Source organism: Oryctolagus cuniculus, chromosome 4, assembly GCF_051225735.1.
Source record: "Oryctolagus cuniculus isolate XC-2025 breed Fujian yellow rabbit chromosome 4, ASM5122573v1, whole genome shotgun sequence".
Classification (NCBI taxonomy): Eukaryota; Metazoa; Chordata; class Mammalia; order Lagomorpha; family Leporidae; genus Oryctolagus; species Oryctolagus cuniculus.
In genome coordinates this window covers 135,167,640-135,239,728 of record NC_142870.1, presented here as the reverse complement: position 1 = coordinate 135,239,728, position 72,089 = coordinate 135,167,640, and the positions used below count along the sequence as shown (strand labels likewise).

Here is a 72,089-nt window from a genome sequence, read left to right as displayed (position 1 = left end):
TTTTGTATGATCAAAACATTAAAGGAACAAAGATAGTAAATTTTTATCTAAAGGCAGAATGATAGGTTGTTCCAGCACAAAGAAACAAGAGAAATTGTAAAAAAATTTTAGAAGGTCTGAACAAACTGTAGAAAGTTTATGGAGGATGAATTTTTTAATTTATTAAGATTTATTTGTTTTGAAAGAGTTACATAGCGAGAGGGAGTGTCAGAGAGAGATCTTCCATCTGCTGGTTCACTCCCCAAATGGCTACAACTGCCAGCACTGAACCAGGCGGAAGCCAAGAGCTTTGTCCTAGTCTCTCTCCCAAGAGGGTGGCAGGGGCCACCTTCACTGCTTTTCCCAGGCCGTTATCAGGGAGCCGCATTGGAAGCTGAGCAGCCAGGAAACAATCCAAGGCACATTTGGGATGCTGGTGTCACAGGTGGTAATGTTACTCTCTATGCCACAACTCCAGCCCCCAGAATGAATTTTATAAAAGGAATTTTGTGTGTGTTTTAGATGGCTAAAATTTAAAACAGAATTGTTCATTTAATGTTTTTTTAAATTAAGGTTTTATATCAAAAGCACACTCATGCTCTCCAGTATATGTCCCTGAAATAACTCTTACCAAACATCATATTGACATGAACGATCACATGTATGATAGCATATTCACAGTTTGGGGAAATATAATATGCACAACTTTGAGTGTGTTTATTATGACAGCCATAAAATGAATACATTTTTAACTTTTAAAATATTAATTTTTATTTATTTGAAAGGCAGACAGAGGCACAGGCGGAGACAGAAAAGAGAGAGATCTTCCATCCCCTATTTCACTTTCCAAATGGCTGCAACAACCAGGGCTGGGTCAGACCAAAATCAGGAGCCCAAAACTCATTCCGATTCTACAGAAGTGTGGTAGGAATCCAACTACTTGAGCTATAAGTGGCTGCCTCTGAGGGTGCTTATTAGCAGGAAGAAATAGTTGGAGACAGAGCTGGAACCAAACCCAGGTACTTCAATATGTAGTCAGGGCACCCCAAGCAGTGTCTTAACTGCTGAACCAATTGCCTATCCCGAGGCTTCTGGTTTTTAATGCTACTGTGGAACTGGTGACAGAGAAATAGGAATGGGTAAAGTTGAACCACCACAGGTCACTTTTTCATGAGATTTTCCTATTTGCTTGTTTGTTTGTTTTTTTTTTTTTTTTAAATAAAGGCTCTTTAGATTGTTGAAAATCATTGATTATTTTCAGTTTTGAAAAATTTGATTTTGACAATTTTTACTTGTGCTCTGACTTTTTTGTTTGAGGCATAGATTTTCAGGAGTCTTATCTTGAGTTGTTTTTTTTTATGTGTGAATTACTATAGACAGAAAAATCTGGAATTAAAACAAATCAACATAGACAATATACATGTGCATTGGTAAATACACAAATGCTTCAGACTATGAATGATAATTTTTTTAAAATTCCAAGTATGTATTTATTAGTTTTTCTGTTTCTGAGAAGTACAGCAATTCCTGGTATTCATGGAGGATTGCTTCTAAGATACCTTGCAGGTACCAAAGTCAGTGAATACTCGAGTTTCTTGTACAAAACAATGTAGGATTTTCATGTAAACTGTGTGCATTCTTCCACATATATTAAGTCATCTGAAGATCACCTATAATATCTAACAGATTGTGAATGCTGCATAAATGGTTGTTATACTGTATTTTCAGTGAATAATGATAAGAAGAAAAATTAGTATGTATTCAGTACACATGGAAAGTTTTCCCAAACATTTTCTATTTTTAGTTGGTGGAATCCACAGGTATGGAAACTGCAGATATGGAAGGCTGATTTTATATTGTTTACACATATTGCATATGTGTGTATCTGTGTATATATTTTTATGATTTTGAAATACAAAGATCACCAGACAAATCACAGTGAATAAATTTGGTGTTTTCTGCTTGTATTCTGAAAGTAGTTCAATGCTAAATTGTTTTCCTATTCATGATTAACTCTAGTCTGAAAAGACAATACATTGCTGCTAGTGGACCTAAAATACAAACATTGCTTTTAAACACAGTGACAATTCAAGTGCTACTTGTATTATAGGTCTTAAAGAGCAAGAGTAACTACATAATCTACATAGTTACATTGATTGGAAAAGTCTCCTGCATTCACAGAAACAACATGTGCTGCTCCTACGCATGCGGAGGAGCCGCAGAGGACCGGACGCTTGTTGTTCCCCTTTTTTACAAGTCCTTTCTATAGTAAAGTAAGAATAAGCAAACAGCGAACTCCCAAAGCAAGAATGAGTAGAGAGAAATGAGAAAGAACGAAGCAACGAACTTCCCCGCGAACTCTCCAACGCACTCTCCAACCAACCCACACCACCATGCCGTCTCTCTCCTCCTATATAGTCCTCTCCACCAATCCGTGCTCTGCTACCCACACGCTGAGCACGCTGCTCTCCTCCAATCAGGAACAGGATCAGCTCCCGCAGTTTGTCAAGTTGGTGAGAGGCAGCTGCGTAGAAGTTTACTCCTCCCCAGCGCTATATCGTGGGAGAGCAGATGCATAGACTAGATCTTAATTCCAGTAACTTAGCCTAGTCTCAGTTGCTCCCCACAAACATGCATCTTACTTTATGATTCTGTTGAATACGTATGTTTCTTTATTTTGAGGAAAATTCTGACTTTACTTCAGGAAATCTCATACTTATAAAATATCTTAACACTTGAAAGATTTGCAAGATAAATTTTATTTATTGAAAAGCAGAATTAGGTGTGTGGGGGGAGAGAATATCTTCCATCTGTTGGTTCAGTCCACAAATAAGTAGGATGATCAGGACTGGGCCAGAACAAAGCCAGGAGCCTGGAACTCAATCAGAATCTTCCACGTGAGTGGCAAGAACCAAATACTTAGACCATCTTCTGCCATATGTTCAGGCACATTGGTAGGGAGCCGGTCAGTCAGAAGTGGAACAGCTGTGACTTCAACCAGAGCTCTTATGGGATACCAGGATTTCAGGTGGTTACTTAACCCACCATGCCACAATGCCAACCCCATCCTGAAGAGATCTGTACATGGTTCAGTGTGACATCTTACAGCTAGCTCAATCCTAGGCATCCTATATCCCATTATAACAGATCAAAATATGAACCCCAGAGATGTAATGTCACTTAGATGTATACATAGAATTGCTGAAAAGAGAGGCACTTATCCTAAAAAAGAAAAATGGCTGTGACCTAAAGTGGGAGTGAAGAATATGGGTCAGGAAAGGAAAAGAAGAGGTCCATTTAGATAGACTAGTGTTTCATATATATGGCTGTTTATAGACAAAAGTAAGATGAGATCAGAGCCCTTGTTATAACCTAAATATGACATTTCTTCTTTCTTCTCTAGATATAAATGCAAATATCTGCTTCCTACTTTGAATACTGAACATCAGACTGAAAGCTTGGAGCCATTTCTGAATCCCTAAATCCTAAGCAGTGTCTCCATAAGCACAGAAAGGTTTTCTCTTTCATCATATGGGCAGCAATGAAGCATCAGCAAAAGCTATGAATCTTCTTGCCCGGAGACTAAGGTTTCCTAATGTGATGGAAACCTTGTGCTTCCTCCTCAAATTCATTTGCTGAGAGGAGGATGCAAGATAGTGGGATAGTGAAAAAATATGCTGATTTTGACCACAGGAAGATACCAGAAGAACAGAGGGGAGGGATTTCCTTTCAGGGGACAACTGGAGAGATTTTTTCAGTGGAAATTATATGCAAGAGAAGAGAGACTCTGTGGTGACTCAAACACAGTGTACAAACACACAGCAGCTAGCAGGACACTACCCAACAACCCTTGTGAATGGCAGCCGCAGAGATGTCATCTTACCAGAGCAAGGTGAGACCAGGCTGCATCAGCCCACATAGCACTGGTAATCTTGTCTGAGGGAGAACCCATGGTTCCCTCTCCCTTTGAGACTGGCTTGGAGAGCTGCTAGGAGGTAAGGCAACCACCGAATTCTGGGAAGGGAGGCCACATTGTTTTCCTCCCTTCCCCTACCAAAGCACTGAAAAGTCAGCAAGGGAAATGTTGACTTCCTAGAGTAAGGAGACTGGAGACGGTGGTGGCTTGCACACCACTAGTGGATTTGTCTGAGGGAGAGCTCCATGGTTCCAACTGACTTTGAGTCTATCCTGGAGAGTTGGCAGGGCAGGGTGTCCATTTAGCACTGTGAAGTGGGGGGATGTCGCTTCCCTCCCTTCCTGCCACTAAAACACCAGACTCAGCTTGCTGAGGCAGAGCATCAGTTGACATTTGTCATGCAGGCAGCTGGCTCTGGGGGTGGGTGGCTCATCCCATGGACAGGGAGGCTCACAGGATACACTGTGAGAGCCCTGCATCCTCTGACTGTGGGAATCCTGTAGATGTGTGACTTCTATGTAGGCTGGGAAACAGAAAAGGGCATGGGTTGTGGCTGGGTCTTTAGACAATCACTTGAGCCTACTCCAGAAGCTCAGAATTCCCTGGGTGCTGGGGAGGGAACTCATAGAATGCTCAGTGCTTACACTATGGAGTGCATAGATCTTTTGTGTGATTCATCCACCTGAGTGGGTTGAGTGTGCAAGCACCATGGGCTTACCTTAGGCTGTTGTTCCCCTTGGCTCAGAGAAGGCCTGAGGATGTAAACAAACCAGCCAGTGTGAACATTCCCACCCTTTACTGAGGATAAAGGAGATCCGCCATGCACAACTTGGGTGTTCACTGGGCTTGACCCACCCACAAATGCTGGCCAGAGCTCCCTGGCCCCACCAAGAGCACATCTCTAGATATCTGCTGTAAACTGTGAGCATTCTACTAAGCTTTAGAGGCACAATTCCAAGAACGCAGCCTTAAGAGGAAGTACCAATAACTATTTCCCTATATACATAAAAATAAATGTATAATTATATGGAACAGAACAAAAAGGAATGCAATACTACAATATTAGACTGTGAGGATGAGGAGATTGAGGAAATACCTGAAAAAGAATTTGAAAGAATGATAGTAGGATAACTCAAAAGCACAGGGAAACAATTAAAAGAAGAAAACCAGTAAAAGACATGGATGGAAAATTCTGCTAGGAGACAGAGATATTAAAGAAAAATCAAGTTGAAATAATAGAAATGAAGAATTCAACACAACAAATAAAAAGTACAATGGAAAGCCTCAACAACAGACTCATTGAGGCAGAAGAAGGAATATCTGAGCTATGAGACCAATCCTTTAAATATCTCCATCAGACACACACACACAAGAATAAAAAGCTTAGAAAATCTGAACTGTTTCAGATCTATGGGATGCCATTACATAACCAAATACACATATCTTAGGAGTTCCTGAAGGAAAAGAAAAACAGAATGACTTGGGAAACCCATTCGGTGAAATAATAACAGAAAATTTCCCCAATTTAGAGAAAGAGATGAACATTCAAGTACAGAAGTACATAGAACCTCAAATAGATATGATCAGAGAAGAGTTTCACCATAACACATTATATTCAAATTTTCAAAAATGAAACATAAAGATCCTAAAATGTGTAAGAGAGAAACATTAGATTATCCTTAAAAGACCTCCAATTAGATTGACAGCAGATTTCTCATTAGAAACCCTCCAGGCAAGAAGAAAATGGAGAAATATAGTCCAAGTCCTTAAAGGAAAGAAACTGTCAAACCAAAATACTGTATCCAATGAAATTGTTATTTATGAATGAAGGTGAAATAAAGACCTGCCAAGACAAACAAAAATTGAAAGAATTTGTCAGAACCCAGCTGGCCTTACATATGTTATTTCAGGATGTACTACACACAGAAACAGATAAAAATAATTAGAATTATGAAAGAAGGTGAAAACATAAAATCTCCTAGTCATAGCAGTATAACGGAGATCCAATACAAGCAAAAAGAATATTTATGGGAAAATGACAGAAGTGATTATTTATCAATAATAATCTTGAATGGACAAAATTCTCCAGTTAAAAGAAACATACTGACTAAATGGATTAAAAAACAAGGTAATTATGTAATGATTAAAGGACTAATTCGACAGGAAGATGTGATTATAGTAAATGTATATGCACTCAATGCTAAAGTAACCAGTTATTTAAAACAAATATTAATGGATCTAAAGAGAGACTTATGCTCCAATACAATTGTAATGGGAGACTTCAACATCCCACTTTTATCAATGCACAGATCCACTTGACAAAAAGTCAACAAAGAAACAATACAGCTACTCTGCACTATGGATCAAATGGACCTAATTGATATCCATAGAATATCTTATCCCACAGCCCCAGAATACACATTTTTTCATTGATGTATGGAGCATTCTCTAGGATAAACCATATTCTAAGCCATAAAAGAAACAAATTCAAAACTATTGAATTGATACCATCTATCTTTTCTGACCACAATGAAATGAAAGCCAGAAATTAACAATGAAATGAAAGCCAGAAACTCTAGAAAATATGTAAACATATGGAAATTGAACAATATGCTCCTGAATGAACAGTGGATCATAGAAAATATCAAAAGGGTTGTAAAAGAATTTCTTGAAACAAATGAAAATGACAACAAAACATATCAAAACTTAGGGGAAACAGTAAAAGCAGTGATAAGAGGAAAGTTCATAGCAATTAGTGCCCACATCAAGAAATTGGAAAGACATTAAATAAATGATCAAAGAATGCACTTCAAGGACCTAAAAACACAAGAACGAACCCAACCCAAAATTAATCAGAAGAAAAAAATAATAAAATTGGAGAAAAAATAAACAAAATTTAAATTAAAAAACATAAAAAGGTTCCGTGAAAGGAAAAATTGTTTTTTTTTAAACCCATGCCCAGCATAATATTAAATTTTAAAAAAGCTGGAAACATTTCCACTAAGATCTGGTAACAGACAAAAATCTTCACTCTCACCATTACTGTTCAATATAACTCTGAAAGTATTGGCCAGAGTCCTTAGCCAAGAAAAAGAAATCAAAGGGATACAAATTGGAAAAGAGGAAGTCAAATTATCCCTGTTTGCAGATAACATAACCCATTATATAGGGGAACCAAAAGACTACACTAAAAGACTGTTGGAACTTATATGAGACTTTAGCAAAGCTGATATAAAATCAACATCAAAAACCAAAGGCATTTGTATACACAAATAATGCCATGACTGAGAAAGAACTTATAAAACCAGTCCCATTTACAGAAGCTACTAAAAAATCTAAATGCCTAAGGATAAATTTAACCAATGATGTGAAAGATCTCTGTAATGAAAATTACAAAACATTAAGGAAAGACCAGCACTGTGGCATAGTAGGCTAAACCTCTGCCTACAGAGTCAGCATTCCATATAGGTGCCGGTTCATGTCCTCGTTGCTGCTCTTCCCATCCAGCTCTCTGCTTATGGACTGGGAAAGCAGTAGAAGATGGTCCAAGTGCTTGGGTCTGTGCACCCACATGGGAGATCTGGAAGAAGCTCCTGGCTCCTGGTTTTGGATTGACACAGCTCTGGCCTTTGTGGTCAACTGAGGAGTGAACCAGTGGATGAATGGCCTTTCTCTATGTCTCTCCTTTTCTCTGTCTTAACTCAACCTCTCATATAAATAAATAAAATCTTCAAAAGAATTAAGGAAATAAATAAAAGAAGATATAAAAAATGGAAAAATCTTCAATGCTCATAGATTGGAAGAATTAATACCATCAAAATGTCCATACCACCCAAAGGAATTTATAGATTCATTGCAATCCAAATCAAAATACCAAGGATATTCTTCTCAGATGTAGAAAAAAAGATCCAAAAGTTCATAAGCAAACACAAGAGACCCCAAATAGCCAAAAAAAATTTTAAAAAACAAAACTGGAGGCATCATAATACCAGATTTCAAGACATACTACAGGGAAGTTATAATCAAAACAGCCTGGTTTTGTCACAGAAATAGACATTAGTCTGTTTAAGTAGTCCAATGGAACAGAATAGAAACCCCCAAAATTAATCCACGCATCTACGCATCTATAGCCAACTAGTCTTTGACAAATGAGTTACAATCACTCCCTGGAGAAAGGACTGTCTACTTTTATTTTTTTAAGATTTATTCATTTTACTTGAAAGTCACAGTTCCATAGAGAGAGGAGAGGCAGAGAGAGAGAGAGAGAGAGAGGAGGTCTTCCATCTGCTGGTTCACTCCCCAGATGGCCTCAATGGCTAGAGCTGAGCCTATCTGAAGCCAGGAGCCAGGAGTTTCCTCCAGGTCTCCCATGAGGGTGCAGGGGCCCATCTTCTACTGCTTTCCTAGGCTATAGCAGAGAGCTGGATCGGAAGTGGAGCAGCCAGGACTAGAACCTATGCCCACATGGGATGCCGGCACCTCAGGTGGCGGCTTTACCCACTAACCAGAGCGATGGCCCCAGGACTGTCTACTTATTAAATGATGTTGAGAAAATTGGGTCTCCATATGCAGAAATATGAAACAAGACCCTTACCTTATACCCTATAAAAATCAATTCACAAAGGATCAAGAATCTAAATCTAAGACCTGAAACCATCAAATTACTAGAGGAAAACATGTGGAAAACACTGTAAGATGTAGAGGCAAAGGCTTCTTGGATAACATCCCAGAATGACAGACAGAAAGCAATAATAGACAAACGAGATCATGTCATGCTAAGAAACTTCTGTACAGCAAAGGAAAAAGTCAATAAAACGAAGAGGCAAACTATAGAATGGGAGAACATATTTGCAAATGTAAAATCTCTCCAAAGGAGAGCATGACAATGTGGCACAGCAAATTAAGCCATTGCCTCAGTTGCTGGCATTCCATAAGGGTACTAGTTGGAATCCCAGCTGCTTCACTTCTTATCCAGCTCCCTGTTAATGGCCTAGGAAAAGCAGTAGAATATATCCTAAGTGTTTAGGCCACTGACATCCACATAGGAGGCCCAGAGGAAGCTCCTGCCTCCTAGTAGTAGCCTGGTCCAAGACTGGCCATTGTGGTCATCTGAGGAATGAACCAGTGGATAGAAGATCCCTCTCCCTCTTTGTATCTCCCTCCTCTCTCTGTAACTCTGACAATCAAAATAAATATTTTAAATAAATAAATAATGAGAAATCTTAATGTAGTCAGGTAATATTGATGTCTTATGATTTGATTATTTTTTATAACTCTTGTCTATACTCTTGAGGAACAGTGATCTATTTTTACTTGTAGGACTACTTTTCTTAAGATTTTATTTATTTATTTACTTGAGAGGTAGTATTACAGACAGAAGGAAGGACAGAAAGGTCTTCCATCCACTGATTCACTCCTCAAATAGGCACAATGGCTGGAGCCAGGCTAATCCAAAGCCAGGAGCCAGGAGCTTCTGGGTCTCTCATGCGTGTGCAGGGGCCCAAGCATTTGGTAATCTTCTACTGCTTTCCTAGGCCACAGCAGAGAGCTGGATCAGAAGTGGAGCAGCAGGGACATGAAGTGAGGCACATATGGGATGCTATTGCCCCAGGCAGAGCCTTAGTCTACTATGCCACAGTGCCAGCCCCTAATACTCTCTATTTAGAGAAGCATTAAGCCTGTGATTACAAAGTAAATTGAAAGCATGATATTGCAAAAAATTTAAAGAAAAAAAAAAAGGAAGGATGATGGAGAGAGGGAGAAAAGCTGTTATATTCTTGGAATTGTTTCTATGAAATCTGTTCTCTATATTAATAAATTAAAACTACATAAAATATTCATATGCTGGAATTCTAACTTCTAAGGCAATAAGTTTAGGAGATACAGCTTTTAAGATATGGGTACTCATGAGGGAGGATCACTTAAAACTAAGATTGATACTCACATAAAATAGACCCCAGAGAGATACCTAGCCCTTCTGTTAAGTGAGAATTTGACCACCTTGAAGGAAGCAGTCCCTCACCACAAACTCACTCTGTTAGCACCTTGATTTTAGCCATCCCAGCCTCCTGACTATGAGAAATAAATTTCTGTTGTTAAAAGCTTTTCAGTCTAAGGCATTTGTTACAGAATCCCTGATAGTCTAAGACACATAGTATGAGTTATAACATCTTGACAAGACCAGTCTAACACCTACCTTAGAGCTCATGTTGAAGAGGCTTGGTCTTTTCTCTGGCCCATAATCCAGTCTCTCAAAGTTGCTGTTAGGAAGAATCTAAGATGGGCATATCAAAAAAAGCCACAACAATAAACATTCCATTCAGAACTTTGAAGTTAAGCAGTTCTATGAATACTTGCAAGTATCCCAAGATATAAATGTGATTATTCTTATATGGTTTTGGTATGGCTAAAGAAGCACCTGACAGAAGGCTAAGCAATAAATATCCAACAATCAAATAATTGACCCAGTTGAGGACACTTTCTGATGGAGGTACCCATCAGTAAATGCCTCATTATTCCGTGATGAGTAATGGACGTGGCAACAATGAAATAATTATATTATGGCCCCAGGAGGGCTGAAGACCATTACATGTTGCTCTCTGTTCTTGGTTTCTGCTTTTGCACTTTTTGTGAGGGGATGTTTTTAAGAAATCTCCCTCTCTGTCATCTATGAAAGAAAAGACTGAGTGGAATGTGAACTAGAACACCGTCTTTGGTAACAGGCTTTGGGAAAATGAGAAGGTAAAGACTTTGGTATCTAAACATGGTAGCAAAAGTTACTCAAATGGAAAAGAAATGGATCAGCTTCAAATCTGAGAACTGGGAAGCAGCATGGGAGGGACCTAAGCCCTTTTGTTAATCTCAGCTATGGACAATACTTAGTCTTGCATAGCTGCAATCCCCCAGAACTAGAGGGGGATGTGTACTACTGTGAAGGGATGTGGGCATGGAAGGTAATTTTTTCCTGCCTATGATGTCAATGAAGCACTTGCAGGGACATTTCTTGGGATAGGGTCAGAGGCTGAGCACCTCACAGCATCAGCTGCTCTGGAAAGAAAAGAGCCCAGTGGCGTCATAGGTGGAAAGAACACAAGATAAAAGCTGTAACACAGTGAAAGTTGAGCTCAGCCTGTCCCAGAGGGACCACGTCCCTGAGGTAGCTAACTTCTTCCTGGGAAGAGAAACAGCAATTTCATAAACCCCTCAGCCAGCTTAGCCTGTTCAAACTTCTCCTTTATCTGGGACAGAAAGGAGCAAGTGAGCCTCCTAGAACTGTGCTCAGTTGGTCTCCAGTTATCTAGCCTAGAGTTTGCAGCAAACTGACATTAATAAAAGAAATATGGAACACTATTTAAATCTAAAATCTAAAAGATCCAGAAGTTTGAAAGTATCACATTGTGTCGCACATCTCTTTATCTAGAATTACCTTCTTAACTGACTTTTCTTTTAGTCACTAAGAGAATATGCTGTTTCTTACTTTTACCAAAATCATGAGACTACATAGAAATCTCAAGGAACAGAATTGTTAAGAACTATTATTCATAACATGAGTTTCATCACTAACTTACTAACAATAAAGACTCAGGTTTCTCATGTACAAATAGAACTTTGATTCCTTTAACTATAAAATTTATGGCTGCACAAATACAATCCAATACTATTTCTGGACTGTGCCTTCATGTTTTCATAAGTAGATGTTAATCTGAATTAAAATTTGAATTCACAAGTTAGAGGTAAACTTTTAAAAAATTACATTTAGAAAGCCAAATTTGGAGGAAAAACTGCAGATTGTGTATATTTTTGAGGAACTAAATATACACACAAATGTATATTGACAAAAAAATCAAAACCTAAAAATAAGTCACAAATAAACACCATTGTAAAGGACAGCATGTGTTTTCTCGGCAGGGAAAATATTAGATTAGATATATTCAATATCAAGAAAGAATAAACTATAATTCTTCTAAAAAAAGTATTCTAGTTAGAACACTACCTGTGCCATCGGAAAGTCATAAAATACTTTTTACAGTAATGTCATCCAAGTGGAGTAGAGAATCAGTAGTGCATTAATAATAAAAAAGAATAAGAATTGTAAAATGTCCTTATTTTATTCTAAAAAACTAACCTCATTCTATAAGTAAGAAAACAAAAAAAATCATTAAGGCTTCATTGAACCTTTTGTTCAAATTTGTAAAAATGTAAATTTTAGGTTCCTGAAATTAAATCCTGGACATATTTGGATTTTGGAATAAAAAATTACATGCTTTCATTTATTTTTTACTTTTGATGATATGAATGAATTGAACTGTCCACCACTTACTCTTAATGTCCTATGATACATGAAATCAACAGTTACTAGAAAAATGGTTTGGCTAATAGTTTTCAACATAACTTTTAGAGGCACAAAGGTGAACATGGCATTTATTTCTTCAGTTGACAAAACTTTCAAAATTGACGTGTGAAGTTTTGTAACCAGTGTAATAGATCATGACAGTGACATACACCAGTGAGGAAACAGAAATTGGCCATATTATAGATAAACAAAACTTCACAGCTCCATGGTCCTTTACCTCAGAGATCTGGTGGTCTTGAATGGTGCCCTCTGACTTAGGAACACTGATCACTTGGCAGAATTACAGAAGATTGTGTCTAAACGTTGATGCAGAACACCCGGATTACTTAATGTTTTGTGACACTATAGACATGAACCATGAAGATTCAATTCTTTCACTTAAGGATATGATTGTTTCATTAACACACACCTTACATTTTCAGTAAGATCAGAAAGATCACAACAATAAAACCAACAATGGGCTTAAATGTGTTTTTATTGCTTGGAGCATCAAGTTTTTCAGACTTCAAATCCTAATTCTCTCCCACGTTCATAAAAGGCATGCTATATATTGGACACACACACACACACACACACACACACAATGTCTGATAAAACTACAACAGTAGTCCCCTGAATGATTGCCTCACTGTCAGTTTTACAACAGAGGGAAAGTCAAAGGAAATCTTCCACTTATTACCTTCCATTTTAACTTAGATGCAACTTTAGGTATGAACAACTCCATTAAGAAATCCAAGCTCATTACTACTTTGATTGCCCTTGCTCTTCCTTATTTACTCCTACCATGCAAAGAATACTTTTTAAAAAATCAGTATCTTATAGGTTAACACACTTTTAATTATACTTTGTCAAAAAGGAGTATCACTTTTTAAAAGAAAATCTTGAAAACCATTAACTTAAGTGGAGTAAGAAGGAATAGAAAATGAGTAACATCCTCCACTAAACATCTCCCCACACAGACACCAGTTTGAGCAATTACTTGTGCACCGTTCTACCTTTACAAGAGCTAGGAAAGCCAGGTGGGAGACCATAGTGCCTAGTTTTAGTACCGTAATGAGAAAGGGCATGGTGTAGGTGTTACCAGAACAAATTAGGCCTGGGCTGCTTGAAGCTGGACAGTCAATACACCAGAGAGGAGAGCTGATGCAATGAGACTCTAAGTTTATTAGAGTGACCACATGCGTTCCTGTCCTGGCAGCTCTCCTTCTGATCCAGCTCTCTTCTTACGGTCTGGGAAAGCAGAAGATGGCCCAAGGGCTTGGGCCTCTGCACTCGCATAGGAGACCTGGGAGAAGCTCCTGGTCCCTGGCTTCGGATCGGCCCAGTTCTGGCCATTGTGACTATTTAGGGAGCGAACCGGTGGATGGAAGACTTCTCTCTTTCTCCCTCTCTCTGTCTGTAACTCTGCCTCTCAAGTAAATAAATAAAATATTTAAAATAATACGAAATAAAATAAAATAAAAAATAAAACCGGTAACCAAACACAGGTTTGCCAAACAGCCAACTCATGCAACTGACTAGTTCTTTCCAGGCTTAAATCCTCAATGTGGTCAGCTGAATAAAGTTTAACTTGGATTTTGCAATCAGACTGATTCTTTCAGTTTGCAGAACTAAGTACACAGCATCTGCTGCTCATTTCTCAAGGTAACCCTGAACCCAGAAGTATTTTATATGGTTGGAAAATGGTAAGCAGGTGTCCCCTAGTTGTCCCCTCATTCCACAAATGCCCGGGGGAGCTGCCAGCTTACTACACTGCTGCATTGCCCTAGAGAAAGAGCCCAGCCCACATTATATCATCTCTACCAGGCTCTTGCTGCTTGGGACCATTCTGAGATCCACCCACCACAGGTCCAATGAAACAACTCTCATAGTAGCTACACAGACTCAGTTCTGTGAGCCACCTGGGAGACCTTTGTTACCTTTCCACAACCTTGGTAGTACAGCCTGAGTGGTTTGGCCAGCAGAGGTCTCCAAAGTCTTATGTGAAAGCTACTATAGGGTTGGACATTTAATACAGTTATGATGTTTGGAGAAAGGGCCTTCAGGAGGTGATTGGATTGAAGTGAGTTGTTAGATTGGAACCTCCAAGATTAAATCCTAGTGGTTTTATATGAGACCACAAAGACAGACACCTATGCTTTTTTCCTTATGTCAGTAATGTTCTGTATCACTTCAGAAATCTGGTAGCAAGAGCACAAGCAACTGAGACCAAATCAATGGGGTCCACCTGATCTTGGACTCTGAACCTTTAAAATGATGAAGATAAGAACCTTCACTCTATAAGTCAATCACTTCAGGTAATTTGTGTAGTAACAATATGCTAACATATTAACGGCTGGGCAGTCCCACTCATACTCTTGCATCTGGGTGGTCTCATTCAGGCACCCCCACAATGGGAAGCAACCAGACAGCCACCCCTAAGCAGCTGGTCTCACAGAGACTCACGGAAGAAAATGAGCAGCTCCACTCATTGACTTACAACTCTGGGAAGCAACCAACTAGCCTATCCTCAGTTGCTCAGCCTCACCCACCCACCACCATCCCCAGGAAGCCATTGTGGGCAGATCAGCCCAAGAGGTTCCGTGAAGTTACCTGTGCAGCTCTTAGACAATGATAGGTGCCCTCCATCAGTAGTAGGCATTCTGAGCTGTACCCGCCTCAGTCCAAATGGGCGACCCCACCCTTACACAACTGGAGCAACCATAGCAGGTCCACACCTGAAACCGGATGTGTTGTACCCACTCTACCCATGATTACCAGTGAACCTGCCTTGCCCAGGGCTTTTGCATCCCAATTGGTGGTGCAATCTCATAACCTCTGAAGCACCTTGAACAAAAGCAGCCTATTCATCCCACACCTGGGGACACATCACCAGCAGTGCTTCTTACCTTGAAAGCCACCCTATAAAACTGATAGAAGCAGCTAGCCAGTCAGATGCAAAAAAAAAAAAAAAAAAAAAAGAGAGATATACAAAACTCATGAGAAAATAAGGTAAAACGAGGAACTCAATCGGTGAAATTTAAAATACAGTATACAGTAGACAGCCTTCTGTAGTTTGAATATTTGTTCCTATCTATCTCAGGGGTGTGGTACTCAATTTTTTTTAACTTTTATTTAATGAATATAGATTTCCAAAGTACAGCTTATGGATTACAATGGCTCCCCCCCATAACTTCCCTCCCACCCGCAACCCTTCCCTTTCCCTCTCCCTCCCCCCTTCCATTCACATCAAGATTCATTTTCAATTCTCTTTATATACAGAAGATCAGTTTAGCATATATTAAGTAAAGATTTCAACAGTTTGCACCCACATAGAAACACAAAGTGAAAAATACTGTTTGAGTACTAGTTATAGCATTAAATCACAATGTACAGCACATTAAGGACAGAGATCCTACATGAGAAGTATGTGCACAGTGACTCCTGTAGTTGACATAACAAATTGACACTCTTGTTTATGGCATCAGTAATCACCTTAGGCTCTTGTCATGAGTTGCCAAAGCTATGAAAGTCTTTTGGGTTCACCAACTCTGATCATATTCAAACAAGGTCGTAGTCAAAGTGGAAGTTCTCTCCTCCCTTCAGAGAAAGGTACCTCCTTCTTTGATGACCTGTTCTTTTCACTGGGATCTCACTTGCAGAGATCTTTCATTTAGGGGTTGTGTGGTTTTTTTTGTTTGTTTGTTTGTTTTTTGTTTTTTTTTTTTTTTTTTTGCCAGAGTGTCTTGGCTTTCCATGCCTGTAATACTCTCATGGGCTTTTCAGCCAGATCCGTGTGCCTTAAGGGCTGATTCTGAGGCCAGAGTGCTGTTTAGGACATCTGCCATTCTATGGGTCTGCTGTGTATCTCACTTCCCATGTTGGATCATTCTCTCCCTTTGTTATTCTATCAGCTAATATTTGCAGACACTATTCTTGTTTATGTGATCCCTTTGGTTTTTAGTCCTATCATTATGATCAATTGTGAACAGAAATTGATCACTGGGACTAGTGAGATGGCATTGGTACATGCCACCTTGATGGGATTGAATTGGAATCCCCTGGTATGTTTCTAACTCTACCGTTTGAGGTAAGTCAGCTTGAGAATGTCCCAAACTGCACATCTCTTCCCTCTCTTATTCCCACTCTTATATTTAACAGCGATCACTTTTCAGTTAAGTTTCAACACTTGAGAATAACTGTGTATTGATTACAGTATTCAACCAAAAGTATTAAGTAGAACAAACAAAAAAATACTAAGAGGGGTAATGTATTAAGTTGTTCATCAACAGTCAGGGCAAGAGCTGATCGAGTCACCGTTTCTCATATGTGTTCATTTCACTTTAACAGGTTTCCTTTTTGGTGCTCAGTTAGTTGTCACTGATCAGGGAGAACATATGGTATTTGTCCCTTTGGGACTGGCTTATTTCACTCAGCATAATGCTTTCCAAATTCCTAACAGGGATCACTTTTCAGTTAAAATTTAAACACCTAAGAATAATTGTGTGTTAATTACAGAGTTCAACCAATAGTACTAGAACAAAAAAAAAATACTAAAATGGATAAAGTATTACATTGTACATCAACCGTCAGGACAAGAGCTGATCAAAGTCACTGTTTCTCATAGTGTCAATTTCAATTCAACAAGTTTCCCCTTTGGTGCTCAGTTAGTTGTCGCCAATCAGGGAGAACATATGATATTGTCCCTTTGGGACTAGCTTAATTCACTCAGCATGATGTTTTCCAAATTCCTCCATCTTGTTGCAAATTACCAGGTTTCATTGTTTCTTTTTCTTGCCTAATAGCTCTGGCTAGAACCTCCAGAACTATATTGAATAGCAGTGGTGAGAGTGGGCATCCCTGTCTGGTACCAGATCTCAGTGGAAATGCTTCCAACTTTTCCCCATTCAATAGGATGTTGGCTGTGGGTTTTTCATAAATTGCTTTGATTGTATTGAGGAATGTTCCTTCCATACCCAGTTTGCTTAGAGTTTTCGTCATGAAAGGGTGTTGTATTTTATCAAATGCTTTCTCGGCGTCTATTGAGATAATCATATGGTTTTTCTTCTGCAGTCTGTTAATGTGGTGAATCACAATGATTGATTTGCGAATGTTGAACCATCCCTACATACCAGGGATAAATCCCACTTGGTCTGGATGTATGATCTTTCTGATGTGTTGTTGCATTCTATTGGTGAGAATTTTATTGAGGATTTTTGCATCTATGTTCATCAGGGATATTGGTCTATAATTCTCTTTCAATGCTGCATCTTTCTTCGGCTTAGGAATTAAGGTGATGCTGGCTTCATAGAAAGAATTTGGGAGGATTCCCTCTTTTTCGATTGTTCTGAATAGTTTGAGAAGAATTGGAGTTAGTTCTTCTTTAAATGTCTGGTAGAATTCAGCAGTGAATCCATCTGGTCCTGGGCTTTTCTTTGTTGGGAGGGCCTTTATTACTGTTTCAATTTCTGTCTCAGTTATGGGTCTGTTTAGATTTTCGATGTCTTCCTGGTTCAATTTAGGTAGGTTGCATGTGTCCAGGAATCTATCCATTTCTGATAGGTTTCCCTGTTTGCTGGCATACAGGTCCTTGTAGTAATTTCTGATGATTCTTTTTATTTCTGTGGTGTCTGTTGTTACATTCCCTTTTTCATCTCTGATTTTATTGGTTTGGGTCTTTTTTTAGTTAGTTGAGCCAATGGGGTGTCAATTTTGTTTATTTTTTCAAAAAACCAGCTCCTCGTTTGGCTGATTTTTTGTAATTTTTTTTTTTTTTAGATTCAATCCTGTTGATTTCTTCTTTGATTTTAATTATTCCTCTTCTCCTACTAGATTTGGGTCTGGTTTGCTGCAGATTTTCTAGATCATTGAGATGCAGTGAAAGCTCTTCTATTTGGTGCCTTTGCAATTTCTTGATGTAGGCACCTATTGATATAAACTTTCCTCTTAACACTGCTTTTGCTGCGTCCCATAAGTTTTGGTATGTTGTGCTGTTATCCTCATTTACTTCCAGAAAGTTTTTGATTTCTCTTTTAATTTCTTCTATGACCCATTGTTCATTCAGGAGCATGTTGTTCAATCTCCATGTGTTTGCATATGCTTTAGGGATTCCTGAGTTGCTAATTTCCAACTTCATTCCTTTATGGTCTGAGAAGCTGCATGGTATGATTCTAATTCTTTTGAATTTGCTGAGACTTGCTTTATGGCCTAGTATGTGGTCAATCCTAGAGAAGGTTCCATGTACTGCTGAGAAGAATGTAAAATCTTTAGCTGTAGGATTGAAAGTTCTGTATATATCTGTTAGATCCATTTGGGCTATAGTGTTGTTTAAATCTACTGTCTCCTTGTTGATCTTCTGTCCTGTTGATCTGTCTATTTCTGAGAGTGGAGTATTGAAGTCCCCCAGTACTATTGTATTGGGGTCTAAGTCTCCCTTTAAGTCCCTTAACAAATCTTTTAAATAAACCGGTGCCCTGTAATTAGGTGCATATACATTGATAATCGTTATATCTTCCTGTTGAATTGATCCCTTAATCATTATATAGTGCCCCTTTTTGTCTCTCCTAACAGTTTTTGTGGTAAAGTTTATGTTGTCTGATATTAAGATGGCTACGCCTGCTCTTTTTTCATTTCTGTTGGCATGGTATATCTTTTTCCAGCCTTTCACTTTCAGTCTGTATGGATCTTTATTGGAAAGATGTGTTTCTTGTAGGCAGCAAATAGATGGGTTTTGTTCCTTAACCCAATCAGCCAATCGGTGTCTTTTAACTGGACAGTTCAGGCCATTAACGTTCAATGTGACTATTGATAAGTAGTAGCTTTGCCCTGCCAATTGCCAAAGATATTTTCTGATATATGTTTTGAACTTCCTGTGATCTTTTGGTGTGAGATTTCCTTCCTTTACCTTCTTTCATATTGATGACCGTGTTTCTGTGTTTCTGTGTGTAACACATCTTTAAGCATCTTTTGCAGGGCTGGACGAGTGGTGACAAATTCTTTCAATTTCTGTTTGTTGTGAAAGGTCTTTATTTCACCTTCATTCACAAATGAGAGCTTAGCAGGATATAATATTCTGGGCTGGCAGGTACTCGATGTTTTATGTTAATGTTACTATAATGTCAGAAATTTAGTCCAATTTCAGTGTTTGGAAGTAGGGCCTTTGTGAGGTGATTGGATTGAACTGAGTGGTTTGATTGGTGTCCCCAGGATTAAGAACTGGTGACTTTATAAGAAATTATAGTTAAGACACATGTACTTTCTGACTCTTGTCACTTGATTTTCTTTGCCACTTCAGGGCTTACCAGCAAGAGCACAAGAAACAGAGGCCAAACCAATGGAGTCTGCTGATCTTGCACTCTGAACCTCCAAAATGGTGAGCTTCATTGTCTTTTACTTTTTTATAAGTTAGTTACTTCAGGTAATCCATTATAGTAATAAAAAGCTAATAGAGACTCAAGAGCAGAATTAGGCAAACTGAAGAAAGAATTTCTGTGCCTCAAGACAGACCTCTTGACATAAACAAATTTAAAAATAAAAATAAATTAAACAGGACGATGCCTTCAAAACCTAGTAGACCTCAATAAATGAGAACATTCACATAGGTGTTCCAGAAGGAGATAAGAATGGAAAAAGCAAAGAAAACAGTCAATGAAATAATTACTGAAAATGTGCCATATCTTGGGACCTCTGATAAATTTGACAAAAAAAGATCTTCCCTAGGATAGGTGTTTGACCTAGTTGTTAAGTCTCTACTTGGAATACTTGCTTCTCATACAGGTGTGCCTAGGTTTGAGTCCCAACCCCACCCCAATTCCAGCTTCTTACTAATATGTGCCTGGGGAGGTAGCACATTATGGCTCAAGAAATTGGGTCCCACGTGGAGAGATCTGAATCGGGTGTGTGGCTCCTGTCTTCAGATTGGCCAGACTCAGATGTTCTGGCCATTTGGAGAGTGAAGCTGCAAGTGGAAGTTTTTCCCTCTTTCTCTTTCCCTAATAAATAAAATAAATAAAAAAAAACATGTCTTTTTCAAGCATGTTATTGTTGTACCTGAGCGAGTGTAAATAGAGGAGCACCACACATTGATAAATTTTGACAGTCCTTTATTGCTGGCGGTGAACAATGGGCTCATGCCCTAAAGAACTCTCAATCACAAAGCTCAAAGCAACAGCTTTATAAAGGCAAAAACCACAAGGAGGGGAGGGGAACACATGGTTGCTAGGATTGGGGGAAACTATGGTTCTAGGGTCAAGGTGACCTAAGGCCTATGTAACACTAATATCAATTATAATCTTGACAATACCAATTACAGTCTTAATCTAAAGCATATGTGAAACTAATATCAATTATAATCTTGACAACACAAATTGCAAACTTAACAATTCCAATTATAATCTTGACATTAACCTATGTATCAGCCTAAATCATATATGGGACATAGACAAATTACAATCTCATCATTAATCCAGTTTTTAAGCTTGAATGATTATGCTAGGGAGTTTTTATGCTCTGACAAGCGGGATGCAGTGGACTGTTATTGTCTGAGTTTTAGATCATAGTTTCAGACCAGAGCCTCATGATGGGGGGGGTGCTTTCTGAAGATGGAGTCTCAGGTGCTCTAAAATGGAGTCCCTACTGTCAAAGTGTTATTTCATCATAGTGAAACTGTCAAAAATGCATGATAAAGAGAGAATTCTAAAAAGATAGAGTGTGGAGCCCACACTGTAGTGTAGTTGATAAAGTTGCTGCCGGTGACACTAGCATTCCATATGGGCACCTTTTGAGGCCCTGACTGCTCCACTTCTGATCCAACTTCCTGCTAATGCACCCAGGAAAGCAGCAGCAGAAGGGCTCCTGCACCCACACGGAAGATCCAGAAGAAGCTCCTGGCTCCTGGTTTCAGATCAACACAGCTTCGGCCATTGTGATCATCTGCGAAGTGACCTTTCTCTCTCTTTCTCTCTCTCTCTCCTGCTCTCTTTCTTTCTCTTTGTAACTCTACCTTTCAAATAAATAATAAAATATTTTTGACGCCGAAAGAACCTCGGTTGGCCTTGGAAAAAAATATTTTTCTTGAAAAAAGAGTGGGAGCTATGAAAATGTCCAATTAGAGTTAATAACGCAGCTCTGCCTTGTTATATAGCTCTGTGCTTGTTTCTTCTAACCAACTCCTTCTTTTGGGCAAGTTCTTTAAAGTTTCTCTGCCTCAATGTCCTCATCTTTAAATTAGGTAGTTAACAGGGGGTCAATTCATCTACCTGTGGCCATACATCTAGATTCCATGTAGTTCACTGGCATGCTGGAAGAATTAAATGAGTTATTACATGAGAAGTTCTTACAACTCTGCTGGCATGTGGAATGTAAGCTCCATAAGGATGTTACCTATTACTATGTTATTGTCTTTTCCTTTAGGGAGAGAAAGTCTGCTATTTACATGATATCTGACTCTATCATGCTTTGTAGTTCATCTTTTCCAAAATTATTTAGTCACTTTGCTCATTTTAAATACTTAAAATTATAATTTCTAGTACAATTTTAGATCATGTATATTCTGTACACCTAACTCATAAGCTGAGGATGCTTTGGCACAATAGCCATTGTCATAATTTAACATATATCAGAATTCCCCAAGGAGATTGATTAAGTAGGCATTTTCGGGCCTATCCAAAAAATTTCTGAATCAGGAGATCTCTGCATTCTAACATGTTATAATGTAATATTATTTTTTTTTTTGACAGGCAGAGTGGACAGTCAGAGAGAGAGAGACAGAGAGAAAGGTCTTCCTTTACCGTTGGTTCACCCTCCAATGGCCACTGCGGCCGGTGCACCACACTGATCTGAAGCCAGGAGCCAGGTGCTTCTCCTGGTCTCCCATGGGGTGCAGGGCCCAAGGACTTGGGCCATCCTCCACTGCACTCCCTGGCCACAGCAGAGAGCTGGCCTGGAAGAGGGGCAACCGGGACAGAATCCAGCACCCCGACCGGGACTAGAACCCTGTGTGCAGGCGCCGTAGGCGGAGGATTAGCCTAGTGAGCTGCAGCGCTGGACTTATAATGTAATATTTTTATTTTTTTAATTTTTTTTTGACAGGCAGAGTGGACAGTGAGAGAGAGAGACAGAGAGAAAGGTCTTCCTTTTGCCGTTGGTTCACCCTCCAATGGCTGTCACGGCTGGCGCGCTGTGGCTGGTGCACCGCGCTGATCCGATGGCAGGAGCCAGGTACTTCTCCTGGTCTCCCATGGGGTGCAGGGCCCAAGTACTTGAGCCATCCTCCACTGCACTCCCTGGCCACAGCAGAGAGCTGGCCTGGAAGAGGGGCAACAGGGACAGAATCCAGCGCCCCGACCCGGACTAGAACCCTGTGTGCCGGCGCTGCAAGGCAGAGGATTAGCCTAGTGAGCTGCGGCGCCGGCCATAATGTAGTATTAATACTGTGGATCTGGAGACCAAATTTGAAAGCCATCCTTTTATCTAGGATAAAAGTGCTTTATGTTTCTGGTACAGGGGATAAGGTTTGAAAATGAGAATAAAAATTTTATATAATTATGTCTACAAGTACATGTATATCATTATTATATATTATCAAATTAAAGTCACTCAATAAACAATCATGTACACAAAGGTGTAAGACATTTAACATCGCCGTCACATTCCCAACCTAAGTTGCCATTTTGATAATTAAAAAAAATTACTTCATAAATGTGACATTTTTCTCAAAACAACTAGTTAACTCACTTGTCCTTGTCTGGCACACCTATATGTAATCACTGCTTATCCATGGCAGGAAGTCTTCCTGGGTTTCGTCCTTTAAGTCCATTCCTTACTCCTGTATTTCACTGTAAAGCTCTGGCAAAATAAAAATAAAAATTAAACATCAACAAACTAACATCTCACCTGCTATTGAGATTTTTATTTTCACATGTTTTTATGAGACAAGTTATCCTTCCACTGTTTAATAAGATTTGATTACTTATTCATTTGCAAGGCAGAGAGAGAGAGAGAGAGGATGGAGGGAGAGAGGGAGAGGAGAGAGGAGACAAGGATCTTCCATCTATTGGTTCACTCCCAAAATAGCCACAATAGCCAGTCCTGGGCCAGGCTAAAAGCCAGGAGCCAGGAACTCCATCCCAGTCTCCCACATGGGTGTCAGAGGTCCAAGTATTGGGCCATCTCCTGATTCCTTCTCAGGGACTTTGGTAGGAAGCTGGGTCTAGAGTGGAGCAGTCAGGACTCACAAATGACTCCAAAATAGGATGCTGGCACCACAAATGGAGGCTTAACCCCTTCACCACAATGCCTGCCCCATCTTTCTGTAATATAAAAGTCCCTTAAGCATTTCTTGTGAAGCTAGCCTGATGTTTTCTTGACATGGAGACTCTTATGTCTTCATTTATAGGGTATAGCTTTGTTGGTTAGAATATTTTTGTCTGGCAGTTTTTTTCTTTCAGCACTTTGAATATTTCATCTCATTTCCTCCTGGCCTGTAACGGTTTAGCCAAGAAATCTACAGTTAATTTAAAATAAATTCTCTTTAAGTAATTTAAAGCTTTTATTTTAGTGTTTTTCTTTATTTATGTTTTAAAGAGTTACCACATTTATTTGAAAGGCAGAGTTACAGAATGGGAGACACACACACACACACACACACACACACACAGAGAGAGAGAGAGACAGACAGACAGACAGACAGGCAGAGACAGAGAGAGAAAGAAAGGGAGAATCTATCCACTGGTTCACTTCCCAAATGGCCAGAACAGCCAGGTCTGGGCCAGATAGAAGCTAGGAGCCAGGAGGAGCCTCTTTTGGTTCTCCTATATGGGTGCAGGGGCCCAAGCACTTGGGCCATCCTCTACTGCTTTCTCAGGCCACAGCAGAGAGCTGGATCAGAAAAGAAGCAGATGGGACACAAACTGGTGCCTATGTAGCCTGCCTGCTATGCCACAGCACTCACCCCCCGCCATGGTTCCCACTCTTAATCATGGGGAAACACTGATGCATATACGAAATTGCCTTAAAAACTTAAATTTTAGTCATGGACCATTTGCCCAAGAACTGTGCTTCCTGGCTATGAAAACACTGTGGGTACAAGGGTGCAAATACAGATCTGAAAGTCAATCAGGCCAGCTTGTAAGGGGGGATGGCCAGCAAAGTAGTTTGGTTATTTGCTGTAATTTGAGAAACACTAGGATGGGCAGGGCTGTCAGCCGACCTGCCTCATTCCAGATGTCTAAAACACCTGCAGCACTATACATTTATATTATTTACCTGGATCTAGCAGAAAATCGGGTCACGAGCCCTGGTGAACAGGTTCAGTTTGAAGGTAAATCTGAATCTTAAACCAAAGCTCTCAAAGGCTTACAAGAGTACAGATGGGGCATTTTTGCTTTATTCTCCCATAGGTACAGGGGTTACTTTGACCATGTCTGGCTCCTTCTCCCATGAGAAATTTCTCTGTGGGTGTCGCTCCCCCTCTTCGTGGAGGAACGACACAGGACCCTGTGCTGTTCTTTTGTCTGCTCGGCCCTCCCCAGGTTTGCTGCTGGTTCTTCCCGGGTTGGCTGCCGTCCCTTCCACCTCCGTGGAAGGGCGGTTCCCCCTGGCCACTTTCCCCACTTCCGCGGGGGAGCGGCACACCGCCGGCCGGCTCTCTCGGGGGCTGCACAGGTGTTCCTTCAGATAGATGTTCCTTTTAGATGTTCCTCGTGAATGTTGTCTCTCTCCTCCTTTATAGTCCTCTTCCGCCAATCCCAACTCTGCTACCCACACACCGAGTACGCTGCCCTCCTCCAACCAGGAGCAGGTCCTACAGTTTATTGGTTGAACTGGAGGCAGCTGTGTAGAAGCTGTTTCCCTTCTCAGCGCCATATTGTGGGAGAGCAGATGCATAGAATAAGTCTTAATTCCAGTAACTTAGTCTAGTCCGAGTTGCTCCCCACATGTGGGAACTTGGTACACTCTTCCTAGAAGCTAGAGTGTGATCTGGCATGAGAGAACAATAAAAGAAACAGGAATCAGCAAGAGTTGCTTGAGAATTCAAGTTCTTAGGGTATATATTTTCTGCTTTCATTACTAGGTTGCAAACTGGGCCATTGAATGTATCTGATGCAAATTTTATGCAAGGTTTTTTTTTTTTCTCTTCTGCACTGTTCTAATAATATACCTTAATTGAGACTCCCTGTCTCTATCCACCCAATCCATAGGTGGCCTGAAATGACTGATAAACAGAGAGGATAGGGAGAGTTGTTTAATTTGAGGCAGCTGTGACTGCTCCTGCCCCAAGCTGTTGCACACCTGTCACCAGGAAATAATCCTCTCTGGCCTAGGTTCCATATACAGTGGAAGAGGAAAGAATTATTAGCTACATTGCTTCTAACTTGAGTCAACAGGTGACATAAGAGGCCTGAGGTGTTTAGAATCCATGTGCATGCAGGTCAAGGTGCTTTACACATCTCAGATTCCTTCTTAATTCTCTCAGCTTGGCCAGATTTCCACAGCATTCTTACCTTCCTACATTATCATGGGCTCAAGAATGCAAGCATTCTTGGTCTGACTTTTCTCTCTGGCTACATTTGCTTTGATAATGTACTTACTATTAGTGTGGCTTAATTAAATTTTAATTTACTTGTATATAAAACTGATAACTTCTACTTTAACACTACAGTGGCTCTCCCATTTGCATCAAAAGTATCTATCAGGGGCTGGCGCTGTGGCACACTGGGTTAATCCTCTGCCTGCGGCGCCAGAATCCTACATGGGCACTGGTTCTAGTCTTGGTTGCTCCTCTTCCAGTTCAGCTCTCTCCTATGGCCTGGGATAACAGTAGAGGATGGCCCAAGTGTTTGGGCCCCTGCACCCTCGTGGGAGACCAGGAAGAAGCACTGGGCTCCTGGCTTCGGATCAGCGCTGCTCTGGCCGTTCTGGCCATTTGGGGAGTGAATCAACGGAAGGAAGATCTTTCTCTCTGACTCTCTCTCTCACTGTCTGTAACTCTGCCTGTCAAATAAATAAATAAAATCTTTTTTAAAAAAGTATCTATCAAACAATAGTTATTTAAGTTCCATTTACATATATATGTCTATGAACTTAAAATTATTTTATAAATCAGATAAAGTAATCATTTGTTAGGCTTACAAAATATTCAACAGCACACTCAACATTTTCACTTTACATTATTCTTATCCTCTTAAAAATCTTTAATAGGGGTTGATGTTTATAGCAGTTAGGTTGCTGATTGGGATACATACATTCCAAATTGGAGCACCTAGATTTGACTCCCTCTACTGTTCCTGATTCCAGCTTCCTGTTAATGCACACCCTGAGAAGCAATAGATAAAGGTGCAAGTGTTTGAGCCCCTGCCACATGGAGACTCAGATGTAGTTTGGGGCTCCTGGCTTCAGCCTGGCCTAGGCCTGGTTGTTGTAGACATTTGGGGAATGAACCGACTGATGAATGAGTTTTTCTCTCTCTCTGTTTCTCTCTCTCTCTCCTGTCATAATGCATTTCAAATTGATAAAAGTAAATAAATAAAAATTATATAAACATAAACAAAAAATTTTTTTAAGACTTTATTTATTTACACAAGAGGTAGTTACAGAGAAAGGGAGAAACAGAGAGAGAGAGAGGTCTTGCATCCGCTGGTTCACTCCCCAAATGGCCACAACTGCCAGAGCTGAGCCTATCTGAAGCCAGAAGCCAGTAGCTTCTTCTGGGTCTCCTATGCGGGTGCAGGGGCCTAAGCACTTGGGCATATTCTACTGATTTCCCAGTCCATAGCAGAGAGCTGGATCAGAAGAGGAACAGCAGGGACTCGAACTGGAGCCCATATGGGATGCTGAGTTTGGAGGCTTGAACCACCAAGCCACAGTGCCAACCACCCAAAATACAAATTTAAATAAAAGAAAAAATGCCAGGCATATGACCTAACTGTTGAGAGACCAGTTGGGACACCAGTATCCTGTATCACATATCAAGTATTGGCTCTACCCTCAATTCCAAATTCTTGCTAACGTGTAACCTGGGGGGCAGCAGGTGATGGCTCAAGTAGTTGGATCCCTGCCACCCACGTGGGAGAGTGGATCAGGTTCTTAGGTGTCAGTGTGGCCCAGCCTCCGTCATTGTGGGCATTTGGAGAGTGAACTAGCAGATGGGAGCTCTTTCTGTCTAAAATAAATAAATCTTTAATAGGCATTGATTTAAAATTCAAATTATATATTCTAAGTTATTTTACATAAAGTTAAAAATGTTAGATTATTTTATCAATTTTACTTACAAAACAGGATGTATTTCTAGCTTTATTTTCATTCCCATGTTTCTTTCTTACCATAGAGTAAGTTTCTTATTTACAAAGCCAGACTGAAACTAACCAGATACATGATAAAGTCCAGCTAATCCACTTCAGCAGGATGCTAAGTGACCTCTATATCTTGGTGTTTCCCTTTAACTGTTCTATGGTCCATATAGATAAAAGATATAGATAAAAGACACTCAAATAAAGGGAAAAATCAATTAGTAAATAAATTAATATTCAAGGGAAATATTTGTCAAGAATACTTGAGTGAAATTGCTTCTATAAAAATACTGAGCACTTATCTACAGACCTATGAATCAACAGGACAGGAGGCCTAGAAACACACCCACTAATCTATTTAGAATGGAGACTGGAAAGAGACATAATTGCAAATCAGTGGGCAAAAAATGAACTCCATTTTTGCTGATGCAATTAGCTTTATATAATGAAATTATATGTATGTATACTCCCATAATATAAAAAGTCATTTCAAATGACATTTCAAATGGTCTGCCTATGAGAAACAAACCTGTAAAACAAAAGCATGCAGGTAAAAAATACAAATTATGGTGAAAAAAAGAATTGGTAAATATGACATTTAAAATTTTTGCACAAAAGAAAATCACACATCAGCTAAAATAAAAGTTATATCATGGCAGAAAACATTAGCAATGCATACATGCCATTTTGTAAAAAAGAGTGTTAATAGGAGTCATGGTGTAAATTCTGATCCTGAGAGAACAGAAATATCTTTATTTTATGTAGCAGAGCTTCTGTCCTGACATGGGAGATGCTTGGCCACTCCAAGAGGTTGCATTCCATTCCCCTCCTTAAAATTCCTAGTTTTACACCTCTTTTTTTTTTAACTTTTATTTAATAAATATAAATTTCCAAAGTACAGCTTATGGATTACTGTGGCTTTTCCCCCCGATAACTTCTCTCCCACTCGAAACCCTGCCATATCTTGCTCCCTCTCCTATTCCATTCGTATCAAGATTCATTTTCAATTATCTTTATATACAGAAGATCAATTTAGTATATATTAAGTAAAGATTGCAACAGTTTGCACCCACACAGAAACACAAAGTGTAAAGCACTGTTTGAGTATTAGTTATAGCATTAATTCACATTGTACAACACATTAAGGACAGAGATCCTACATGAGGAGTAAGTGACTCCTGTTGTTGACTTAATAATTGACACTCTTGTTTATGGCATCAGTAATCACCTTAGGCTCTTGTCATGAGTTGCCAAGGCTATGGAAAGCCTTTTGGGTTCGCCAACTCTGATCATATTTAGACAAGATCACAGTCAAAGTGGAAGTTCTCTCCTCCCTTCAGATAAAGACACCTCCTTCTTTGAGGGTCTGTTCTTTTCACTGGGATCTCACTCACAGAGATCTTTCATTTAGGTGGCTTTGTTTTGTTTTTTTGTTTGTTTGTTTTTGCCAGTGTGTCTTGGCTTTCCATGCCTAAAATACTCTCATGGGTTCTTCAGCCAGATCCTAATGCTTTAAGGGCTGATTCTGAGGCCAGAGTGCTATTTAGGACATCTGCCTTTTATGAGTCTGCTGTGTATCCCGCTTCCCATGTTGGATCGTTCTCTCCTTTTTAATTCTATCAGTTAGTTATTAGCAGACACTAGTCTTGTTTATGTGATCCCTTTGACACTAAGTCCTATCATTATGATAAATTGTGAACTGAAATTGATCACTTGGACTAGTGAGATGGCATTGGTACATGCAATCTTGATGGGATTGAATTGGAATCCCCTTGCACGTTTCCTACTCTACCATTTGGGGCAAGTCAGATTGAGCATGTCCAAAATTGACACCTCTTCTTAAAACCCTCTGTTACTGCCCACAGCATACATACTGAGTAATTCTTAATGGGGCTGACAAAGCCCTGCAAGTTCTGGGCCTCCTTCACTTTTTCCTCTAGCTCATTGTCCTTTCCCTACAGTAAAAACAGCTATAGAAGGCCAATGGTTCAGCCACATTACTGAGTTCTGCTGTGACTTCTGCCTATGTTCTTTCCACTGCCTAAAACAACTTTTTCTACTTCCCTTTTGCTCACAACATTTCCTGTCTTGGTTCAAAAGTCATTTACCTTGGGGCAGGTATTATGGCAGAACAGTTGCATCACTGCTTAGGATGCTTGCATCACATATAAGAATTCCTGGGGTTTAACCCTGCCTCTGTCTCCTGACCACTTCTTGCTAATGCTCACTCAGGGAGGCAGACAATGATGGTTCAGCATTTTAGGTCTGTGCCCACCATATGGGAGACCCAAATGGAATTCTGCACTCTGGGTTGTTGTGGGTATTTTAGGAAGTGAATCAGCAGATAGAAGATCTCTCTATCTGTATCTGTATCTGTATCTGTATCTGTATCTGTATCTGTATCAGTATCTATCTCCAACTCTATCTCTATCTTTATTTTTAGCTCTTATCATTCTTAACTGTATTTATCATTCTGCCTTTCAAATAAATAAACTTTTAAAAAAAGGTCACATACCTTAAGAAACATTGCCTGATCCTTAAAACAGAGTTAAGTAGGGGGCCAGTGCTCTGGCATGGTAGGTTAAGCCTCTGATGGTGGCTCTGGCATTTTATATGAGCGTCAGTTCAAGTCCTGGTTTCCCCACTTCTGATCGAGCTCCCTCCTAAAGGCCTGTGAAAGCAGCGGCGGATGGCCCAAGTTCTTAGGCTCTGGCACCCACGTGGGAAACCTGGAAGAAAACCCTGGCTCCTGGCTTCGGATTGGCCCAGCTCCAGCTGGTGCCGCCATTTGGGGAGTGAACCAGAGGATGGAAGACCTCCATCTCTGTCTCTCCCTCTCTCTGTCTTAACTCTGCTTCTCATATAAATAAATAAGTCTTAAAAAAAAAAGTTAAGTGTCCCTACTCCTTTCCTGCTGTACTATCTTGAACTCTATTATAAAACTCTGCATGTGTATAATTGGCCTTAAGTATTTTGTGGAAAATTCTGTTCATTATTTATTGTGATTAATGTACCTAGTTTAGTCATTGGCCTGATGTAATAGCTCTGTAAATATTAGCTAAATTACTGCCAATCAGCTGCAGAGCTCTTAAATCAATCAACTTTCCATTTTTGCATTTATTCTCTCTTCAATTCCAGTGTCACATTATAGATATTTGAATGTCATCTTCACAAATAACATATAGATTTAAAAGGCAGAACAATGAAAAACTGTTGCATGCAAATCCTCTTTTGTTTGTGAATAACAATAACAGAGAGAATTCTGACAGTATGATTGAACAGAAATGTGCTTACCAGTGTTATGGTCTAAACACATGTGTCTTCCTAAATTCTTATGCTGAAATTGAAGACCTAGGGGTGATATTACTAAGAGATCAGTAAGTTTTCATAAATGGAATTAGTACCATGGGATTAGCAGAATGCATTTTTTACCCTTATGAAAGTGCTCAAGGGAAATTGAGGGAGGTGTTGACACCCCCCCCCCCCATGTATACTACAATATGAGCACACAGCACTTGTCCTGTTACCCTTCCACTTCTGACATCAGGATGTACCACAAAGCCCCAGCTTGGAAGCATAAACCAGGCCCTCACCAAACTCCAAACCTGCTGGCCCCTTCAGCCTAGATTTCCAGCCTCCACAACTGTGAGCAAAAAAATATTATGCTGTTAAAGATGACTCATTATGTGATATTTGGATGCAGCTGAACAAATGAAGCCAAGATGGACATTGTTATTAAGAACTATGTGTGTCTGTAACAAATGCCCAGAAATACTGGAGCAGCTTTGGAAATGGAATATAGAAGCTGGATTATAAGCAATATCGCTTGGTTAGGGTGAGGGCTCAGAAAGGAAGAGAGCAGTCAGAAAAGTCTGTATCTTAGAGATCATTTAAGTGGTCATGATCAGAATGTTGACATAAATACAAAAGCTGGAGGCAATTCTGTGAATTCTCATATGGAAATGAGAAGCTAGGTATTGGAAACTAGAGGAAAGGCCATCTGCTATTATTTGAATGTGGTTTGAGTGTGTTCCCCAAGCATTCATGTGTTGGGAGCTTCATTCCCAGTGTGGCAATGTTGAGGGGTGGTGAAACTTTTAAGAGATAGGCCTAGTAGAGATAGGCCTAGTAGAAATCCTTAGGTCACCAGGAGAGATGCCATCAGAAGGAATACAAAGATTTCTCTTAGGTCCCTTGTTCGTTCTTGTGAGAGCATTGCTATGAATGCACAAAGCTGACCACTACCAGCCTCCTTTGTACCCTGTCTGCCCATGTGTGTTTTTCCCTTTATCTCTTGTTCCTGCCATGTGATGCAATCATCGTGAAGTAACATGGCCAGGAGGGCCCTAGCCACAACCAGCACCATGCTGTCTGGACTTCCAACTTCAAAATTAATAGTTAAATAAATCTCTTTTCTTATAAATCATCCAACCTCAGGTATATCATTACAGTAATAAAAACACATTAATACACCCTTCTTGTTACAAAGTGGTAAGGAATTGGCTGAATTATGTCTATATCCTAATACATCATGGAAGGCAGAACTTAATAGTGTGGAAGTGTTACAGGTGTGGCCTGGTTTCTTCTCACAGCTAGAGAAATCTAGAGAAACAAACTGAGGACGGAATTTAAAAATTAATCTGAGAGGCAGAAAGATGAAGAGGGAGAACTCCCATCCATTGTTTCACTATCCAAATGCCCTTGATGGCCAGGGTTGGGCTGGGAACCAAACTCAGGGGCTAGGAAACCAATTACTTGAGCCATTATTTCTGCCTCCCAGGGCCTGCATTAGCAGGAAGCTGGAGTCAGGACCTGGATCCAGAGCCGGGAAATGAACTCAGGAACTCTGATATGGGAAATGGGCTTAACTACCATCTAACACCTGCCCCTTAAAAACGAATCATGAGAGGCAATGTCAAAACGTTAGAAGCTTCTCAACCTATAAATAAGGAAAAAAACATTGTACTGGAAAGAATCACAAGGTCTGAACAACAGAATGCTGAATAAATAGATTGATGTGGATATGAAGAAGCCTGGGGCTATTCATCAATACACTTTGAAGATCTACCCAGAGTGCCAGGTCCTTGGGACAGAATGTTTTTGAGGGGAGAGGCACTGGGTGCCTGTGGAACTTGGGCTCTCTGTCCAGGACTGCTTCAAACCTCTGTTCCCCAAAATTGGTGCAGCACCCCTTAGCTGCCCCAGCTGTTGCTCAAGTGCATACATTGTAACTTTGGCCACATCCATGTCGTGCTAACTCTGCAGATGTGCAATGTGGTTGTGTAGTTATAACTACTTTTAGCTAGATTTCAAAGGATTTATTGGAGAGTTTTGAGGACCAGGCAAAGAACAGGACAGAGGCAGAGCCGCCAGAAAGAGGTTCCACCAAGGCATTGTCAAATGGAACCATGGATTTGGGGCCACCACAAAGAGCCGATACAAGGTCAAAGTCTATGGAAGCCATGAGACTACAGCTGCCTTCAAAACCTCCAACATATAGAGTCACCAGTGTACAAATTCCCCGGGAAGAGTCACTGGCCCAAGATTCCAAACTCCAAGAGCTACACTGTGTTCTGTGTCCACTGACGTAGGGCACAACATTGAAAAGGCAGGATATGGAGGCAAGGATGATCATTCTCAAGTCTCAAGATATAATTGTGTTTGCCTGTGTTTTGAAATTACTTGGGAGCTACTATCAGTTTCCTCTTTCTTATTTCTCCATTTTACAGTAGAAATGTTTACTCGTGCTTTTCCTGTGATTGCACTTTGGAAGCACATAACTTCTTTGCATAGACCTACACTGGAGGGGAATTGCTTCAGGATGAACCATGCATACAGGATGAATCGTCCATAACTGATTTAGATAATGTTTTGTTGCGATGGCATCTGGACTTTGAAGTTAGTGCTAGAATAAATTAGGATTTTTAGGGCTATATAGAGAAGGACATGAATTTTGGGAGACCAAGGAAAGAATGCTGTAATTTGAATATGTGTGTGTTTCCAAAATTCATATGTTGGAACTTAGATCCAATGTGATAGTACAGAGTGGGCCCTCTAGGAAGTAATTAAGACATGAGGACTTTACCATCATGAACGGGATTACTAGCCTTAAAAAATGACTCAAGGAAGCTAATATACCCATTTTGCACTTCTGTCCCTTCCAACATTTGAGGAACCAACAGTAAGGTGCCATTATTGTAACAGAGACTGGGCTCTCACCAAACACCAAACCTGCCAGCATCTTGATCTTGGACTTCCCAACTATTTAGAATTGTAATAAATAAATTTCTATTTTTATAAATTACCCAATATAACATATTTTGTTATATAAGCAGGAATAGATGGAGATAGGAATTACATAGTACATTAAGATCGCATTTACTCTGCATAGTTTATGGAGCAGGGAGTTTCACTGGGTCAATTTCTAGATGGTTAAAGCCTATTTGTAGTGCTAGATTAAAGTTGAAATGTGTCTTAGCAACTTATTCTCAAAAGTATCTTCTATTTCAGGAAGAAATATAGCAAGGCTTATTCCCTATCACTGCCAGACAAAAGAATCTAAATATAATGACATGAAAAAAGAATAAACAGGCAGAAAGAAATTGTCCTCAGTAGGCAAGCAGACTTATCAAATATCAGTTTCCCAAATGCAGTCAGCTTCCAATTTGAGGAAAATTTAAGCTATCTTTCAGCATGAATAGGTTATTTTCTAGCATACAAACATTAGAAGTAAATTGAGGCTTAACGTGAATGTTTGATGTGAGGACAGACAATTGCTGAGTTCTGTGGACAATAGGCTTTGTTGGCTATAATCCTATGGATGTCTCTGGTCATAAACCCATGGTCTTGTGTTCAGACTCTGTGTTTTTTCAGTTATATTTCATCTGATCTCATGCTCTGAGGGTGGGGGATACTTTTTCTAACAGGGTCTTTTTGACATTTATAACACCATTCACAGACCATACAAAATTATAAAGTTAAAGATTAGTCTGTGGTTGGATGCCTTGGTAGGGCCAGACCAACTGATTTCATGGCCTTACATGGCCTGTGGGCCAGATGTTCCCCACCCCTGTACTGTTAGAATCGACTGCCCGAAAAACGTCACCAAGAGACATCTCTTATGCAAACAGCAAGGGGAAGCTTTATTGATTATCCAGCATGCTGGGGCTGTCTGACCATACATGAACAGAGCAGCCCCGAATAACCAAAGGTTAGGGTTTATAAAGGCAAAAACCGCAAAACCGGGAAGGGGGGAATACATGATTGCTATGCACGGTTGCTATACACAGTTGCTAAAATCAAAAGAGAGTATATGGTTACTGGGGTCAACATAACCTAAAACCTAAGTGAAATTAATATTTATCATAATCTTGACAATACCAGTTACAATATTACAATTAGCAATTAGGACTTGACATTAATGCAAGACACAGACAAATCACATCTTTATTATTAGCCCAGGTAACCCAGGTGCAACCTTTCTACTTTTAAGCTTGAGCAATCATGCTAGGGGGTTTTTGTGCGTTGCCAAGGGTGATGTAGTGCACTGCTATTGTCCGACTATTTGAGATCATAGTTTCAGACCAGAGTCTCACGGTGGGGGGGTGCTTTCCCAGAATGCAGTCTCAAGTGCTCCAAAATGGAGTCCCTACTGCCAAGGTGCTACTCTGTCTTATTTTTTTACAGCTGTACCAGCAAGGTTTAAACCTGTAAGCTTAAGCTTAACTTTTTACACCCGCACATATACAATTTTAACTCTTCATTCCCCACTCCTTGTTGTGAGGATCTCTAATCTTAGAGATTTGTTTTTGTATCTTTTAATGTGACATATTGTTGTCTTATGACCATGTGTTTAACATTTTTAACTTGTTTCCGCACGAAGGTGATGAGTCTATTTAACACACAAGGTCCTATGGTTACAATTAGGAATAGAACAATTAAGGGTCCTGTTAGGGCTGACAGTAGAGTAGTAAGCCATGGGGACCGGCAGAACCATGACTCAAACCATCCCTGTTGAGTTTTCCTTTCCCGTTGCCATTTTTCCAGTCGTTTTTTTGAGTTTGGCCATGGAGTTTCTAACCACCCCGGTTCAGTCAGCATAAAAACAACATTTTTTTTTTAGGGCCACGCATAACCCACCCCCATGAAAATGAGATTTAACCCCCGCCTGTTCTGTAATACTGAAATGCAGATACTGGGCTGCATCTGGGAGATTGTGGAAGATTTGTCAGGCAGAAGGGGCGGGCATCTCCACCTGGCAGGTTATCAGGTAGAAGGGGGCAGGGCAGGATGCAAAGGCCAGGCTGCCCGTGAAACATTGTCAGGATGACTGAGATGTAGATGCATATGCTGGACACATTAGGCCTTTATGTCACACACACATAAGCTCATAACTGACTTTCTGCCTAATATTTTCCCCTCAAGAGGTAATACCCAAAATTCTTCTTTGGGATTATGGATGGAGTTCTGTTTTCTGTAACTTCTTCGAAGCTGGCATGTGGGCGTCGAGGGGGATTTGGGTATTTCCTCTTGCTACCTGTCTTATGGTGTGCAACAGTGGCCTTGGAAAGACTGTACTGCTCGGTCCAGAGGGCTGCTCAGGTAGTCCAGTGGAATGGGCTGGAAGTCTTGCCTGATGACCATTTGGAGTTAACAGCTTTTAGTCTGTTAGAGACAAAACAAATAAGGGCATTAAAAACACACGGTGTAAGAAGCATCTATAGTTTCAGTACAGGAGTGGAGGGGACCACTTCCCCCTGGACTATTGGATAGACTTTTAAGGCCTGGCAGGGTGTGTGAGGCCCAGACCTATCCATGGGGTGCTGTTAAGAAAATTGTAAGAGATGCAAATCTCCTTTAAGGGAGGCACCCTGTTGACTCGCATTACATGGCTGGACTAGGAGAGTTAAATAGGAGGCTGATAGAAATAGGCAACTTACATTTTACTGACCCTAAGCCATCCCCAGTAGCAGTGGCTGGAGCTGGAAGCTGGGCAGAGGCTGGGCAGAGCCAAAGGCTTTTTAGCTCGGGGCCACAGGGTCTGTAGTTCTGAACCAGGAGTCCTTCGACACCCAGGGCAGTTCCGTGTCCAGTGGCCATGCTCTTGGCAAGGCTGACAGAAGGCATTTGCTGTCACGACAGCTGCTTGCCCAATGCCCTGGCTCCTTATATCAGCAACAGGTGCCGTTTGGGGTGCACTGGCCTTGTTGGGTCTCCTTGATGGCAATCACCGTGTAAAGCAGCCATTGATTGGTCTGTTGCCTATCCTCTGCTGCTAGCTTGCTCCGCGTTTTCCTGGTCTCTAATAAAGTAGACCAAGGAGTCAGCCTCTATGATGTCAGTCAAGGGGGTGCTCAACCCAATCCTGATTTTTGGAGATTTTTTTTAAATATCAGGGTGAGCTAGAAAAACTATGGTCATGGGCAAATTCTGACACTTAGTATTTGCCTGCGAGTTAAGACTGTGCCCATGAGGAGAACTATGACCCTTTAGGTAAGATCAACTGTGGTGACCTGCTTGCATACTTTGAGGTCGTCAGTGTAACTTTTTACACCCAAAAATTGATTTAGTTGTCACATTATTTTATAGTTTAACCTTTGTTGTTGTTGTTGTTGGGGGCCCTATACTGTGGCCAGGCATTATTACAGAAAAGGTCAGTCATCCCTTACATAAGGTCTGGGGATCAAACCGTACACCACAGTGGAGAGTCCTGCAGAACAGTAGTAACTTCCCTTCTCCGATGTTTTCTCAAAATCCCGGTCTGGGTGCCCATGACGGCCAGGCAGGAGAACGGCCTCTTTCACTTGGCGAATGAGTGGTAAATGGAGAGCCCTCCGGGGGGCCATTCAGAGGCACAGAAAGACTGCCACTTTACCTTCTTGACTGACAAAGAAAGGTTATGTGCCCGGTCGCTTACCTCCGACCAATGATTCAAAGTTAGAGACAAAGGTGTAGACACAGTCTGGCCCATGTTAGCAGACATCACAATGTACACGAACAGACAAACAGTGTAGAGAATCAGCACACAACAACCACACAAAGTGTCCATAAAGGAATTGAGATAAACTACTGGTCGCGATGATGCTGGCAATACAAACACAGACTCTGGAACCGCCTCAGAGCCCTGTGAGGATGCCGGTAATACAAATGCAAGCTCCGGAACCACTTCAGAACCTACAAATGCAGACTCCAGAACCACTTCAGAGTCACCCGACAATGCTGGCAATACAAATGCAGATTCCAAATCTACCAATACGGGAGCCATCACAGCGCCCCATACAATGCTAAATGACAAGAGAATACAATCAACAAACAACAGGACAACCAACAAAGCACCTTACAACTACAAAAGACTAATAATAAGAAGGCCTTACTGGCCACCCCGTCTGTGCTGGGAATGCAGACTCCACGCCTGCCCCTTCGGAAGTATCTGGGCGTCCCCAGCCTTCCTTTGTCCTCCTGAGGCGTCCCTCAGGGCCGTAGCCTGTGGCCCCCGGGCACGTCTGCCGGCCACAGCCAGGAAGGGCTCACGCCCTGTCCCAGCAGCTACTACACCAGCACAGTTCCCAAAACCCTAGAGCGCTCACAAACTACCAAAATCCAGAATGAAGAGACACAAACCACAAATAAGCCGGCCGACAACACAAATAGGCGCCTGCACTTACCCCAAGAGATATCCGTTGGAGACGTCTGCAGGCAGCAGTCAGATCTTGCTGGGGCCTCCAAATGTTAGAATCGACTGCCCGAAAAACGTCACCAAGAGACATCTCTTATGCAAACAGCAAGGGGAAGCTTTATTGATTATCCAGCATGCTGGGGCTGTCTGACCATACATGAACAGAGCAGCCCCGAATAACCAAAGGTTAGGGTTTATAAAGGCAAAAACCGCAAAACCGGGAAGGGGGGAATACATGATTGCTATGCACGGTTGCTATACACAGTTGCTAAAATCAAAAGAGAGTATATGGTTACTGGGGTCAACATAACCTAAAACCTAAGTGAAATTAATATTTATCATAATCTTGACAATACCAGTTACAATATTACAATTAGCAATTAGGACTTGACATTAATGCAAGACACAGACAAATCACATCTTTATTATTAGCCCAGGTAACCCAGGTGCAACCTTTCTACTTTTAAGCTTGAGCAATCATGCTAGGGGGTTTTTGTGCGTTGCCAAGGGTGATGTAGTGCACTGCTATTGTCCGACTATTTGAGATCATAGTTTCAGACCAGAGTCTCACGGTGGGGGGGTGCTTTCCCAGAATGCAGTCTCAAGTGCTCCAAAATGGAGTCCCTACTGCCAAGGTGCTACTCTGTCTTATTTTTTTACAGCTGTACCAGCAAGGTTTAAACCTGTAAGCTTAAGCTTAACTTTTTACACCCGCACATATACAATTTTAACTCTTCAGTACCTAGGCTTTTTTGCTCCCCCTCTCCCAAGGGTTGCCACATTTTGAAGCCATAAGGCTAACAAAGGAAAGTCAATACCACTGTGCCCAGGTGGCTATCCATCCTTCAGTGAGATATAATTCATCTCTCAGTTGGCCATCTTATGTCAAGATTTCCTCTTTCTCCTAAGAGGACTATTCATCTTAGAGTTCATGATGAATTTCACATGTCAATCAAAGTCACAATACTGAAAACCAGCCCCAATTTTCTGCATTGGATTGAACTACTTCCCTGTCTTTTGGAATTTCCTTGATGACTATCAACATGTAATCCTTTTTACTTTTTATCCTGGTCTACTGTGTACTGCATGACCAGAGCTTGAAAGAGACACATAGGCCGGCGCCGCGGCTCACTAGGCTAATCCTCCGCCTAGCGGCGCCGGCACACCGGGTTCTAGTCCCGGTCGGGGCGCCGGATTCTGTCCCGGTTGCCCCTCTTCCAGGCCAGCCCTCTGCTGTGGCCAGGGAGTGCAGTGGAGGATGGCCCAGGTGCTTGGGCCCTGCACCCCATGGGAGACCAGGAAAAGCACCTGACTCCTGGCTCCTGCCATCGGATCAGCGCGGTGCGCCGGCCGCAGCGCGCCGGCCGCGGCGGCCATTGGAGGGTGAACCAACGGCAAAGGAAGACCTTTCTCTCTGTCTCTCTCTCTCACTGTCCACTCTGCCTGTCAAAAAAAAAAAAAAAAAAAAAGAAAGAGACACATAGAGACACAGCTTGAAACAAATAGGGCTGTGTGCAGGAATATTCTCGGGGGATAGGCATCAATGCATGGGGAGGAAGGTCAAGGCAGGTATTGGGCAGGATATGGAGGGAAACTACGCACACTTCTGCCCTTTCCCAGGAATTCATTGTGCTCAAGCATTTTAGATCATATTTTGCTCAAATGATGGCAGTATTGCCCAACTGAGTTCCTTCTAATTTCTCTAAAATTATAGTAGCCCATTTTTTTAAGGGAAAACGTTTATTGTCAGGTGGGGGAAACCTGACAGACTGCCTTTCTGTGCACAAGAGAACAGCAGCTTATACTGGGAGAACAGGTCTTATATAGCTTTGCAGAGGTAAAGAAGTGGGAGGAGCAAATCCCATTAGGGTAGGGGTGGAGCTGACACTTGTGCTTTTGGGACATTTGGTCACCTGACCAAAGCCAGGCTAGGCTTAGAATGAAGCTTATTATACAACATGGCAATGGGACCAGAGCCTAAGATGGTACCACAGTTAAGACCTTACCATTTTACTAATATTCCTCCCTTTTGTTTTCATAAATCTAGTGTTACATGCGATTACATTGGCCCCAAAAGTCCAGGAGGGGTGGAAGGATGATGATCTATCTTCTAGAGCTGCTTCCTGCTAATATGGGGTGACGAGTTACTCTCTGTTGCCGTGGAGTGATATCTAAAGTCATGATGTCCTGGGTGGGAAGCTGATTATATCTCTTTAGTAGCATCTGGCTGACCACTTGGTTGGTGAAGGCTTTGGTTCACTTCATTATCACCTCCTGTAATCACTGCTAGTGAGGTGGTTTGGCTTTGGAGACCTCAGATGGCATCAGCTGGGGTCTCAATGGACCTAGTGACCTCTTGTAACTGTTGGAGTTATTTTTGGAGTCAGTTGGTCGAGATAACGTTGTGGCCCAAAACTGTTCCTGGGATCACTACTGAAGAGAGGGAGGCTGCAAAGCTGATCCCAACCAAAACTGAGAGAAAGGTCGCTCATCTCTTGTGCATAGGGGGGTTTGTAGAGAAATTCTTGACAATCATACAGTGTTAAGTGGGGGGGGGGGGTGGACCACCAATATACATGGGTCAAGAATAGAGCCACTGATGTAAAAGTAGAGGTTATGGTTACAAAGGAATGAGACCCCAAGTGGGCCAGAGTCTAGAACAAAGGACAGAGAGAGTCATTATTAGAGGACCTAAGAAAGGTGCTGTCTAAACCATGAATAAGTTTTCTGATGGAGAGGCAAATAGAAACTGGCAGCAGGGGCTTGATAATGATCAGGTGGGTTTTAAGGCATTGTCAGTCATGAGGCCCAGCCCTATTTATCTCTTTACATGAGGTGCATCATAAGGGAGGTATAAACCTCCTCGAGGAAGGCACTCTGTTGACTTCCATTACCTAGCTGGCCTGGGAGGAGAGCTGGCCAGGTAAAGGCAGGTGGCATCTCTTGCAGGAAATTTACAGTTCTGCCTGCAATGTTGCTGACCCTACTTGGCCATCACCTCAGCAGTGGTGGTTATTTTGGAATCTGGGCAGAGCAAAGTGCTTTTCAGCTTAGAACCAGCAATGTCTGTGGCTCTGACCTGAGTGTCCTTTGACTCCAGGGCAATTCCATTTCCAGTGAACCAACTCTTGGCTGGCAGAGTTTCCAGGACTCTTCATAAGCTGACTTCTGCTGAAGCCCTGGCTTTTCATATAAACCAATGCAGTGGACTAGCCTGTTGGATCTCCTTAATGACAAATCACTGTGTAGAGCAGCCATTAATTGGCCTGACACCTATCTTTAATTTTGCTTGTGCTTCCCAGCCTTCTCTTTCCCCTGGTTTCTGTTAAAGCAGACCAGAGGAAACCCTTTAGAGGATGCAAGTCAAGGGGATACTCAAGTCCCATCTCTAATCTTTGATGAACTAAACTAGAAGTCTATGGTAGGATTTTACAAAATATTTATCCCTTTTAGGCCTCTAGGTCTTTCTCATTATAATAACCATCATGTCTGGTAACACAAGACCATTAGATTTTTAACTTTTGGACATTTGTATCAATAGCATTTTACATTATCATATCTTAAAATATAGCACAACTTCTCATCTTGACAGTACTTGCAATATAATCCAAACAGCCTGATTAGTTGATATCTCTACAAGATGAGAGACATACAGCTTTTGGTATTTCCAGAGTCCCAACTAGAAATATCAAAGACCAAATAATTTGGAACTTTGATTTTTTTTTCTTAGAATGCCAGTCAAGGATGCCAAGAAAGTTTAAAATATCTTGTAGAAATAGGCTCCCTTAACAGCATGACATAATATAGACCAGATTTGATCATTTGTTACAAGATGATTACTCAAATGTTTTAGAATAAGCATATATTTAAGCAAACCATGACTCTTATTAAGAATTCAGCTGTTTTAAACTATCAGAACTTAACAGAAATTAAGAGAACATAATAGATTACTTTAACAAACACAAAAGCTGTGTATCTTTGGTCATTCCAAAATTCAGAAATAAAACCTTAAATTTAAGAGCTAGTGCATAAGCCGGCGCCGTGGCTCAATAGGCTAATCCTCCACCTTGCGGCGCCGGCACACCGGGTTCTAGTCCCGGTCAGGACGCCGGATTCTGTCCCGGTTGCCCCTCTTCCAGGCCAGCTCTCTGCTATGGCCAGGGAGTGCAGTGGAGGATGGCCCAGGTGCTTGGGCCCTGCACCCCATGGGAGACCAGGAAAAGCACCTGGCTCCTGGCTCCTGCCATCGGATCAGCGCGGTGCGCCGGCTGCAGCGGCGGCCATTGGAGGGTGAACCAACGGCAAAGAAAGACCTTTCTCTCTCTGTCTCTCTCTCTCACTGTCCACTCTGCCTCAAAAATTTAAAAAAAAAAAAAAAAAAGAGCTAGTGCATGGAATCATATCCCATAACTTGGGACAGTTTTAACAGAGCCTCACCTAAGATGGCTTGAGCGCCTTACACTTGAAAAGCCCATCCCTTCTCTAACTGGCATAACTGAGGACACCGGGACACCTCCTCTTCATTGGCCATGCTGCCTATTATCCACATAAGCTAGATGAGTACTATGACTCCATCTTATTTTTGGGATCTGGCATCTGGTAGATTACATAGGTGTTGGAAAGTCCACACTTGCTGTAGTTCATCTTCTATATCAATACTCTCATCATTTACCACTTGAAGCTATGGTGACTGGTAGAGGTTTACTGCCATGAACACTTGGGATGAGGAGACAAGCTGTCAGTGGAGTTCTTAAGATGGAAGGGAGTCTTGTCCCTGATCTGATTTCTTTTTTTTTTTTTTTTTTTTTTGACAGGCAGAGTGGACAGTGAGAGAGAGAGACAGAGAGAAAGATCTTCCTTTGCCGTTGGTTCACCCTCCAATGGCCGCCGCGGCTGGCGCGTTGCGGCCGGCGCACCGCGCTGATCCGATGGCAGGAGCCAGGTATTTATCCTGGTCTCCCATGGGGTGCAGGGATAAGCACGCCTTTTCCTTTTATGAGGCAAACTGTGGGTTGTTCACCTCCTCTATTCATTCTTCCCTATAAAACCGATTATAACATTCCTTTTAGTTTCCAAAGGAAGACATCCTAGTTTCCAACACTGGTACAAGTTTCACTACAAGGTATTATAATGCCTTTTTTTTTAAAGGAAATTTGAATGAGAAGGAAAGTAAAATGTGTCCTCATTTAACTGAATGAGTGCTCAAAATACATCCTGGAATGACTATATTTGTTTAAAAATGAAAATGAAATATGCAAAAATATAGCAGTATGTTTTTTATTTCAGATATTTGATTATTATCACAAATAACCTGGTAGATTACTTTTGAAACTTACACTCTGTTACGAAATATATTTGTTTCATTTAATTAATATCTGAATAATATTACAATTATTATGTTTTGGGAATGATAGAATACAGAAGCTAAATATTTGTCAGTAAAAAATATTTGTCAGTAAAAATTATAAGTTCAGAAATTACAAAATACCCAACATTAGAGTGAGTGACTCTTCAAATGTTTCTGTCTATCTTTTGGAACGTATCACATGCTTATTTGTTCACAGAAAACAATATAAAATTGGCAATTTAATATCCTGTCAACATAAACTTTATTTATTTGAAAGTCAGAGTTACAGAGATTGAGAGTGAGAGAGAGAGAGATCTTCCATCCACTGGTTGACTCCCTAAATGGCTGCAATAGCCAGAGCTGGGCCAGGCCAAAGCCAAGAGCAAGAAACTTTATCTGGGTCTCCCACATGGGTGCAGGGGTCCAAGGGCTTGGGTCATCCTTGGCTGTTTTTCCAAGCACATTAGCTTGGAGCTGGATCAGAAGCAGAGCAGCTGGAATGCTAACTCGCACCCACATGGGATGCCAGAATCGCAGGTGGAGACTTAACCTGTAATGCCACAAAACTGGCCCCTATAAACATTTTTTTTTTACATAATGGATTAGCTTATAGGAAAAGTAAAATATAGTGCAATTTCCTTAAGATCAAAAAATAAATTTAACTTTTCCTTGGTAATGTGGGTATTGAGTATTATTTCAATAGAAACTGCTATTTTTTAAACTTTTTGAATATATACTATTTGCAAAATAATATTAACTTGTGAGGTGAAAAAACTATAACTATATTTAATGGAATAATTTAAAATTCTTTGTTAGTATTACTTTAATAAGGCTTTAAATTGTTATAAAAATGGAAAACAAATCAGATTTTATAGCCTAAAGCAGCTTTTCATAAGGTTTCAATTTTATATGTAAAAATGTCCTTTCTCATAAATTCATAGCAAATGTTGCTAAGATATATAAAAAAATTTATAAGCGAGATATACAGAAAATAAACTCTATAATCTGAAAAGCAAAAATCACATAACGGAACTACAGGCATCACAGCTTAATTCAGTCACACGTCACAAAGGAAAAAAACTGTTAACTTTGTAGATCATCTCAATCAATACACAGATTTCACATTTTCTGAGGAGACTTTCATTAATCCACTACCACACTCCTGCTTTTTGATCCTGGCCTCCAGCTTTCTCAAAAAACATGAAGTCCTAGAAAAAAACAAAAATACAGAAATGAGTTTTCAAAGCAAGGATTACTTTTCAGACATAGAAATACTAAAGACTCTGAGGACACACAGTAATCTATATGTTGCACAAAAAAACCCTAACTGTAATAAGTAAATCCCAGGAAAATCAATAGCTATGAAAGTTCATTGTTTAGCTTTTCCATTTAACAGCAATTAAATTCTGTAATTCTAATCATTTACTGACACCAGAATGAGGTAATTAATACTGTTAGTTTCTCTAAATATCACCTCTTCTCATGCCCTCTGAAATCTTTCTCATTCTCCCTCAATTTTCTGCAGTTCTTTTCTAGTAAGATAACTTTTTAAAAATTATTTATTTGAGAGGTACAGTTACAGGTGGAGACAGAGAGAGAGAGACATATACAAAAGTCTTCCATCCTCTGGTTGACTCCCCACAACAGCTGGAGCTGGGCAGATCCGAAGCCAGGAGCCAGGAGCTTCCTCCGGATCTCCCAAGTGGCTGCAGGGACTCTAAGCGCTTGGAACATCTTCTACTGTTTTCCCAGGGCATAGCAGAGAGCTGGATAGGAAGTGGGGCAGCTGGGACTCGAACTGGTGCCCACATGGAATGCTGGCGCCATAGGCAAAGGCTTAGCCTACTACATCACCAACACTGGCCCATATTGCTTTTTTATAGCAACTCAAGTTCCATGTACAATTTTAGGCTTTTTCAGGGAATGACTGCTATCTTTGAGATAGGAAGCATTAATTGCAATTGGTATTTTTCAACCCATTTTCCTCATTTCTCTTCCACTGTATCTACTGTGATTCCAGCTGGTTTCATACCATCAGTGTCTAACTAGACTCTCTACCCAGGGACTACAGTCAAATCATATGACTGTATTTCTTATTTTTCTCACATCTATTATTTTCCTTTATTTCTTCAACAGAAACAGTTTTACCCTTCTTGCCAAATGCTTGCAATATACTTTTGCAATTTTATATTTCTTTAATCTATTTTGCACCTAGTCACTAGTACTGATCTTTCTAAAATTATAATTACTGAAGCTGGTGTTGTGGCACAGCAGGTAAAGCTGCCAGTTGCAATCTTGGCAACCCACATCTGAGTACTCTGTTCTAGTCCTGCTTTCCCTGCTTCTGATCCAACTTCTTAGAAATTCATCTGGGAAGGCAGTGGTAGATGGCCCAATACTTGGGCCACTGCCACCCATGTGGGAGACAAGGATGGAATTCCCTCCTGGTTCCGGGCTTTGGCCTGGCCCAAGCCTGGCTGTAGCAGGCTATCTTGGGAGTAAATCAGTTAATGGAAGATCTCACTTTCTATTTGTATCTCCTCTGTTGCTCTGACTTTCAAATAAATGAAATTTTCATAAATTATAATTACTTTAGGATACCCTGTTGAAAAAACAATTCACAATTTTCAGTGACTTAGCCAGTATTTACAAGAAGTCCAGAGTCATTCTCTAATGATCTCTTCATCATTCCAGTCCCACTTCCCATTAATTCAAACAATCCAGGTTGCCTTCTCTCCCCCAAACACACTTATCTTTTATATTCTCTGATTTTGGTTAAATAGTTTAAGGTTAAATTTTAATTTGGGAGTAAAAAGAATACTTATTGAAAACATGTTTTACATACAATTCAGATTATGAATGGCACTCAAAATCTTTGTGAATAATGAAATGAGACATATTACAGCACAAAAAAAATAAAATGCATGTATACAAGGAGTTTTAAAAAGTTCATGGAAAAAATGTGTATTATGAAAAAAATCTATAGATATATTTCAAATATTTCTGCACCAAAATAAAATTATCTTTTTTCCACTTTCCTAAAAACTTTTTGGAGGAACCTTGTATTTAAACTTTATTATAGAAAAATTAAGCATATGACAAATTAAATATAATAGGATAAGAATGTCTCAGAAAGTGCTCATCCAGCTGTTATCAATACAATCAGTCTTAGGTCATCCAATATTCTGTCCCCTATTCTATTTTAACTTACCTCCATTTTAAAAGCAAATCATTGATGAAATCACCTAATGAAATACTTCAATGTGTGCCTGTTAGTTTTCACAGAAATGATATCACATTTTAAAGGAATCTTAATTATTCCTTAATATTGATCAAATTTTCATGAAAACCTCATAAATGATTTTTCACAATGGCTTGTTCAAATATGATCCACAAATTGTATTAAGTTAACATCTCTCCTTAATGTATTAAGTCCTTCTTTCTCCTACTAGAATGCATAGACTCATCCAAACAAAATTTATTCACCCATGAATCCATTGTCATGATCACATGGGATTTCAGAGCTGGAATTAAAAAGGAGCTTGTTTGAAACCTATACATGCAAGATAGTCAATGAAAAAATTTATATTTACTGAATAATTTCAGAATGATTCTAGAGAAATGATCCATAACCAAGATTAGTAACAATGGACTTACAATGAGGAAACAAGCGCCAAGCATCACAGCTTTCATTTTCACATCAAGGTCTAAAGGGAACTGGATCCCAAAGTTATCAGCGTCTGTAAATGCCTCTTTCAAAAGCCCAGTCCACTGCTTAGAAATCTTGCCAACCATGCTTTGTTCATCTAGAGATTTAATCTGAAGTGCAAAAAAAAGTCTTAAAAATTTCTGGAAAAGTTACAACAAAACTTTTGTCACGTATTTTGGAATATACTGTAGACTTTTATATAAAGATTTAATTAATTAATTTATTTATATAAAGGGAACTGATTTACATACAGTTTTAGGAATTTAATCAGACTTCCCACCATCCTATCCTCTCTCGCTCTCATTTTTCTCCTTTTTATTTCTTATTTTTCTTTTAATTTTTGAAAGGACACACTTTCAATTTACTTACTTTATAAACACAGGCTTAATCCTTCCCTAAATAAATAAAGAATTCAGCAAAGAAAAGCTGTTTTAAAAACTGATGTAAAATAAAACAAATATTGGATTAAAATTTGCATCCTATGTTACTATGAACATTTTACTTTCATTAGACAGACATAAGCTTCTGCATCTATTCGTGGAAATGTTAAAATATAGTAGACACTGTACAGAGAATGTACAAGAAAGTAGTTTTGCTGAAATGTTTAACACCTTCAATTTTACATTAAATAGACGGTAATAAATTCTTCAAGTGGTCAAAACAAAATTTAACGAGGAGGATAGAAATAGTAAATGTTTCTTTGATGAAAGTTCTAGAAGCTGCGAGGAAGGTAGTAAACAGAATTCTCAAGTGATTTCTGCTTTGAAAGAAGCACAAGGTTTACAAAGGTGAAGTTTGAATATGATAGGAGTTCTCATTACCACCACTCTCAGTAGAAAACATGAGTGCTAAGAGCCTGGAAAAGAAGATTGGTAGTTTTGAGTGAAGCAAAGTATTGAATACCTAAATGTGGGATAGCCCAGGTCAATGTGTGCAGTAAGAATGGACAAGTAGTGGGGCACGGGCAGTACAAGAAGAAGGAAACTCCAAAGTAAAGATCTTACTATTTGACAATTCTTCCTAAGGAAAACTCAGGGCCATCAGAACAAATTGAATGGATTATGGGCAGACTACAGACACTCCCCAGGTGGGCAGGTGGAGGCTGAATGTAGCCCACACTGACCAGGTTACATACACACAGAGCTGTGTCAGCTGAGATAAAGAATGTGTTTTTCAAACGTGCACAGGTGCCACATGAGCTAGCAATACCCTCTGAAGCCCCTGTCCCAGGGGCCACAGAGGAGACTGAAGAGTTGGTTGGTGTTATTTGGGTGGGGGTTGGGATAAGAGGGATGTTCAAAACCTTGAAATAAATTTCCAATATGGAACTGTGATAGCATGGACTACTATCAAATATCCATTTCATTCCCTCTCCCACTGTAGGCCCAGGATTCCTCTTGCTCATTGATAATTGGGTTCAGCCATATGAGCTGTTGAACAAGGAGTGTTACCTGGTATGACAGGAGTACTGTCCTTCAACATGGCTATGTGGTTCGTCCTGGCTCTTGCTTTCCAGTGATAAGCCATTAGAAAATATGATCCAATTAGGTCCTCCTGCTGCAACCCCAGAACAAACGTACCTGGAGCAGCTTGAGGCCAATGTGCCAGCTGTCATCTAAGCATTTTCACTACTGATAAAAACCTTACATTTTATTTTTTAATTTTGAAACTTTTTAAACTTTAATTTAATAAATTTAAATTTTATTTAATAAATTATATTTCCAAAGTACAACTTTCGAATTATAGTGGCTTTTCCCCCCATAACCTCCTGAGCAGCCGGCAACCATCCCATCTCCCACTTCCTCTCCCATCCCATTCACATCAAGATTCATTTTCAATTATTTTTATACACAGAAGATCAATTTAGTATATACTAAGTAAAGATTTCAACAGTTTGCATCTACACAGAAACATTAAGTATAAAGTATTGTTTGAGTACTAGTTATGCCATTAATTCACATAGTACAACACATTAAGGACAGAGATCCTACACGGGGAATAAGTGCACGATGACTCCTGTTGTTGATTTAACAATTGACACTCTTATTTATGACGTCAGTAATCACCCAAGGCTCTTGTCATGAGCTGCCAAGGCTATGGAAGCCTCTTGAGTTCCCCAACTCCGATCATATATAGACAAGGCCATAGTCAAAGTGGAAGTTCTCTCCTCCCTTCAGAGAAAGGTACCTCCTTCTTTGATGGCCTGTTCTTTCCACTGGGATTTCACTCACAGAGATCTTTCATTTAGGTTTTTTTTTTTTTTTTTTTTTTTTTTTTTTTTGCCAGAGTGTCTTGGCTTTCCATGCCTGAAATACTCTCATGGGCTTTTTAGCCAGATCCAAATGCCTTAAGGGCTGATTCTGAGGCCAGAGTGCTGTGAAACATTTTTTAAATGAAAAAAGCAGATGGCATCTTACTAGCAACCGTCAATCCAATACACTGATAAAGACATTACTATTTTACCTTTCTGATATCTACAGCAAGAAATTAAAAATCCACCAAAATTTATACAAAAAAAGAAAATACATAATTTTTTGTGGCAAGGATCAGAAATATGTACAATCAACTAAAAATCATGAGGACTAGATAATTTTAAACTATATTCTAGAAGTTATTTTAAAAATAAGAAATCCCTGTAATAAAAATTCAGCCTCTGGAAATAAAAATGGTATTATATTAATGTTAAAATTTTAATCCATAAATTTAATAACAGTCATTAGTGAAAAAATTCTAAGAAACATAGTCATTTTCTCACAAGGTAAATATAAATATAAAATCTGAAAGAAAAAAAAACACAGAACATAGGCCCTATCAAAGGAATATACTATAATAATGTACAGCATTAATTATGATTGGTCATTTTTTACTAATAAAACATTATACAATATTTAGTATATCATAGAAAGAATTCATAAATAAGAAATTTAATCCTCAAAACAATCATGTACAAAATGTGATTATACAATTTTCATGTAAAAAACTGCAGACAAGAGAGATTAAATAATTTGTCCAAGGACACAAAAATAAAATGCTGATGATATAGCCTGCTGTTTAGTAACCTTAGTATCAAATGCTAACAAAAATCTAAATCAAGAGTCACAAAAAATGATCATTTGGCCCTATTGACCACACAAAAATTTTAATTCAAATTTCAACTTTTGTACTGCATTGACACACCCGTGTGTGTGTGTGTGTGTACATGCTCATGAGTGATGAAGTCTAACAACAAAGGGTTGGTTTAGGGAAATATCTATCAAAGGACAACTGCAAGATCAATCTTTCCAAGAAACAATTCACTTTTTATAAGTTCATAAGCAAAAAGTAAACAAATATATAAAAAGGGTGTGGATGTAACAGACAATGCAAAGGAACACAAAGGCTGGTAGCCAGTAGGCTTAGATGAAAACACTTAAACTCCCAAGTCTCCTCCTCCTTCCTCTCTTCCCCTGCCTTTCCCTTCCTGCTTTTACGTTTTCTTTATTAATCTGAATTTTACAATTGATCTGAACCATGTCTGGCTGTCCTTGTTTTTTTCTTATCCGGAGCTATTGCACTTTCTGAACCTGAGGCACCATGGCAACAACTCTGTGCAGCTCTTACCAATTTTTCATCTGTTGATTTTCTTTGTGGGTGAAATAGATGCTAAAGCATTGTATAATTTTTGAATTGTCTTATGTAAAGATAGAGGAGTTTTTAAAGATTTATTTATTTATTTGAAAGGCGGGGTGATCAAAACAGGTACAGATAGAGTGAGAGATCTTCCACCTGCTGATCCACTCCCCATATGGTCACAACAGCCAGGGCTGGGCCAGGGCAAAGCCAGGAGCTTGAGGCTTCATTGGCTCTTCCACATGGGAGACAGGGACCCAAGGACATGGGGCTTTCCACTGCTTGCCTAGATGCATTAGCAGAGAGGTAGAAGTGCAGAAGCCAGGATCCAACCTTCACTCCCATATACATTGCTGCATTGCAGGCAGCAGCTTAGCTCACTGTCACAATGCTGGCCCCAAGATAGAGGATTTTTATGCAAGAACTGAGGATGCTCTTTGGTGATTAGTCTTTTTCTAATATGCTTTTGCATCTATTCTGTCATGTATGTAACCACTCAGGATCAATTTCATTGTTTTCAGATTTCTTAACTGCAGCAATGATATGGATTCAGACTTTAAACTCATCACCAGGATTGGATTGAGATATCTATTTCATATGGCCATTTTCCCCCCTACCAAGAGTCCTGGGAAGGAGAGAGACAAAGGTTACTTGAACAAAAGCCCAGAAGTACTGTGACATCGGATAACTAAGATAGTTACTAAGTGAATCATTAGTCACGCAGTAAGTAGTTTATAACATTAGGAACAAACAGATGACTCACAAAATGGCCCACAATTTAAAACTTGTAAATTATTTATTTCTAGAATTTTTCATCTAATATTTTCAGACCACAATTGATTATGGATATGCCAAACTACAGAGAGTGAAACTGGGTAAGGAGTGACTTTTATACCAAATTTTGTACAACTATCCTTGTCTAATTGGGCTTCTTGTAGGAGGTCAATTATGTTAGACCTTTTATATTAGCCTACAGAGCTGCCAGGCTGTATTTCCGAATAGAAGGATCTGTAACCTTGGTAACCAGACTAGACAAGGTCAGTTTTCTACTGAAAATGGATAACATATAGCATCATCATACAAGACTCTAAAAGAAATTTTGCCAATGGCACTTCTAGAGCTCTTACCCAGCTACCGGGAAAGTTTCACTCCAATTTTCTGTATTTATTTATTTACATTTTTTTTTTTTTTTGAAAGAGCATGAACAACTGAGTACCTGTGAGTGCTCTCACCTGCTGCTTCCCTCCACAAATGCCAGTGACAGTGGTGGGGATGGTGGATGCTGAGCCACCCCAAAGCCAGGATCTCCATCCCAATCTCCATCAAAGGGCCAGGGATTCAAGCATTTGAGCCATCACCATCTGTCTTCAGGCATCCACAGGACTTTAGAATTGGAGTGGAACTGGGACTTGGCACTTCCATATGGGATGTAGACATTCCAACAGGTAACTTAATTGCTAGGCCAAACACCTATCCCTATTTTGCTATTTTCACCTTATAAGCGACTTTGCTCACATTATTATTTTTATCATAATAAACAGTGATGTTTGGTCAAGGTAATAACCACTATTTTGAACACAGTTAAATATGAGCACATCATCTCTTGCTTGAAATGTTTATACATAATAGTTTTGAATGTTTTACTTTTATATCAACACATTATCCTCCTTGTGATACATCTGTATACAATATTAATATGCTATTTTAATGTAATTAAATGCTGAAAAATTATATTTGCACATTAAGAAAGCACATTCTGATAACATCATGACATTTCTTACCTCAAAATCAATATCTCCAAAACAGCTACACACAATACATGGACCAGAAATTTTTAGCACATCCTCTTTCTTCTCATTTTGAATTGTAAACTTGGGCAGACAGGGGTGCCAGGTCTGAGTTACATAACCAATTGGGACACCAGGAGGAGCTTGAACTTCTATCTATAAAGGAAGAATAATGTATGTAAATGTAATAATGATAATACGCTTAGGTGAATGAGGAGGTGAAAAGCACTGAGCGACTTTACAACCTGCCCTGGTGACTGTGCACTGACCTTCTGAAGGCAGCAGGGGAAACAGCAACTGGTGCATCTCAGTGGTCGCTCCAGGGTGATCACTTCTCGGCCCGTGTTATCAAGAATCCTCAATGTGAAAGGTCTAGATGCCCCACAGCAATTTCGGGTACAGCAATCAGTATCTTCCACTGCTAGGAAAACCCTCTGTCCAAGGCTGTTCCTAATTTCATATTTGTTTTGAGTTTCAAAACCTGTTAAGACTTTAAGACACAAAGAAGAAATCATCATCACCCATAAGGCAAGAACACTGCTCTACCCTGAGATATTATAACACATGGCTACACCAGTGTTAGATGATGATCCAGGGAGAAAAAGAAGGTAAAGGAAAGACATTTAGAGAGGACCCTGACTGAGACAAAGAGAAAGGGAAAGCACAAGGCCAGGCTACTAAGGTTCAGGAGATTAAGAGTTCTCTAGGGAGACACAGAGAGGAGAACGAGGCAGATCTTCCTGATTGCACAGACTCCCACCTGAAAGGGAAACAGTGGAGAGCGCTGCTGCAGCGATGCAGGTACACAGTCGTGCTATGTGTGTGGATAAGATGTCCCCTTAACCTGGTGCAGGTTCATGCATTACGGAGGAGAATGGAAGATGACAGGTACACTCATGCGCCATGAAATGTTATAGTCCATCAGTTGGTTTAGTACACTGTTCTATAAACCATAATTAATGTCTTAAATTTCTGTACTGTTTGAATAAAGGCAATGAGAGGGCTTACTTTCAATGCACATGTGTAAAAAGAGAGAGTAGAAATGGAAGGTGAACTAGAGCATCCTATTGGGCACCACGTACCACGGTTTAACTCAGCAGCAGCTGCTTAGAAGTAAGGGAGGAGTACTGGGCCAGGGGAAAATGCGCTTGGCGACCAGGGCTTCATCTAGACAAGGGGCCTCCCGAGTGAACTCTGCACCTTACCAAGGTTAATCTCTGCATGCGGGAAACACACTGCATGTGAGACCTACATGCTATCCCACCAGGGGACTTCCTATACTGACTCACACATTGGACACCTCACCACTCACACACTGGACAGCTGGCAAGGGGCAACCCAGGGCCCAGTCTGTCCATAGCCCCCAGTAACCTGAAACACAGATGTCAGAAGCCTGACCAAAATAATAAGCAGTGGTTCAGAAAACATGTGGAGGTAAAAACTAGTTTCTGATGTATGCAGGTACAGAAGTTTGGTCAGATAGGATGCCTTTCACAAGCTTTGTCAGGACAAATTCTCTTAAGTGTGTTTAGTGGGACTCATGCCCTGGACCCATGACTTAAACATCTGCCACAGTTGTATGTTTGGTGAGAAAAAACTAGACTGATCTTGAGAGGGTGTTTATTATCTGGTTAAGTAGCTTATTCTCAAAGTCTGTAGTTTGTTGATTTGTTAAATAACATGGGTTAACATAATCTCTAAGTTTCCTTCTGGTTACTTGAAAATGAAACCAAACAAAGCAAAAGAATTCTGTTTATGTCTGTTTGATCTCTTAAGTTTTGAAATGAGAGAAAATGTTAATGCTTTATATGCTCAAATGTTAAAAGAAACTGGGTATTCTTCACCTTCTTTATAATATGAAAAAGCAAAACCCTAAACATTCAATTTGGGGGAAAAACAGCAAGGAAATTAAAGATATCCTAGTAAACTTGGAACATATTCTGTATCCCATGATTAAGGCACATACTTCAAGTATATTTATAAAGTTTATAAATCTAAAAACCTGTTGTGCTGTATAATGTGCAGAATAAGTTGTTCTGATTATATAACTTTAATAAGTATAAATAGCATATTTTACAAAGAATCAAAATTACCAAATAACAAGGGGTTCTTTTCTGGACAGAACTTTGTTTAGAAAAATTAAACAAATGTAGAACCATTACAAACATCTCAGTGTATATTTTAAATAATGTAAATATAAGAAATGACAACTGCATATTTTAATTATATTCATTACTCTGTTTGGAAAGGTTAGCTTTAATTTCTATCAGAGAAAAGAACTCTGCAGACAGGTGAAGATGGACTTAACAGACATATGGTGCAGACCAGCAGGGTCATTAAACCCTTTTTATCTAGAAGGAGGACACTATTGTTCAGGAATCCATCCAAAGGCTTGCGCCATTAGCAGCTGTCCTGGAACCTTGATTGGCTTCTTGAGGTTATACTTGCACCTGGAGGTCATGGCACCAATGTACAGGGGGTGGTGTGAGACCCACTCAGCAGGAGCAAGCTTGCTCTTCTTGGGAGCCCAGCCTCAAACCTGCTGGTCAGCATCCTCCAACTCTGCAGTGCCCCTGCCTATAAGCTGACAATCCACAGCCCAGGGGACAAAAGTCTAATAAGGCTCATCTGAACTCCCAAGAGAAAATGTGGAAATAAGCAATGATTTTCCAAAATCACCATCCGGATTCAAACTGATCACTTGTTTCAGAAATGTACTGGCTGGCGCCGCGGCTCACTAGGCTAATCCTCCGCCTTGCGGCGCCGGCACACCGGGTTCTAGTCCGGGTTCTAGTCCGGATCGGGGCGCCGGATTCTGTCCCGGTTGCCCCTCTTCCAGGCCAGCTCTCTGCTGTGGCCAGGGAGTGCAATGGAGGATGGGCCAAGTGCTTGGGTCCCTGCACCCGATGGGAGACCAGGAGAAGTACCTGGCTCCTGCCATCAGATCAGCGCAGTGCGCCGGCCACAGCACGCCAGCCGCGGCAGCCATTGGCGGGTGAACCAACGGCAAAAGGAAGACCTTTCTCTCTGTCTCTCTCTCTCACTGTCCACTCTGCCTGTCAAAAATAAAGAAATAAAGAAATAAAGAAATGTACTAAGGCAGGGCCAGTATTGTGGCATGAGTTAAGCCACTGCCTGCAGCAACAGCATCCCATATGGGTACTGGTTAGTGTCCTGACTGCTCTAGTTCCTATTCAACTCCCTGCTAATGTGCCTGGGAAAGCAGCAGAAGATGGCTCAAGTTTTTGGGACTCTGCATTCAAGTAGGAGACCTGGAAGAAGTTCCTGGCTCAGCCCTCACTGTTGTGGCCATTTGGGGAGTGAACCAGTGGATGGAAGACCTCTCTTTCTTTTTCTTTTTCCTTTTTTTTTTTTTTTTTAAGATTTATTTATTTACTTGAAAGTCAGAGTTACACAGAGAGAAGGAGAGGCAGAGAGAGAGAGAGAGAGAGAGAGATGTCTTCCCATCTGCTGGTTCACTCCCCAATTGGCCGCAACAGCAGGAGTTGTGCTGATCTGAAACCAGGAGCCAGGAGCTTCTTCCAGGTCTCCCATGTGGGTGCGGGGGCACAAGCACTTGGGCCATCTTCCACTGCTTTCCCAGGCCACAGCAGAGAGCTGGATCAGAAGTGGAACAGCTAGGTCTCGAACCAGCGCCCATATTGAATGCTGGAACTGCAGGGGGGCGGCTTTACCCACTACACCACAGCAATGGCCCCAAGACCTCTCTTTCTGTCTCTCTCTCTCTGTCTTTCTCTCTGTACTAATAATACCTTTCAAATAAATAAAATGAATCTTTAAAAAAAAGGAAAGAAAAGTGAAAACAAATAAACTAAGGCAGCCAAACAATTGCATATAGCTCTGACCCATTTTCAAGCTGAGCACAAACTGAGGAGAAAACAAAAGTCAGATAAAAGGATTTGTAGGAAAGAAGCAAAATGTTTTGATTGTGTTCCTTCTAAGTTAATGTCTGTATTGTAAAGAAATATGCAGAGCAAAATCTTATTTTACCATGAGAAAATTTTAAAGTGAATTGCCAATATTGTTCATAATTTCATTAATGTGAAGAGAGACTTTTTTCAATAGCTTGAATTAATTGCCCCATGTGTGTCACGTTGATATATTTATGGTGGTTAATATGCATTTATCAGCATAAATATCTTTTCTTTCTATAAATATGATGAATATGATGAAAACATACCTTCTAGTAGTTCAACTTGTTGATGAATCAATAGCTGATCAATCTATTATACAAAAAAGAAAATTAGTCTGTAAGTTTATGTCAAAGAATTTTCTTAAATCAAGCAAAATATAATTAGTGTGTTTATATTTCTGAAATTGCATACAATCAAGTATCTATGTTTATTAATCTTATTAATACTTCATAGTCTATGTTACCTTCTTTGTAAAACTAAAGATAATGTATTTAAAGTGACTTCCATGTGAATTCCTAAAAATATTTAGAAAATTCTGCTCCCTTTAGAAATGGCTCAAGAAACTTCGATAATTTTTCTCTGTTAAAGAAAATTTTCTGCATGTCTGAAAAAGCTTTGAAGTATACCCGATACCATTTGGAGCTGGTGATAACTTCTATGTATTTTGTGAGATCTTGATTTGCACTTCTCAGAGTACTTCTTGGAGAACATAATCATGACTAAAATCTTTTAAAGAATGTACTTAGTGCATTGTGGGAAGCAAAACAGGTACAGAGAATATAAGAGTGACCACTGGTTTACCAAAAGCTGATTGGATGTCATAGAATATTTGTTTATATATTGGGCACACAGAATTTCACATTACTTTTTTAACTGTCTGATTCCTAACACCAAAAAATGGTATACATCATATTGCTGACATTAACAGTTACGTAGTAAAGAAAACTCCAAGATATTTTCTGCCCTCATTGACAGCACTGATAAAGTTGGATATTCCAAATGATGAAAGCAACATCATCAAGCTGTATCACTAATTATAACAAAAACGGGGAGTCAAATGACAAAAAGTATTAAAACTCCTCATTTGGGACCACTAATTTAAACTCAACAGTAAACTTGATGTAGAGTTCCTTTTCCAAGCTCTAATGTAATTTTTTAGAGTTGGGATTTCAGAACATAATGCACAGCCCCAGAGTTCCAGGAATGAAAAATCAGCCCCACTTCCTTAGGAAGTTACATAACTTCTCTGAACATCCGTCTCTTTGGACAAATGGTGTCTTGTGCCTAAACATCATCGATTTTCTATAAAGATTGCATGAGTTACTACATGTATTATTTAGGATAAAGACTAGAAAATCATGTTTAATAAATATTGACTACTGTCTATTGCCATAAATGGTATTCAAGATCATAGAAGACACAATTTTTAAGATATTTTTATTTTGATTTAAAAATTGAAACTGACTTAGAAGAATTCATTAATAAAATACTTTATTATTTCAAGCTTGATGAATTATTAATTTGTTATTCTGGTTAAGTAAATTGGAAACAGGTTGCTTCAGGATTATTTTATACATTTGAAATTACCTGAGTCAAATATTCTAATCCAGGTGGGCAGTTCAATGGAACTAGTGGAGCTGGCATCCATGGTATTCCTGCAGGGCCACCAGGCTGAGTATGTCCTGGCTGATTCTGGACAGGAAAGCTACCTGGACTGGCAACCGGTGGGGCTGGGTAGCTGGCCTGGGGTCCTAGGTAGCTATCCTGGGGTGCTGGATAGCCAGCCTGGGGCCCTGGGTAGCCGGCCTGGGGTCCTGGATATCCATCCGGGGGCCCTGGATAGCCAACCTGGGGCCCTGGGTAGCCGGCCTGGGGTCCTGGATATCCATCCTGGGGCCCTGGATAGCCAGCCTGGGGCCCTGGATAGCCAACCTGGGGCCCTGGGTAGCCAGTATGTGCTGGAGGTCCTGTAACAGAAACAAGTAAAATAATTTTACAACCACACGGTAAAATAGAGTCATCAATCCTTTTAAGACTATCCCAGTTACCCACAAACTGACCTCAGCTCAAGAACCTGCATGTGTGAAGCTGAATGTATATTTTTATTTTTCAGAGATTATCCAATGAAATGTTTGTTCCACATGCACTTCTATTCAGAAAGTGTGGACAGATGTGACCTGTGGCTAATTCTTTACCATTCAAAATCAGATGGAAAATGTATCTGAACAATTGAGAGAAAATGAACTATGACCCAGAGTCACTTAAATAAAGATTATGGCATGACTTTGGGAAAAGGGAAATAACGTTAGGTAGAAGACCCAATATAAAGGTTTTGCAGCAATATTTTGGGGACCAATGCACCCTGTAGAAAATGTTAATTGCAGGGCCAGTATTGTGATACAGAGGGTTAAGCCACTGTCTATATGATACTAGCATCCCATATCTTAGCACTGGTTCAAGTCCCAGCTGCTTTGCTTCCTGTCCAGCTCCTTATTAACATCCTGGGAAAGCAGTGGAATCTGGCCTAAGAACTTGACCCTTATCATGCATGTGAGAGACCTGGACTGTGTTCTGGGTTCCTGGCTTCAATGTGGTCCAGATATGACTATTTCAGCCATTTGGGCAATGAAACAGCAGATAGAAGATCTATCTCTCTCTGTCTCTCCCTCTCTCTCTATAACTATCCATTTCAAATAAATAAATCTTTTTAAAACAGAACTAAGAATATTAAAAAAGCAAACAGAATAAATTGTTTTAAAATGGTATTTCTGGAATTATAACAAAGGACATCTCATATGTATAGAACTGGGGGTAGTTTTGCCCCCACCTCCCTAAGGGATAGTTGGCAAGGTCTTGAGACATTTTTGTTCACAAAAATTGGAGGAGAGGTTGATACTGGCCTCTAGTGGGTAGAGACCAGGGATGCTGTAAATTATCTTAAAATACTCAGAATGGCCCCCTGAAAAAAAAATCATCCAGACTAAAACATTTGCTTAAATAAAATATATTAAAAAGGAAAATGCATTGCCCTAGATAATTTTTACTTGTGTAGTCTTTTAGCAATTGAAAGAGGTGAAGTGAACTCTTCACTTAAGGTGAGCTGTTTCAGGTCAATTTCAGAGCTAATTTGTGGTAACACTCTGTTTCAAACTCCATAAAATTAGACAGCAGAGATAACTGAGGTTGAATTTCTAGATTTCGAATTTGACTTTATGAGTGTTTGGTTTCATGCTTTGTAAAAAGATAGGTTTAAAACCATACACAGTGAACAGAGCGATAAATCAAACTGGTTGGTTGTGGGATGGTAAGGGTAGAATTATGGGTGATTATAAAGATATCAAAATTATTATTAAGAATTATTTAAAATATTTAAAATAATGTACATTAATGTTCTAATTTTTTATATTTACTCTAGAGCTACACCAACAAGAATGCAATGTAATATGAAATTTCAAAAATCATAACTGATTTTGTCCTGAAAAACCATATATTTAATCATAAAAATGAACATATTAAATGTTCTCTGTTAATATGGCTTGAACAATCTCAATAACTTTACATTCATGTCTCTGCAGTCACTCTTATCCAGCCCAGCCAGTCAAGCAGTGACAGAACATCTTTGGGGTCATTCCCCTCTGGTTGGCCTCTGGTGCCACCATGGCTCTGCTTTCGTAAACTTAAGGTCTAGTAGACACTATGCTTAAATTATTTTCCACTCTGTTCCCTTTAAATTGCCAGCTGCAAATTAAGATAATCTGGTTTTAAATTACAGATTCATCAAATACAGAGGAATATATTGGCCCAATGTTCAATCTGACAATTTAATCACGTTTTAGCAGGAAGGGAGGATCGTAACTCCTTTAATGCTTTTCTCCGTTCAGCTGGTTCCATAATAACTTTGGCAGAATGCACTTGGTGGGGACTGTGTAAATGCAGGGAAAGGACACCACAGAAATGGGGTGGTGTTGTGGTACGGGGGATTAAGCCTCACTTGTGACACCTGCATCATATGTGGGAGTGCTGGTTTGAATCCTAGCTGCTATGCTTCTGCCAGCACCAGCTTTCTGCGAATGCGCCTGAAAATGCAGAAAGCTGGAGAAGAGGGCCCAAATACTTGGCACTTTCCACCCATACGGGAAACTGGGATGGAGTTCTTTTTTCTTTTTTAAGACTTATTTATTAGTTATTTGAAAGGCAAAGTTACGGGGGCGGGGGGGGGGGGGACAGAGAGAGATATCTTCCATCTGCTGGTTCACTCCCCAAAGGGCCACAAAGGTCAGGGCTGTGCCAGCCCCCTGGGATGGAGTTCTTGACACCTGGCTTATTTGGTCCAGATCTGGCTTCTGCAGCTATTTGGGGAATAAACTCTCTTTCTGTTTTTATGTCTTCCAAATAAATAAATTGAAGAAGAAGAAGAAGAAGAGGGGGAAAAGAAGGAGGAGGAGGGGAGGGAGAAAAAAGAAGGCAGAAGGAAGAAGAAAGGAGGAAGAGGGAGGAAGGAGGAAGAAAACCCCAAATGACACACCTCTGAAATATCACAAGTTATTGCATATCTACCATTGTCTTTTCTCTCTCAGCTGCAGGTGAATGGCCTCGCTCCCTTTTTCTACCGCCTGCAGCCCTCACTCCCAACTTGAACTGGAAACAGGAACAACCTCAGAATAAATATCAAGGAAACTTTTCAAATATGAGTGAAAGATCTGTTAACTGACATGTCACATTTTGCTACCTCTAAACAGGCACAAGTGTTTGAATAATAGAAAATACAGACATGTACATGCCCAGAAACACAGAGATTCAAGAAACCAGGAGTTTATAATCAGATCTGGGATTCTGATACAGCAGTGTTCCTGGTTTCAGGAATTCCAGGAGGAAATCATACAAAGAGGTAATAAGTGAATGGGCAGGTTTCAAGTAAACCAAAGAGCATATGAGGGGCTGGCGCTGTGGTGTAGTGGGTTAACGCCCTGGCCTGAAGCGCTGGCATCCCATATGGGCACCGGTTCAAGACCGGGCTACTCCACTTCTGATCCAGCTCTCTGCTATGGCCTGGGAAAGCAGTAGAAGATGGCCCAAGTCCTTGGACTCCTGCACCCATGTGGGAGACCAGGAAGAAACTCCTGGCTCCTGGTTTTGGATCAGCACAGCGCTGGCCGTTGCGGCCAATTGGGGAGTGAACCAGCGGCTAGAAGACCTCTCTCTCTCTCTCTGCCTCTCCTTTTTCGCTGTGTAACTCTGACTTTCAAATAAATATATCTAAAAAAAAAATCCAAAGTTAACTGTTGATATTTTACTTCTAAATGTGGGCCAAATGTTCTTCTAAAAGTCTTGATATTTAGAACTGAAGATACTAAATATGAAATAAAAACTTGAGTTATAGGGGTGGGCATTGTGGCCTTCTGGATTAAGCCCCAGCTAGGGACATCTACATCCCATACAAGACTACCAGCTTCACCCTCCTAAACCACCATTCCAATCCAGCCTCCTTCAAATGAACCAGGGAGGGAACAGATGATGATTCAATTACCTGGGACTCTGCCATCAACAAAGGAGACCTGGACGGAGTTCTGTCTGGGTCCCTGACTTTGTTTTTACAAAGCAGGCTTTGGGGGAGTGAACCAGTGATGGAAGATTCTCTCTGTCTCTCTGTCTCTGTCTCTGTCTCTCTCTCTCTCTCCCATCCCCTTCCTTCCCCTCCTTCTGTCTTTCAAATAAATAAAAGAACTTTAAAAAAAAAAAAGACTGTTAAAAAAACCTGTCATTATAAACTATACCTCAAGCCCAAGAAATCTTTATATTTATGTAAATAGAAGTCAGTCCACAATAGTACAGTGTAAGACTGTAGACAAACTCCACCAGACCATATAATATATATATATACACACATATATGTGTGTGTATATATATATATATATATATACACTATATATATAGTTTAAACAAAAGAAAAAGAGGAAGAAGGAGAAGGTAGGAGAAGGAGAAGGGGAAGAGGATGGGGGAGAAGGAGGAGGAGGAGAAAGGGAGAGAGAGAGAGAGAGAGAGAAACAGTTGATTGTTGGCTGCAGTGTTAATGGAAGAAATCTTGAAGAGCAATAAAGGGTAGGAAAAGAGAAATCATGACACCCAGTGATATCCCTGCCAAGAAAGCCTTTTAAAGTAACATTGAATTACTTTAAAATAGTGGCATACTACTACCATCTGAAATCCTTTAGCATTATTTTATTCAGTGTCTGCTACTATGAGAGCATCCACATCTGTCCAAAATGCCTTCATGATGCAACAGGATTTTCTTATGGTCAGTGTTGCTCGTTCTAAAGGAAGTAATACCCCATTAACTTGGAATCTGTGGTTCAGCAGGTAGCCTTGGTTAATGTTTACCTTCTCATCATGTAATAAAGAAAGAAAATTAAGTAAATAGTGCAAAGAAAATTTGATCTTTTAAAACAAACCAGAAAAATCACAGGGCTACCATATTGTCTTGAACATATTTTATTTCTAATTTTAATTTTCTAGTATACATACCTATGTAAATACTTTGTGCCCAATTATTCATTTACATATACACATTTTATCTGTATGTTGCATATATATACATACATACACAGTTATATAGAGGGAAACATAGAGTTAAACCGTGATTATGATCATAGCCGTTTGAATGTTTAAGTTGAACTGAAGCATCTTAAAGCTTGTAGCAGGTGAAACAGTTTAACTGTATACCAATTTAAAGTTAAAAATCTTTGAATTTCATTAAAATTAAATCAATACAGTGGTCACTAAGGAAAAAGATAATATAACTTCACATGGGAAAAGCAACAGGTCTAGTGCTGAAGGTGTTTTATTTCTGATAATTTGACAAAGATAAAGGAGAATAAAAATCATTTCAGGGAAACAGGATTTGGTTTTATATATGTTTTCCCAATATATAGTGTTATAAACTTCAGAACATTTAAATTTTACCAAGATAAAGTCTTTCATTACATGCTTGAAAAATACCCATCTTATTTCAAAGTTTTTTTGAAGAAACAAAACAGAGTGCAACGAATGGTATTTATTTAAGTCTATACACACATGAATATTATGAAATATATTTTAGGGTATGTATCAAAATTTTTAAAAGTTTTATTTTAAAGCGAGAGAGACAGAGACAGAGAGAGACCTTTCATCTGGTGGTTCACTTCCCCAATGCTCACAAGAGCCAGGGTAGAACCTTTCTGAAGCCAGGAATCTGGAACTCCATCTGCATCTCCTATGTGGGTGGCAGAGACCCAAGTACTTGAGCCATTATCTGCTGCCTCCCAGGCGCATCAGCAGGAAGCTGGATGAGAGAAGCAGAGTAGCACCTCATTATGGTAGCAGGCGTCTCAAGCACCAACTTGACATCAATGAATTAGCATATTAAATCTACTGTCATTTAATTAGTATAAGTTGAATAATCTTTATGTATATGAAATACACAGAAGAAAGAAAAAGTTGCTACGGATAGAGTACCATATGCATTATACAAAATATTCACCAGGAGATCTAAAACTTCTTAGCTGTCCCTAAGATTTTTGTATTATTAGTAGTACAGGATATATTTGTGTATATCTCAATGACTAACACTTACCCAAAATCATATACTCTTAGAAAATGAAAGAAATAGTACAACAAATAACAACTTAACAATAGATTTAAAATTATACAAAAGAAAGTGAACACTTAAAGTAACTTACTTACCGGGTTTGTCCATTATTTAAACAAATCTGAAAAATAAGACTTGACATTAATATGTCGCCTATAATTAATATGTCAAACACAACAGATGAAATCAGATATTCTAATACTATACCACTTTACTCATGGAATGTTCCCCTCTATTCAGCCTGTTCAGCATTACCTGATCTTTAAAACCCTTTGGGTTTAATGTCACCCCATGATGCATGTCTGAGTAGGACTTGTGAAGTGGCTGGTCAACCCATGACAGTGGACTCTTTCTAAAGACCTTTGGGGAGAGGGTTGAATAAGGCAGAAAGCCACGTGAGCCCTAAGACCACAAATGGTACTCAAGATTAAAACTGCAGCCTTTACAACACCCACAACACAAAGGAAGATGCTCAAGTTCCCAGCATCCAGGCTGGACTTCAGCCCAGGAGAACTGGAAAGGCTGTCAGTCCCATTACTGTGATTATCCCTTGACTTGCCAGGTCCTGTGGCCCTATTCTGACCAACCTGGACCTCACCCTGTGTTCTGTGCATTAAAAGTTGCTTTGGCCGGCGCCGCGGCTCACTAGGCTAATCCTCCGCCTTGCGGTGCCGGCACACCGGGTTCTAGTCCCGGTCGGGGCGCCGGATTCTGTCCCGGTTGCCCCTCTTCCAGGCCAGCTCTCTGCTGTGGCCAGGGAAGGCAGTGGAGGATGGCCCAAGTGCTTGGGCCCTGCACCCCATGGGAGACCAGGAGAAGCACCTGGCTCCTGCCATCAGATCAGCGTGGTGCGCCAGCGGTAGCGTGCCGGCCGCAGCGCGCCGACCACGGCGGCCATTGGAGGGTGAACCAACGGCAAAAGGAAGACCTTTCTCTCTGTCTCTCTCTCGCACTGTCCACTCTGCCTGTCAAAAATAATAATAATAATAAAAAATTTGCTTTGTATCAGAGGACTCATTTTCAGGGGTAGTCACAGCTGTAGCCTATTGTTAATCCAAGTGACTCTTTGTGCCTGGTTATTTCTATAGAAACACAAGCAATAAAATTCAATTCAGTATTTCTGCTTTCCTGAGCTTCCATGCCATAGTAAGCTTTCCCACATTCCAGTTACGACTCTCTCTCTAACACAAATCCCAATCCCCTTCATGCAAATTTATCACAATGAACACATGAAGTAAAAACCTTGTTCCGCAACTGCTTTATCTTATATTCTTTTCTTTTTAGATTTATTTATTTATTTGATTTAGATTTATTTATTTATTTATTTGGCCGCAACGGCTGGAGCTGCGCCAATCTGAAAACAGGAGCCAGGTGCTTCTTCCCGGTCTCCCATATGGGTGCAGGGCCCAAGCACTTGGGCCATCTTCTACTGCTTTCCCAGGCCATAGCAGAAAGCTGGATCGGAAGAGGGGCAGCCGGGACTAGAATCAGTGCCCACATGGGATGCCGGCTCCGCAGGCGGAGGATTAACCTACTGAGCCACGGTGTGGGCCCCTGTATACTCACATTCTAATATGACTCAGTCCTTCCCATTACTAACTCCTCCTACTGTTCAGTCCTGGGTAGTCAGTAAGTCACCTGATCTTTCTACATCCTCAACTAAAATCTAGTGCTCCCAAAAAGTAACCACCTCTTTGTTCTCGCTTACAAAATTAATGCTTATCATTGTCAACTCTAAACATGAATCTAATAATCTATGAAATCTCTTAGAACATTCCAACTGTAGTCACCTCTTAATTATATATATCCATGAAGTTCAACAATGGCTGCATAATACATGATGAATTTACTTGGTCCTGTAATAAACCCCCAAATTTGTTTGTGTTACTAACTTCACTTCCTGGATTTTTTCAGAACACAGGAAATCCTGTTTACATTAACTGGTCAGAAATTAACTGCTTCGAAGCTCTTCAAGCCACAAAGGCAGAAATATTAACATTTATATTGCTTTCTCAGTTAATAAAAAGTTAAAACATAAGCTAATAAACAGGCGTGGTTGAAGTAGACTAAACATTTTCAAGAATGCATTAGTGTTTTAGCTTCTACCAGTTGAAGAACTGTAAAAGGAGACTAAACTCATACAACAAAAGGTCATGGATATTTTTGTCAACATCACATTTCCATTCTTAAGGATTATGTATTAAAATGTATATACCCCCCACCAATAAAAGGGAATACATAGTTTCTTAAAACACACCAAGAAAACCCTAACAAATATATTAAAATACTGATAAAAAGTATGGTCCAGGAGCAGAGAGTTGGCCTGCTCGTGGTTAAGATGCCCATGTCCTATATCAGTGTACATGGGTTTCAGTCCCATCTCCCACTCCTGACTGCAGCTTCCTGCTAATGCAGACCCTGGAGGGCAGCAGAGGATGACTCCAGTACTTAGGTCTCTGCCACCCACATGGGAAGTCTGGATTGAGTACCCAGCTGCCAGCTCCAGCACTATGCACTGTTGGCATCTGGGGAGTGAACCAGCCCATAGGAGCTTGTTCTCTATATTTGCTTGTTTCTCTCAAAGCAAACAAACAAACAAAAAAACCAAGTAGATGTAGATTCCGTAATGAACACTGTGAGAAACTCATCTTTAAAGTTTTATCTACCCCTTACTTCTTTTAAGACATCACCCTTTACTATAAGTATGCTCAGTTTTAAAATGTTCTAAGACCTTTCTCCAATTTTAATAGCAATTGTAAGGGATTAATTTTTTCAGTCATTCTCATCTTGCACTCAATGTCAAAAGAAACAGTAATTTCTAGAGCTAAATCCTAAACAATATTAAGAGGATAAACACAGCAAATTTGTTTTATTTTTTTATTTTGTTAACAAACCACTTAATTGAACAAAATTAATTCATTGTATCTTTATTGAAAATCTATACATCTGGGCTGGTGTTGCGGTGTGGTGGGAAAAGCCATCTCCTGCAACACTGCAGGTGCACCCACATGGGTGCTAGTTCATGTCCCAGCTGCTCCACTTCTGCTCCAGCTCCCTGTTCATGGCCTGGGAAAAGCATCAGAAGATTGTCCAATGTTTGGGCCCCTGCCACAACGTGGGGGACTTGGATGGAGCTCTTGGCTCCTGACTTTGACCTGGCGCAGCACTGGCCATTGTAGCCACCAGGGGAGTGAACCAGCAGATGGAAGACCTCTCCCTCTGTGTGTGTGTGTCCCTCACTCTCTGTAGCTCTTATTTTCAAATAAAGCAAATCTTAAAAAAAAAAAAAAAACTATACATCTAAGATGGAAAACATTTATTTTAAATAAAGGACATACTAGCAAGAAAGGGAATTCATAAACTAACACTATGCATAATATTAGGAACAGCTAGAAGCTCTTACGTGTGGAATGCTGTAAATTTTCAAATCCTTGCCAAATGAGTATCAACTATAAACACACTGTATTTATCTTCCTCAGGGTCAGAGTTCATTCCTTCCTTGCACAGAAATTCAAGGGATAGAAATGAAACAGTATAAACAATTTGTTTGTTCTCATGCTTTTTCTTCCTGCTTGGCAGCATAATTTTGATTTTGAGTCTTAAATACAAATTAGTATGGATGAATAGCTATGGGCAAAGCTATTATAGAATAAGATCTGGGTCTCTGTTTTACTGTAGGCTTTATAATTTTAGCAATTACATAATATTTCAAGCATTGAAAATGGTACGTCATAAATTCTGGCACAAAATGTTAAGTGATCCTTGTACCTGCATCAGTGCTAACTGGAGAAAGGAACTGCATTCCAGGTGAATACAGTCATCTACCATGTGGATGCCTTCCCTGAATTTGATCTCGTTTACTGGTACCATGAAGGATTTCCTGAAACATAATGAGTCTAATCCAAGACATAAGTCACTCTCATCAACTGGGACCAACAGAGTTGGAAGTGACTAAATGTTTCATGAGACTAATGAGTAAGTCAAGGAGACAAAAATAATCAAAACTAATCTTTAAGTCAGTTGTTCTTACTTGATTGCTTTATTAGTTCTGAAAAGCCTTTCCTTATAAAACAGAGCTTCCTCATTAATTTGAATTTCTTTTCTTCCTGTCTCATAAATGTGCAAACTAAGTCCAGAAACACAAAATCATTATCTACAGCCACACAGCTTAGTAATTAGCTGAATTTAAAATGTTCCATTCCTTTTGCACTCATGTCCCCAACTCACTTATGTAAGACAGAAAAAGCTTTAGTTTCATTTTATTCGTGTAAATTTGGAATGAGAAGCACACAACTGTCAGAAGTAATTGACTGAATGGTTTGGCTTTTAAATTTAGCACTAACATGCTACTGCCCCAGATTGTGTGTACACACTATACATGCATGTATACACGTATAAACACTGCTGCTATAAATATGCATTTAATGTAAAGGCTTTCAAAAAATACTCAATAAAGGCAAAGGACATTCAAGGCACTAAAGCAGTACAGCTCCTTGGCACTAGGGGGCACAGTTACGGCAATGCAATCAATCATGAAAAACACCCTAAATTCTAGGAATAAAGCTGATGGTGTTTCAAGAATGGATTATTAGGGCACTGACTTACATACAGGGAGGCAGTAGTCGAGATGTCAGGAAAGTCAGAATGAGACCTGAAGGACATCCACAGCCAAGTAATCCATGGAAGTGGGGGGGGGGGGGCGGGGGGGTGAGCAGTGCATTAGGGACAGAGCAGGCCTCACAGGTAGAAGTCCTGAGGCTGAGGGAGCCTGGATCATTCTAGAAAGGAAAGCTCTCTAAGGTTACAGCGCAGAAGAGGGGGAGGCCCTCAGAGGTGAGGACAGGGAGGTGCTCAGGGGTCCTCCCACGGTTCTGGTCTCCTCACCTCTGCTCTAAGCCCCTTACAGATCTGAAGGCTGCTTGGTCTGCAATGCAGCTACCTTACCCACTGTTTTTCTATCCAACTGCAGAAATCAAATCAGCTCTCTCTTCATTTTCCATTTGTTCATCCTCCAAAATCCTACAACTGATGTAAATGCCGGGGTGGCATCAGGAGAAAAGTTCTGTTCTCAGGGAAGCTCAACAAAGAAACAGGAATCCCCAACCAGTCTGACACTTCTCCCTCAGCAAGTGTGCTGTGTGCTAATCCCTTATGTCAAGTTGCTAAAGCAGAAGGAACCGTCACTAGAACTGTTAAGTGCCCATGACAAGACTGCCAGGACAACAGCACACAATAGAACTACATGGGCACCAGATAGTATGCTTGGAGCAGCACTGTTATATGTGTAAGTTAATAAAAGCTAACTTTCACAGAGTGCTTTCCACAGTGCCAGTCCCTGCCTGACCAGCACGACATTAATACACGTAATACTCTTTGTAATTCTTTTACCAGTTACACAATTTCAGAGAGGAGAGAAGGCAGGAAGACCAGGAAAATGACTCAGATTCCATAATGGGAAGTGGTAGAGGCAGGGCTCACAGAGTCTGGAGCAGAGGGTCTTAGCCACTGTGCTATAACCCCCTCTGATTGGCACTCAGTCTCACAAGTTACCCTCTCTGTTGTCCCTCCTAATAGCCCCACTATGCGGGTTGACAGTCCTGGCCTGGATAGAGGGCGCTCTGAGCTGTGAAGTCGCGTAGCCAAGCGGAAGCAGAGTTCAGTTTCCAGGCAGGACACACGTTGGTGGCCTTTCCAGGTAAGACACACCTTGGTGTCATTTTCGGGTAGGACACACCTGGGCGGCGTTTCCAGACAGGACACAACTTGCCACTGGAATGACTCTGGGGCGGGCCAGGGGCTCTGCTGGGCACGCGATGTCCCCTTGCGAGTCCCTGTTCCACTTCTAGACTCACTTCCCGCGGCCTCTCCGACCCCAGCCCTAACCTCCACCCCCTGAGGCAATATAACCGGCGGTCCCCATCCCCCCGAGCTGCCCCCGTCACTTGAGGGCGGTGCGGAAACCGAGCAGGTCCCAAGTTCCTGACCCCAAGAGGCGACGGACGAAGCCTCCCGCCCCACCTGTGACGACCGCCGTTCCCGCGCAGTCTGAGCGAGCCGAGGTCCTGGCGCGCGGCGGCGGAGCCTCTGCTCCCAGGCCGGCGGCGGTGTCGCGCCTCCTCGGGCCCCGCGGCTGCAGACGCGCTCCTTCCACGGTGTCTTGTGAAGTCGGAGCGGAAAGAGTCTGCGGGCAACCTCAGCGCAGACGCGGCGGCTCTCGGTTTTATTTCCTGGATCTTACGTATACAATGGGATACCGCGGGAGGCGGGACAGTCCCTCGGGCTACGCCGAGCCACCGCCGCGCCCCGCCCGCGCGCGCGCGCGGCCGACTGGCTCCGGGGCGCTAGTCCTGTGAACTGAGACTTGGACATCACCTGGCACTGAGAGCCTTGAACTAGGATGGGGCCTCTGCTGGGAGAACGTCCAGTGCTCTAACCTTGACCTCTGTCCCTGAGTCTTGCTGCTTCTGAGGCGCGCCGTGCCTCAGGTGGTTTACTCCCCTGAGCCCGCCCTTTCGTGCTGTCTTGCTTTTCCTTTCCTTTCATCATCAGATGATGTTTGTAGTATGTTTACCGACGTTTCATTTTCCAGCCCGCGGCCGGCACTGAGGCATGCAATAAACAAACACGGATTGAACCCAAAGATGCATCTGTTTTCATTTAAAACTCTTAATGACAGCAGTAAGGTCAGACTCCCCAGTCAAGCCGCTTATGCAGAAGTGAAACCTAACCGTCTGCCGCCCCCAACTTTCCTTACTCCCGTGGTCAGCAGACAACACAACCTTACCAAGAGCGATAGGGAAGAGGTGAAAAAGGGAGGTGAGAAAAGAGCCAAGTGGAATGAGGAACTGAGAAAAGATGGGAGGAGGAGGGAAGAAAACCCAGCCCCTGAGTTTGAACACTTTCTCTTCTTACCCTCTTTGTGACCTTGTGAAAGTCACCTGACAATGTCTGTGCCTCTGTTTGTTTTCCCCTCTGAAATGGTGGTAGTAACAACACCTACCGCATGGATTTTTAACAGGCTCAAAGGAATTCAATTGTGCAAAGTGTTTAGAAAGATGCCTGGTACCCTGTGGATTTTTTTTTTAAGATGTATTTTATTTATTTGAAAGAGTTACAGAGAAAGGTAGAGACAGAGAGAGGTCTTCCATCCTCCAGTTCAGTCCTCAGATGGCCGCAACAGCCAGAGCTGAGCCGATCTGAAGCCAGGAGCCAGAAGCTTTCTCTGGGTCTCCCACGTGGGTGCAGGGGCCCAAGGACTTGGACCATCTTCCACTGCTTTCCCAGGCCACAGCAGAGAGCTGGATCGGAAGAGGAGCAGCCAGGACTAGAACCGGCGCCCATATGAGATGCCAGCACTTCAGGCCAGGGCCACGCCAGGACCTCGGCTCACTCAGACTGCGCGGGAACGGCAGTCGTCACAGGTGGGGCGGGAGGCTTCGTCCGTCGCCTCTTGGGGTCAGGAACTTGGGATCTGCTCGGTTTCCGCACTGCACTCAAGTGACTGGGGCAGCTCGGGGGGATGGGGACCGCCGGTTGTATTGCCTCAGGGGGTGGAGGTTAGGGCTGGGGTCGGAGAGGCCGCGGGAAGTGAGCCCAGAAGTGGAACAGGAACTCGCAAGGGGACATCCGTGCTCAGCAGAGCCCCTGGCCCGCCCGAGAGTCATTCCAGTGGCAAGATGTGTCCTGTCTGGAAACGCCCCTCAGGTGTGTCCTACCCGAAAATGACACCAAGGTGTGTCTTACCAGCTGCACCACAGTACCGGCCCCACCCTGTGGATTTTTGCTTCCTGATCGCTTCCCTGTTGCTGAAAAGTCAGCAGAGTTATATAAATCCCATACCTTTCATTGGCAATGTTATTTCCCAAACTCTCCTTTCATGATGAACCTTG

At 40.7% G+C, this 72,089-nt stretch overlaps 1 protein-coding gene and 1 long non-coding RNA gene across 5 annotated transcripts; both read right to left on the bottom strand.

Moving 5' to 3' along the window:
* Positions 1 to 34,632: 34,632 nt before the first annotated feature.
* Positions 34,633 to 39,631, bottom strand: LOC149127126 (uncharacterized). Of its 2 annotated transcripts, none has more exons than XR_016232726.1 (2): positions 37,183 to 39,631; positions 34,633 to 36,178 (listed from the first exon to the last, which is right to left on the bottom strand). It is a non-coding gene; the product is annotated as an uncharacterized LOC149127126 (long non-coding RNA). The 2 variants fall into 2 exon arrangements; XR_016232725.1 differs by having other exon boundaries at positions 37,208 to 39,631.
* Positions 39,632 to 43,450: 3,819 nt separating this feature from the next.
* Positions 43,451 to 70,773, bottom strand: LOC100341366 (phospholipid scramblase 1). Of its 3 annotated transcripts, XM_051818689.3 has the most exons (9): positions 70,219 to 70,773; positions 64,296 to 64,321; positions 63,736 to 63,894; positions 58,164 to 58,543; positions 56,843 to 56,885; positions 52,911 to 53,131; positions 52,636 to 52,797; positions 47,194 to 47,355; positions 43,451 to 44,744 (listed from the first exon to the last, which is right to left on the bottom strand). In XM_051818689.3, the coding sequence occupies exons 3-9, from the start codon at positions 63,740 to 63,742 to the stop codon at positions 44,688 to 44,690; spliced, it is 1,032 nt and encodes a 343-aa protein (XP_051674649.3). In that variant the 5' UTR covers positions 63,743 to 63,894; positions 64,296 to 64,321; positions 70,219 to 70,773; the 3' UTR covers positions 43,451 to 44,687. The 3 variants fall into 3 exon arrangements, with proteins under 3 accessions (XP_051674649.3, XP_008264524.3, XP_069929304.2); XM_008266302.5 differs by lacking the exon at positions 63,736 to 63,894 and having other exon boundaries at positions 70,219 to 70,765; XM_070073203.2 differs by lacking the exons at positions 63,736 to 63,894; positions 64,296 to 64,321 and having other exon boundaries at positions 70,219 to 70,754.
* Positions 70,774 to 72,089: the final 1,316 nt, after the last annotated feature.

Bases quoted from the DNA above. Each gene is read 5' to 3' on its own strand.
- LOC100341366 (XM_008266302.5), bottom strand. The intron at 56,886-58,163 runs GTAATTTCAAAT...TTTGTATAATAG, and splicing joins GATTAGAATATTTGACTCAG to ATTGATCAGCTATTGATTCA. The intron at 52,798-52,910 runs GTCAGTGCACAG...CTTCCTTTATAG, and splicing joins TCCCCTGCTGCCTTCAGAAG to ATAGAAGTTCAAGCTCCTCC.